The 72,089-nt window shown below is 43.5% G+C and overlaps 1 protein-coding gene and 1 long non-coding RNA gene across 2 annotated transcripts; both read right to left on the bottom strand.

Moving 5' to 3' along the window:
- Positions 1-48,983: 48,983 nt before the first annotated feature.
- On the bottom strand, positions 48,984-61,127 carry LOC143942167 (Fc receptor-like B). Its single transcript, XM_077463425.1, has 6 exons — positions 61,040-61,127; positions 60,049-60,069; positions 56,045-56,311; positions 55,690-55,959; positions 52,707-52,997; positions 48,984-49,920 (listed from the first exon to the last, which is right to left on the bottom strand). The coding sequence occupies exons 1-6, from the start codon at positions 61,125-61,127 to the stop codon at positions 49,826-49,828; spliced, it is 1,032 nt and encodes a 343-aa protein (XP_077319551.1). The 3' UTR covers positions 48,984-49,825.
- A 3,419-nt stretch (positions 61,128-64,546) lies between these two features.
- LOC143942047 (uncharacterized) lies at positions 64,547-70,400 on the bottom strand. Its single transcript, XR_013264652.1, has 2 exons — positions 70,132-70,400; positions 64,547-66,967 (listed from the first exon to the last, which is right to left on the bottom strand). It is a non-coding gene; the product is annotated as an uncharacterized LOC143942047 (long non-coding RNA).
- Between the last annotated feature and the right edge of the window lie 1,689 nt (positions 70,401-72,089).

Below are 72,089 nucleotides of genomic sequence, written 5' to 3'. Positions count from 1 at the left end.
AAAAATGCTCCAAATAGTGAAATACCGTTTATTAAAATTATAAAAAAAGAAGAAATGCACTTACAAGGTTGATGTAAGAGAAGGCATAACAAAGTGGAAGCGTCGGCCGAACACAATAGTCCACAGTTGTATCCTTATGCTCATTAAGAGGCAAACGATAGCGTGTCACACCACCCTACGCGTTTCGTGATATGTCACGTCGTCTTGGGGTACGGGTGACATGCCATTTTGCCTCATACCTTTATACCAAACAATGGCCTAAGCCTCCTACTCCATGGGAAGCCCAGGCCTTCTATACCGGAAGTGACACACACATATCCGACATGACTACCCAATGGCCGCATCTAGCAAACGCAGAGCGGCCAATCGAAGGTGTTTTCAGCGCCATATTAAAGAGGCTAGGTCACGCCCCATACGTTGTATCCAATCAGGGGATCGGATCCTCATGGCTGCCAAGGAGGAAATGACGTCCATTATCATCACCTTCCGCCCAACAACACGTGAGGGCGGAAATGACGTTCCAGGACAAAGGCGGAAATGACGTCTGTCGTCATCGTCTTCCGCCCAACAACATGTAAGGGCGGAAGAGACGCTCCAGCACATCACCGCCTGAGATTCAAAGATTAAGTAATACACCACCCTCCCATCCCAAGGCCCCCAGGGGACCAAGCCTGCCCTCGGTTTGCGCCACAATCGGCCGAAGCGCACAAGCTACGCCCCGCCGACGGCACAAATCGAAGAGCTAAAACCAAAACAAAAACAAAAACAAACCTCATTTCCGCTCACACCGGAAATACAGGCTCGGTGCGGACCAAGCCTCATTCCCAATGTATAAGGCATTGAATGCCTTAGCTCCTCCCACGTATGTATGATTCCTCCCATACCTCACCGTACGTTCCTCCCAATCTAAATTCATCGGGGGGATGAGAGGCAAAGGGCACGTTAAATCCTTAAATATGTGTCGCCAGGCACTGGGTGACATCAATGGAGGAAAAGGCCCATCCAACAACACATAACAAAAGAATTTGCAATGGTATTAACAACAAATCAATTAACAATAGAATACAAAATGACAATGCCTTAAATGATTTAAAAACACAATCCAACACATCCTAAGAGTTTTTTAAAGTAAATAAATCTATATTAACCTTATGGATGCTCCATGGATAAAATAAAAATGAAAAATAAAAATAATAAAAATAATAAAAATGGATGATAAAAAAGGAAAGAATGTAATATTTTTGCACAGAGTAGCCCCGATCCTCCTCTTCTCAGGTCCCTCCTAGTCACCACTGGCTCCTCCACCCTGCTGAATGTCCCCCAGTGTAAGCAGCTTCCTATGTAGGCATCTGAGTAAGCTCGCTCCCAAGCCGCTGTTCTGTGTGTCCATTCACACACATAGCACAGCTCTGCCCTGCTCTCACCTCATTGGCTCATTGGCCAATGACTGCCAGTAGCAGGAGCCAATGGCTCAGCCAATGCCACTAAAATTTGATGCATAGAAAACATGAAGGTAAAAAAACCTCAAAGGTTTACAAAGGATTAACTTTCTCTGCCTGAGTAATTTTTGCACACAAGTATAAAAAAAACATTTTAGACCTGGAGATTTTTTATTCTCTAAAAGCCGAGATCATGAAGAATAAAATGGTGGTAGTTTCATTTTTTCTTGTCCCACAATCTTAATATAAAACAAAGCCATTTACTGGGAAGACCGATGAGCTGCTGTTTCTTCTCCCCCAACTCTCTAAGCTCGTTATGCAGCTGAGAAAAGAAGGAAGGCAATCAATTCTAAAAAGGGGCGAAGAGCATATAATGTTTTTATATCTATACACAGATGTTTTGCCTTTCACTTATAACTTAAACTGAATGGTTTGTCGGGGGAGGGTTCACATATACTTTAAATCTGCATACACCCCAAGGTGAAACTAGAAACTTCAGGGCCCCGGTGCAAGAAATCATGAAGGCCCCCCCCGCGAAAAGTATGATTTTGATACTATATTTTTTTCCACTGTACAACAAAGTAAAACATTTCTGTTTCTGATTTCAACTTTAAAGGGTGTTATAACAGTGGTACTTGGGGGGATGAGTGCGGTGGTACTTGAGGGGGGTTGTAGCGGTGGTACTTGAGGGGGAGTGGCGGTGGTGGTACTGGAGCCAGGGCAGCAGCGCCGAACCTGACAGGCTCTGTGAAGGGAGTGACACATGCAGAGCCGCAGCTGCAGGGGATTTCCCCCTCTCCTTCTCCTCCTTGAGAAGAGTATTCACCTGGCAATGCCCTCCTATTGGCTACATTCAGTTCCAATGGCTGGGAAATTAGCAGCTAGAGGATTATGGGACATGTAGTCCAGGATACCAGCAGGCCCCTGCATGCTGAGAGAGAGGGGGAGGAGGAAGAGAGGAGAAGAGGGACCATGAGGCTGTCGGGTGGAGGGAGTCAGTGATTCTATTATTATCCTCCAAGGTAAGAACTTACCTCCAGGTGGGGGAGTGAGGGGGATGGGGTGCAGGATGCAGGCTTGCATAGAGGTACAGGACCTTATCACTGGCTACATCCACCCTTTCCTCCCCTCCACCTGGCTGCACCAACCCTTTCCTCCCCTCCATCTGGCTGCTCCCACCCTGTCCCCCCCTCCACCTGGCTGCATTTAGCCTGTCCCCCCCTCTATCTGGCTGCTCCCACCCTTTCCTCCCCTCCAGCTGACTGTTCCCACCCTGTCTTCCTCTACACCTGGCTGCATCCACCCTTTCCTCCCCTCCACCTGGCTGCTCCCACCCTGTCCTCCCCTCCACCTGGCTGCTCCCACTCTTTCCTCCCCTCCACCTGGTTGCTCCCACCCTGTCCTCCCCTCCATCTGGCTACATCCACCCTGTCCTCCCCTCCATCTGGCTACATCCACCCTGTCCCCCCCTCTGCCTGGCTGCTCCCACCCTGTCCTCCCTTCCACCTGGCTGAACCCCCCAATACTTTTTTCAAGACACAGTGTATTTATATATGTGTGTGTATATATAATTTCATTTTATAGTTGCCCCCCTACTTTCGTCCCTGTCCCACCATGTGCCCCCCTAAATATTGAAGCTGGAGATGCCACTGTCTCTCTCTGCCCCCCCCCCCCCCACATTGCTGCATTTCTGCATCTAAAAGAAGGCTGCCATTACTGTGCAGGCCTCACTCCAGGACCAACAGGCACTCTGTCACTGGCCACTGGTAGTGACAATCTGAATCTGATGACAGGCGACGTAGCAAGTGACAAGCCCCATCTGAAGGCAGGGGATGGTGTCAAGTGACACACACAGGACTCCCACTGATTCTGCATTATGGTGAGTTGAACTATTTCATTTTATATTACAATGTAATAAGAGAAATAATGCCCTTCAATCACCCTGACACCATATTAACCATGGTGCCTTGATGATTGAAGTGCCAACACCATTTCCCCTACAAATTGCCCGCAAAAATTTGGCAGTGCCCCTCCCGAGATTAAACTCTGGATCCGCCCCAGAATCAGGTCATGTACATTGCAAAGATCTCCCCCAACTGTTCCCGTATTCCCTCCATTTGGGAGACAGTAGTTCATTTAGAAGCTCTCCGAAGGGCCAAGTGCAACCATCAGAAACCACCAAAGCATTCAAAAAATATATTCCTAAAAATGTACTCAAAAACTGAACTTTGAAAGTTTCAAATCAATTTAGGTTTTGAACCAAATTCAAATCTCACCACTACGGGTCTTTCCAGGAAGCATTTGTGTGATACATTTAAGTAAATTTTATGACAATTTAATCTCGGTTGTGTACAAATATAGCTAAACCGCACTTTTTGAATACCACTGCACTAGTGCAAAGCTATCAACAAAATCATAATCAATGATCCAAACCCCTTCTTTCTCAGACAACTTTAAGACCAAAATTGTAAAATAAAAGTATGTGTTTATGATATATTATTCAATGTCAGCTCTGTACTCACCAAATTTTCCCACGTTCAAAGCTGAAAAGCCAAAATGCACTTTTTAGAAAATGTTATGTACAGTACATGTCATTAAAAAAAAAATCTAATGCATTCCAATCATTTTTCATCCTTTCATTTAGAGTTAGAAATTATACATTTACTTTATAGCAAAAATGTTAGAATCACAATTTTCTGTTGTTTTATTTTCTTCGATCACCAGAAGATCATAATTGACGCTCTCCCTTATGTGACAAGCTATGGTTTGGAGAATTTGGGTTAAGCGACCGGACTTAAAGATACCACTCCTCCAACGTGTAGCCATCAATTGTCCTTATATTCAACCTATCACCCCCTTACACAATGATTGGACAAGCTCATTTAGATCCTTCTATGCATCCATCATAACCACCTTACCAAGACATTTCTTTTATGCCTTATGTCGCCTCAAGTCACCCCCCAACACCACCACTTTTATTAACTTATTTCAATCAGTAACCATGACAAGACCATGAACACAGCTTACAATCAATGATAATAACAGCACAAGTCAAGAAATGCTCTGCTTAGATGACTTCTGTAGCTCCTTTCTATAATATACAATCCACCATTACTGAGAATGGATACTAATTAACAACTGTAACATGATGTGCAGTATTTCTCATGGAACTAGACAGCTCATACAGTGCCCATTGGATGGTGAATACGATGGAAGATGCAGAAGAGAAGAAGAAGAAGAAGAAGAAGAAGAAGAAGAAGAAGAAGAAGAAGAAGAGAAGAAGAAGAGGGGTCATCATACTTTGTCCACAGCAGATAAAACGATAATAAGTGTGCTTTACATCGAGCCTCTAACAGGTTCATAGTAATGATATATTTTATGTTGCACACAATCTTAAAGTTGAGACACCAATACTTTGATATTTAAAATAATAAAATAGAATACTAGGTATTAAAAAAAAGAAAAAAATTCTACTTACATAGAAACACAATGGCAAGAAAGAATGACATGGTAGCCGAGACCTGAAAGTTGTGACGGTCTTCCTGAGAAGCAGAAGTTATGAGCGTCTTCTCACTTCATGAGTGTTATTTATGGACATTTCACCAGACTTAACACCAATGTTGTGAGAATGTAGAATGATGAATAATCTGTGATAGCCAATAAGATCTCAGTTCTGCTTTATCTGATATGATATGCTAGACAAAACTCATATGACATTTTTGGGTGGCTACCGCTGGCCTTGTAACCAGGTCTTGCTGGATTACATGATGGTAAGGACACTTGTTTGGAGTCCAGTGTTGTCATTATGGCAAGGTATGGATTCCATTTCTATCTCACTGAATAGTAAACTAAGGTGACACCACTAGGCACTTCTCTGGGGTAAATGTTCCAATAAGAATTCGGTAACACACAAGGGGCAATCTATTGGTGATAATGTAACAACGAGAATAGAAACAGGTGCTGTTTTGGGGTAGATTTACCAATAAAAATTGTACTTTCAATTTGGGGTAGATGTACTGATAAGAATTGTAAACTTAGATTACTGGGGTAGATGTACCAATAAGAATAGACACAGGTGCAATCCCTGGGGTAGATATAAGAATTTTAAAATTAGGTTACAACCCACAGGAACTCCTATGGGGTAGATGTACCGATAGGAAAATAAACAAGCACCCTTTTGGGGGAGATATACTGATGAGAATAAATAAATACTTAATAGTATCTCCCTTCACTCCTCTCCCAGCTGCTATATAAAAGGTTTTCTAGAGAGGTGAAGGGCCAGCATGGACAGTAACTGACACTCCCAGAAGAGAGAGTTCTAGGTTGTGCAACGAGGGAGGGGGCTGAGCTAGGCTATCGGCTCTTCTGGAGTAGTCAAATTTTTGAAAATTCAAAGGCACCAAGCACATGAATAAAACATCATTGATAAAAGGCAAATACATTGCAAGTACAAATTTGAAATACTTGATTAGTCTGTGCTTTACCTGGAATTGATTTGGTGACAGGGCCTCTTTAATTTTACATGTTTTATTGAACAATGTCTTTAAGTGTAATACAAGAGTGGATGAGTGAAATTCAGGAGACGGGTCCCGGGAGGAAATAATTTCCACCACCTTACCCCATTGTACTGATCTGCACATTAAAGCCGACCTCCGGGTAAATGGCTGAATACACAGATGGGATATATACTGTATATGGGAGAGGTTTTTCCTGCCAAAGGATTTGTATTTCTCTACATTCAGTATCGAGATTTATCACGCTCATTTTTTACTGTAATTTCCAGAACATTAGCAAATATTAGGAAACATAAACAAAACCCATCTTCATCTCAACTTCGATTTTCTCATGAACATCACTTTATTTCCTAAATGTGTGAGCTCAGAGATCACTTATGTTTTCTCAATGGATCATCAAATTTGGTGTATGATTTTGTAATGGACCTCCGTCCTCAACAGGAATATGTCCGCCGTAAATGCTTCCTCTGTCTGGTACCACATGATCCAAGACCCTTTAGCCCACCCAGTCACTAGCCGTAACAGTGTAGGGTGAAAAACATCAGACTCTTTATTCAAACACATGTAACAACAGATATACAACTCGGGGACACTCCCTCCTTCCTTGGATTTAGGGTGGGGTAAACTGTCCAATAACAATAGACACACAGGTCAGGTGTATTCAAACTTCATCAGTAAACAGTCTTATCAGCAGGGAGGGGCTGCTGGAGTAATATCCCACCCCCTCCACCTAGACATACATCCCATAATATACCTTTCTCCCATGGTCGACAGACACAACAGAACAATGGAATACAACCACACCCAAAGTGACTCCCATCACAGTGACACTTGGCGCAAACACTTACATTTTTATGTATTGCTTTTTTTTCCAGATGTCTGGCTAAGATTAATATTGGCTTTTTATCCCTAAGTTCAACCAGTAAGTTTTTCAGGTTCATGAAGTTTCATTAAAGTTGGCACTCTCTTAGAAGTTCTTCCTCTTCTCAATCACTTCTACTGCCAATAAGTGACGTGTATAAAGTATTAAGCTACCCCTCACTGCTAGAACCATCATCACCAGCCACTGTCACCATTCCCTAAATCAGCAGGTTGCTTTTCCTTCTTGGGGACCCCCAGGCCACCAGAACTAGTGTCCTCAGTGGAAGATTTCCCCTTTATTACTTTTCTGGGAACAACCCAAAATGTGGGGATTTTATTTTATTTTCACTTTCAATGACAATGGTAAACAGCACAATTTCCTTAATGGGGACGCAGACAGCAATAAAAACTAACAGTTGTCCTAATCTATCTCTACTTCATCCAAAACTAAAAAAAAAAAAAAAAAATGCCTTTAGTTATGCTTTAATATTGATTGGACCCTGGGTAAACATTTTCTTGGGCCCCCCAGTTCCCATGAAATTTCACTCTTTACCTGTTCTGAGGCAGCTAGACTCCAAATCAGTTCACTGCATCAGATTAGGCAGTGATTGTGATTGGTTGTCAGAGGTTACAGTGTACTATTACTGCTCACAGACTGGTTGCTAGAGGTTACAGCACACATTACGGCTCACTGATTAGTTGCTAAAGGTAACAGCACATTATTTATGTTTCCTGATTGGTTGCAAGAGATTACTGCACATCATTACTGCTCACTGATTGGTTGCTAGCAGTTACTGCACATCATTATTGCTCACAGATTGGTTGTTAGAGAATAAAGCAGATCTTTACTATTTACCGATTGGTTGCTAGAGGTTATATCCACATCTTGCGGAGAAGATATGGCCCTGCTTAGCTTAGTATCATCTGCAAATACAGAGATTGAACTGTTTATCCCATCCTCCAGGTCATTTATGAACAAATTAAAGAGGATTGGGCCCAGCGCAGAACCCTGTGGGACACCACTACCCACCCCTGACTATTCCGAGTAGTCCCCATTTATCACCACCCTCTGAACTCGCTCTTGCAGCCAGTTTTCAATCCATGTACTCACCATGCCAACAGACCTTATTTTGTACTGTAAACATTTATGGGGAACTGTATCAAATGCTTTTGCAAAATCCAGATACTCCACATCTGCGGGCCTTCCTTTATCTAGATGACAACTCACCTCCTCATAGAAGGTTAATAGATTGGTTTGGCAAGACCAATTCTTCATGATTCCATGATTACTGCTAATGATACCATTTTTATTACTAAAATCTTGTATATAGTCCCTTATCATCCCCTCCAAGAGCTTGCATACTATTGATGTTAGGCTAACTGGTCTGCAATTTTCAGGGATGTATTTTGGGCCATTTTTAAATATTGGAGCTACATTGGCTTTTCTCCAATCTGCTGGTACCATTCCAGTCAGTAGACTGTCAGTAAGAATTAGGAACAATTGTCTGGTAATTACTTGACTGAGTTCCCTAAGTACCCTTGGGTGCATGCCATCTGGTTCCGGTGATTTATTAATGTTACGTTTCCAAAGTCTAATTCTAATTCTGTCCTCTGTTAGCCATGAGGGTGCGTCCTGTGACGTGTCACGAGGATAAACACTGCAGTTTTGGTAACCGAAATGCCCCGATTCCCTCGTGAAAACTGAGGAGAAGAATAAATTCAATAACTTTGCCATCTCCCCATTCTTTGTAACCAGATGTCCTTCCTCATTCTTTATGGGGCCAATATGGTCTGTCCTCCCTTTTTTACTGTTTACATACTTAAAGAATTTCTTGGGACTTTTTTTGCTCTCCTCCACTACGTGTCTTTTGTATTCTATCTTAACTGCCCTAATTGCGCCTTTACATTTCTCGTTGCATTCTTTATAACATTTGAATGCTGATGATGATCCCTCAACCTTGTATTTTCTGAAGGCCTCCTCTTTTGCTTTTATATGCATTTTTACGTTGGTGTTAAGCCATCCAGGACTTTTGGGACAGTGAAAATTAAAAAATCGGCGCTGCACCTAATGTAGTATGAGTGTGTATCCATAATCATCACACATAAGTACAAATTAAAGTGCTATACAAAATAAAAATATGGCCAATTGGCCAATTAAAGTGCTATATGCCAGACTACAACCTAGTGCATAAATCGTAAAAAAGTCTATCATAAAAAAATACATGTGAAGTCTGTGTAGAAATATCCTGTGTTGTCAGAGGAAGTTCATCCAAATGTATCCTCTATGCATAAGATGTTAATGATGGTGAAAACATATATCATTAATGTGCTTGGAATAGTTCATCACATGCGATTTATGGTAAACACAAATATCAGGAGCGATTCAGGTGGTTTCTTGTGCTCCCCTCCTGGCTCCCCACTCACCAGATGAAGCAGACAAAAAAGTCTGTATATCACAAATAGTGATGGCCGAACGGTTCGCCCGGCGGTCGTTTCGCGGCGAATTTCCGACATTCGCGGTCCGCACGTTCGAACGCCTTTTTCCGTCGTTCGCCGCGGCGGACTTACGTGTTTAATGTATACAAGAACTTTAACCTTTGGTGACACGTTTATCATGTGATACAGGACAGCCAATTGAGACATGACAGCACATGGACACTTGTACATTCCCCCTAACCTATAAATACACCCGATCCGGTGGCCATTTTACATTCTTTCTTCTGTTAAGATAGGGACAGGTTCCTGTGTGGAGTAGGGAGAGATAAACCACTAGCTATTTGGTACACAAAAGTTCTTTTCAGGACTGGTATAGGTGTTAGGTGTTGATAGGTTTGCTGTGCTGCTGATTCTTGCAGCAGCCTGAGTGTCTTTTGTTAGTTTAGAGAAAGGGAAAGGACGGTGTATGCTACAGGGACAGCCAGATTAGTCTTTCATCATCATCATCATCATCATCATCATTAGCTGTTACTATCAAGGTCCACAAAAGAGCTGTTCCAGTAACCACTAATCGTTCTCTTTTTTTGCCAATTTGTATAGGGACAGGAAGGAAGCAGTGTTGTCAGGCAGTGAGGGTAATTTTAAAGACTTGCTGTTATTATTAGTTCCACAAAGGTTCTTTTCAGGACTGGTATCAGTGGTACAGTAATAGGCTTGTACATGTATAATATTCTTTCTTCCAAATATAGAAAGGATATTATACTTGACTGCTGCCCTTCTGCTGCAGTCTGCTAAACATTCACAACTCACTTGTTCCACAAAAGTTCTTATAAGGACTGGTAACTTGGTATAGGGTGCTACGGTACATAGGCTTGAGTGCGGTACAGTCTGCTGTTCTGTAAGGACCGCTATCGGTCCACAATAGATAGGGTTGACGTGCACCACTGCTGACCGCTGCCCTATACTGCAGCAGTCCTTCAGCGGTATAGGGACTGACGTACAGTCTGCTAATCACTAACACACAACCTGCTTGTTCCACAAAAGTTCTTATAAGGACTGGTAACTTGGTATAGGGTGCTACGGTACATAGGCTTGAGTGCGGTACAGTCTGCTGTTCTGTAAGGACCGCTATCGGTCCACAATAGATAGGGTTGACGTGCACCACTGCTGACCGCTGCCCTATACTGCAGCAGTCCTTCAGCGGTATAGGGACTGACGTACAGTCTGCTAAACACTAACACACAACCTGCTTGGTCCACAAAAGTTCTTATAAGGACTGGTAACTTGGTATAGGGTGCTACGGTACATAGGCTTGAGTGCGGTACAGTCTGCTGTTCTGTAAGGACCGCTATCGGTCCACAATAGATAGGGTTGACGTGCACCACTGCTGACCGCTGCCCTATACTGCAGCAGTCCTTCAGCGGTATAGGGACTGACGTACAGTCTGCTAAACACTAATACACAACCTGCTTGGTCCACAAAAGTTCTTATAAGGACTGGTAACTTGGTATAGGGTGCTACGGTACATAGGCTTGAGTGCGGTACAGTCTGCTGTTCTGTAAGGACCGCTATCGGTCCACAATAGATAGGGTTGACGTGCACCACTGCTGACTGCTCACCTATACTGCAGCAGTCCTTCAGCGGTATAGGGACTGACGTACAGTCTGCTAATCACTAACACACAACCTGCTTGTTCCACAAAAGTTCTTATAAGGACTGGTAACTTGGTATAGGGTGCTACGGTACATAGGCTTGAGTGCGGTACAGTCTGCTGTTCTGTAAGGACCGCTATCGGTCCACAATAGATAGGGTTGACGTGCACCACTGCTGACCGCTGCCCTATACTGCAGCAGTCCTTCAGCGGTATAGGGACTGACGTACAGTCTGCTAAACACTAACACACAACCTGCTTGGTCCACAAAAGTTCTTATAAGGACTGGTAACTTGGTATAGGGTGCTACGGTACATAGGCTTGAGTGCGGTACAGTCTGCTGTTCTGTAAGGACCGCTATCGGTCCACAATAGATAGGGTTGACGTGCACCACTGCTGACCGCTGCCCTATACTGCAGCAGTCCTTCAGCGGTATAGGGACTGACGTACAGTCTGCTAAACACTAATACACAACCTGCTTGGTCCACAAAAGTTCTTATAAGGACTGGTAACTTGGTATAGGGTGCTACGGTACATAGGCTTGAGTGCGGTACAGTCTGCTGTTCTGTAAGGACCGCTATCGGTCCACAATAGATAGGGTTGACGTGCACCACTGCTGACCGCTCACCTATACTGCAGCAGTCCTTCAGCGGTATAGGGACTGACGTACAGTCTGCTAATCACTAACACACAACCTGCTTGTTCCACAAAAGTTCTTATAAGGACTGGTAACTTGGTATAGGGTGCTACGGTACATAGGCTTGAGTGCGGTACAGTCTGCTGTTCTGTAAGGACCGCTATCGGTCCACAATAGATAGGGTTGACGTGCACCACTGCTGACCGCTGCCCTATACTGCAGCAGTCCTTCAGCGGTATAGGGACTGACGTACAGTCTGCTAAACACTAATACACAACCTGCTTGGTCCACAAAAGTTCTTATAAGGACTGGTAACTTGGTATAGGGTGCTACGGTACATAGGCTTGAGTGCGGTACAGTCTGCTGTTCTGTAAGGACCGCTATCGGTCCACAATAGATAGGGTTGACGTGCACCACTGCTGACCGCTGCCCTATACTGCAGCAGTCCTTCAGCGGTATAGGGACTGACGTACAGTCTGCTAAACACTAATACACAACCTGCTTGGTCCACAAAAGTTCTTATAAGGACTGGTAACTTGGTATAGGGTGCTACGGTACATAGGCTTGAGTGCGATACAGTCTGCTGTTCTGTAAGGACCGCTATCGGTCCACAATAGATAGGGTTGACGTGCACCACTGCTGACCGCTGCCCTATACTGCAGCAGTCCTTCAGCGGTATAGGGACTGACGTACAGTCTGCTAAACACTAATACACAACCTGCTTGGTCCACAAAAGTTCTTATAAGGACTGGTAACTTGGTATAGGGTGCTACGGTACATAGGCTTGAGTGCGGTACAGTCTGCTGTTCTGTAAGGACCGCTATAGGTCCACAATAGATAGGGTTGACGTGCACCACTGCTGACCGCTCACCTATACTGCAGCAGTCCTTCAGCGGTATAGGGACTAAGAGTTTTGTCACAGGGTCATTTAAAAAATGACATGCAGAGGAAGAGGCAGGCCCTTCCGCAGGGGTGGTAGGGGTAGGGCAGGAGCAACAGGCTTGAGCCAAAGTGGGAAGTTGCAGAAGGTGCGTTCAATTACTTTAAAGGATGCACCAGACTTGGTTGAGTGGCTCGCTCAGCCTTACTCTTCTGCACCCTCCTCATCCTCTCGATCTGCACCCTCTTCTTCACTCTCTGCTATGTGCACCCCCAAAGACACTACCACCAACAACACGACCACCACCACCACCACCACATACCTTCCGCTTGAGTCACTGGAATTATTTTCCGATCCATATCAAGAGGACATTTCTGATGCGCAGCCACTCTTGGTATTGGATCAGGAAGAGGAGGTAGCAACAAGCGCTACTCAGCAGTCTGACGCCAGTACCCAGATCAGCCCAAGGAGGAGGTTGGTCCCCGGTGTTGCTGCCTACTCCGAGATCTCTACTTATAGCGGTGGGGAAGGTGACGTTGATGATGACGTGTCTAGTGATGTCACGTGGGTGCCCACAAGAGAGGAAGAGGAGGGGAGTTCAGAGGGAGATATGGACCAGCAGATAGGGAGGAGAAGCAGCAATGACTTACATTGCACAGCAGGGACAAAGCAGACTGCAAATGTATCAGGAGCGAGTCATCGACCATGTACGGTCACATCTGGCGCTCCCAGGACACCGGCACATGGCTCCGCAGTGTGGGCTTTTTTTAACGTGTCCGCTGCTGACAATAGCGTTGCCATCTGCAATCTTTGCAGTCAACGCGTTAGTCGCGGTAAGCCCAATACTCACCTAGGGACGACCGCCTTAAGAAGGCACATGAGCAGCCATCACCGAGCCCAGTGGGAGCAACGGAACACACAAAGCCACACTGCAGGCTCTCACCGTCCAGCCTCGTCTTCTACTTCTCCTTCTCCTCTCTCCTCACAATTGTCCTCCACTCCACCTTCCATCACGCCAAGCTCACATTTTTCTGCAAAAAGGCAGGCTTCCGTGGGCCTAATGTTTGAGCGTAAAAAAATGATGATGCCGGATAACCCTCTTGCCCAACGGTTGGCGGCTGGCTTGTCAGAACTCATAGCCCGCCAACTACTGCCATATAAACTGGTGGACTCGGAGGCCTTTCGCAAATTTGTGGCCATTGGAACACCACAATGGAAGGTCCCAGGAAGGAAGTATTTCTCAGAGAAGGGCATCCCAGAGCTATATGGCCATGTTCAGCGGCAAGTGAATGTATCTCTGGCACACAGTGTCGGTGCCAAGATACATCTGACCACAGACACGTGGTCTAGCAAACACGGGCAGGGAAGGTATATCAGTTTTACTGCCCACTGGGTGAACCTTCTGACGGCCGTCAAGCATGTAACCCGTGGCACCCGTGTAGATTTGGTTTTACCGCCACGGATTGCATGCAGGCCTGACTCTTCTTCTCCTCCTCCTACTCCATCCTCCTCCCTCTCCTCCTCAGCTGCCTCCTCCTTTTCCGCTGCTAGCGTCTCTTCCACTGCACCGCCCAAGCTCCCCAGAACCTATTCCACATGCCAGGTGAGACGTTGCCATGCCGTGCTGCGTCTGTTGTGCCTGGAAGCAAAGAGCCACACTGGCCCGGCACTCCTTTCAGCTTTGCGTTCACAGGCAGATGAGTGGCTAACACCGCTCAATTTGACAGTTGGTAAAGTGGTGTGTGACAACGGTGCCAATCTGCTTAGCGCATTGAAACAGGGCAAAATCACGCACGTGCCGTGCATGGCACACGTCTTAAACTTGGTCGTGCAGCGATTCCTTGTCAAATACCCTGGGGTCCAGGACATCTTGCGGCAGGCAAGGAAAATCTCGGCCCATTTCAGAAGATCTTACACGGCCATGGCTCGCCTTGCTGACATTCAGCGGCGACACCATCTGCCGGTCAGACGTCTTATTTGCGATTGCCCGACGCGATGGAACTCAACCTTCTATATGCTTGATAGGCTGCTCCAGCAGAAACGTGCAGTTAACGTCTACCTGTATGAACTCTGCGAAAGAAACGGTTCTGGGGAGCTGGGTTTTTTTTCACCGCGCCAGTGGCTGCTCATGCGCGACACATGCAGACTTCTGCGGCCATTTGAGGAGATCACCAAACTGGTCAGTCGCAGCCATGGCGCCATCAGTGACATGGTACCTTATGCCTTCTTTCTGGAGCGTGCATTGCGTCGTGTCATTGATCAGGCTGTGGAGGAGCAGGAGCGGGAAGATGAGGAAGTCGCAATGCTGGATGAATTCCCAGGGGGGGCTACTCTATCTGAGACAAGTCAACAACAGGAGTCTGATGAGGAGTCAGAGGAGGATGGTGCCGGGGCGGATGAGCAGGAGCAAGAAGAGCATGCTTTAAACCTTTCTGGGATCCCTGTTGTGCGAGGATGGGGAGAGGAGAATGAAGAGGACGACATTATCCTGGATGATGAGCAGGAGCCAGGCCACCACACCGCTTCCACTTTAGTGCAAATGGGGGCCTTCATGCTCCAGTGTTTTAATAGGGACCCCCGTATAAAAAGCATGAGGGTCAAGGACCAGTACTGGGTGGCAACGTACTTAGACCCCCGGTACAAACACAAAATGGCGGAAATGTTACCGCTGTCGCAGAGGGCTGTCAGAATGCAGCACTTCCAGGCCTTGCTTCGAGAAATGCTGCATTCTGCTTTTGCGTGCGCTGGCAGAGGAGCAATTCCCACTCCCAGAGAAGGATTTGCGGGTACCAATCCAACAGCGCCTGCAAGAAGAGGCCGGTTTGAAGATGTGTTGGTGACTTCGGATATGAGGTCATTCTTTCAGCCGACCCATCGACAGGTGTCATCCGGATCCAGCATCAGGGAACGCCTAGACCGTCAGGTGTCCGACTACATTGGGTTAACGGCCGATGTGGACGCTCTGAGGAGTGATGAACCCCTAGACTACTGGGTGGGCAGGCTTGACCTATGGCCAGAGCTTGCCCAATTTGCAATCGAACTGTTGGCTTGCCCCTCATCCAGTGTCCTGTCCGAAAGGACGTTCAGCGCAGCAGGGGGGATTGTGACCGATAAGCGTACTCGCCTAGCTCACCACAGTGTTAACTACCTCACATTTCTAAAAATGAATGAGGCATGGATCTCGGAGGAATTCAACACATGTGACCAGTAGACCATGTATATGTCTATAAACTATTTTTTTAATCAAGCACACAGACCTTCTTAATTCATTTGGCTCACTTCCTTGACCCAAAAAAGCACACCGTACTATATGCCCCTACCCTCCTCTTTGAAGAGGTTGAGCGGTGTCATATTTCTACTGGGGCTGCTTATGATATCCCTGTGCTGTGCTGACTTCCTCCTGGGGGTTCTTATTATGAAGGGATCACACTATCCCTGTGCTGTGCTGACTTCCTCCTGGGGGTTCTTATTATGAGGGGATCACACCATCCCTGTGCTGTGCTGACTTCCTCCTGGGGCTGCTTACGGTGCTGCTGTCAGTGCTGTATGTCACGGTGCTGCTGTCAGCGCTGTATGTCACGGTGCTGCTGTCAGCGCTGTATGTCACGGTGCTGCTGTCAGCGCTGTATGTCACGGTGCTGCTGTCAGCGCTGTATGTCACGGTGCTGCTGTCAGCGCTGTATGTCACGGTGCTGCTGTCAGCGCTGTATGTCACGGTGCTGCTGTCAGCGCTGTATGTCACGGTGCTGCTGTCAGCGCTGTATGTCACGGTGCTGCTGTCAGCGCTGTATGTCACGGTGCTGCTGTCAGCGCTGTATGTCACGGTGCTGCTGTCAGTGCTCTGTATGTCACGGTGCTGCTGTCAGTGCTCTGTATTACGGTGCATGTGTCATTCCGGTATGTCACGCTGCTGGTGATCATCTCCTGCACCCTCTTCTTTGCCTACCCTGGTCCCTGACCTTCCCTCTCCTCCATTGCCTTCATTAGCTCCATAGTCCTGAATTGTTAGAACAATTTCCCAAATAAAATAAAAATGCTTGTAGTTATCGATCCCAAATTCACCTCATACATGTATTATGTCATTGTCCAGATGGTGGGACTACGTTTTACCCCCTAATAATTACCACGTGGCCGCAAATTCGACATGAAGGTTTGCAAAGTTCGCCTCCCATTGAAGTCAATGGGGCCCGCGGCGAACGGTCGGTTTCGCGAACGTTTGGGTCCGTTCGCATTTCGCGTTCGCGAAACGTCCCGTCGGAAGTTCGTCCATCACTAATCACAAAGTCTGTATATCATAATTTGTACTTATGTGTGATGATTATGGATGGCCTTTTGTTCGCTCATTTAAATTTATTACCCAATGGGATGCACTGGCTAATGCCCGTATTTAATATACTCTTAAAGCGAACCCATCTCTCCTCCATGTTCTTTGTTCCTAAGATTTTATCCCAATGTAAGTAGGGTATTACACTGGCCACTAATGTAAGGGGGGCCTTCACACTCACCACTAGCTTGAATAAAAGGATTCTAAACCAAGCCTCACTGTAATGGGAAGATTTACACTGACCACCAATATAATGGGGAATTTACACTGACCACCAAAGTAATGAAGAATTTAAACCGATCTTCCGCATCTGCGGTGCATAGAGCAGCCCACTGAAAAAAATAGCCTGCCCTACACGTAACACTCATCTTTATCCACTCCATCAGTACACCTTTGCATCCTGAATCCCCCTGAAAAACTCTGGAGGCCAAACCACCCCAATCCTCTCCATTTCACCTCCCTTCCCCCTTACCTCTACAAGCTTCCTCAGCTCTTCTTTGCACCCACCGCCCTTACCTCTGTACATCCCCCCCTTGCTCACCAGTGCAACCTAAACTGTAATTCCTTTTCTGCTTACCTCTGCACACCCTACATCGGGGGTAGGGAACCTCGGCTCTCCAGCTGTTTTGAAACTACAAGTCCCATGAGACATTGCAAGACCCTAACAATCACAGGCATGACTCCTAGAGGCAGAGGCATGATGGGATTTGTAGTTTCAAAACATCTGGAGAGCCGAGGTTCCCTACCCCTGCCCTACACCAACCCCCCCTTCACTTTGTTTACTTTTTAAGAACAAGCTGATGACTCAGAGATGATCACAGTTGCAGGCAGTGGGCACTGGGCAGCATTCAGCAGAGGTGATGGTGGATGGGACCTCATATGAACACCGCCACTATTTACATAGCAATGTCTTTTTGATTTACATATTAATGCCTGTTATTTAAATGTGAATGCTGATATTGTCTGCACATGAGTCACCTGTACACTGCTATAGGGCAGAGCTGGGCAGCATAAGTGACAGCACTTCACACTGAGATATCCAGACACAGCACGGGATTAGGACTTTACAGGACAAGGGAATGTAAACCAGGGCAGTTGGAAAGTATGGGGCAGCTGATTGAAGCCCCACAACAATGACTGGGCCCAGGGCAGCTGCCCTTTTGCCCCAACTTAAAGACGGCCCTGCATGAGTATACATCACTTTAATTTCCTTCTCCCCACCTCAAGTAAACAACAGGAGGCAACTTCTTCTTTGGCTAAGAACTCAGTTTACTGGATTGATTTACAGAATACAATTAAGGTTATAGAATAATTCCTTTACATAAATGATTTCATTTACACTACATTCGACTATACATTGATTTGGCTGTGCTGTTTCTATAGTGGTGCTGCCCATACCTCAAAATTAGGAAATTTCTGATATATAAAATCCATTTACATGGGTGCCCAAAAACAGGTCACATTAAAGTTTGATGCTGCCGGTAGAACGGTTTACATAATACACAGATCCTCACTGTATGATTCTGGTCTTCCACACCAAACTGCACCACCAGGCCGGCTCCCCTTGTATATACAGGCCCTGAAGAATGGAGGTGCCACACACATAGAGGGGAAGACATGTCATACGAATACATTAACCCTTGCATGTGCCAACCAGAAACTTTAAAAAAAAAAATATACAGTAACAGGCATAACATAATATAATGTAGGTACAAGGCTACAAGCTTTTTACAAAAAGAAGTAAGAAGATTAGAGAAACATGAAAATTAGCCTACAATGTTATCTGCTGGCTTAAAATAAGAGTATAAAATGTTAACATATAATAATTCTACATTACCTGACCATTATTAAAACAAGATAATAGGGTTGATTTACTAAAACTAGAAAGTTCAAAATCTGGAGCAGCTTCCCGTTTTTTTTTTTTGTACAAAGTTTAATTGAACAATCTGAAGTTAGAATCTGATTGGCTACCATGGACAACTGCACCAGATTTTGTACTCCCCAGTTTTAGTAAATCTGCACCAATACATACAAAACCCACTTCACATCTTCTTTCGTTTTCAGAAGAATAAACAACGTGATCAGTAAAGTGTGACATTTGTGCTTTGAGTCTTTTCTCCGTTTTTATTTTAAGAAAACACTTTACTTCCTTCCTGTTATTCTCTCCTCCATGTGTGATCACAGTGACCACTTCTGCTTCCAACACTCACTGTATTCACTTTATAAGCACATTAGTTTAATCACTCATTATTTTTTCAGATTAATCAGATCAAGTTTTTTGTCAATATAAGTTTATTTTAAAAAGATGAAATTCCTTGGAATTCAGCCAAGACCTTTTCCATGTTCACTTAGATGTTTCATTGAGGTCCTCAGATTCCTAGATGATCTTCTTCTCTACCACTTGTTGTGGAAGTAGGTGAAACATACGGCAGCGGATAATACAAATCCAGAGATCACCAGGCGTATAATATTGTGCACCGTGTAATCTGAAGAGAAAACCAGAGATGGAAGTCATGTGATTTTTAGATAAGAAAAAAACTTTATTTGTGAAATTTTGAACTATTAAAAATTCTGAATGTATATGAAGGATCTGGATTAGCTTCCTTCTCGTTGGACAGAAGCAATGATGTTGTTTAATTTTCCAGTAATATGTTCTAACTTATTCCAATAATAGGAGGACAGGTGACACGGGAAGAAATGAAGCTGAACTGGGAGATAAGTGTGTCACTTACTCTAGAGGAACATAAATCACAAGACTGGCTGACCGATCTTACAAATCCATTTGTTGGCAAACCATTAAAAAGATGAATTTCAACTTTAAATTTAACTGAATTTTTTACTATGAAAAGCTTTTACAATAATTGTTCTCCACAATATATTCACATTATGGACCTCTCTTGTATGACTCATTATTGACTCCACCATGACAAAAAGGGAAATTGAATTGGGAGAGCTTCAATTAGGGTTCCTTGTGGAATTAGTGCCCCAATTAGGGTTAGTCCATGTAGATGGAGTTCTTGTGGGAGCGCTAATTCTACTCCATGCGGGTTATTCCATGTGGAATTAATGCCCCAATTAAGGTTCCAATTAGCGTTCATTAGGGACTCTGGCCATTGACACTTGGTTCACAAACTTGGAAGTAAACACTATTAAAACACTCTTAAAGTCAATGGATGGGAGGCAAATTTTATTATTCTGGCCATTTGTAGGGCTTTTTAGCAAGCTATTCTTAAACAGAAGGTATAGGAAGCCGGGCAATGCCATGGGGTCATGTACCAATGGCAAAAATAAATAATATATAATTATATTTAATTTGAAAAAAATATCTCTGCCAACACAGAATTATCATCTCTCTCTAACAGCTCCAACATAAATATACAATATGACGGCCAAAGTGAGCCCACTCTTTTATAGACCGAGGACTGAGTAATCTATTATTTTAAATAATTAGTTCTTATTGTTCCTTATTTTTGGGGGCAAAACTGATTTTTTTTTGGCTTTGTCACAAACCCATGGCAATGGTGATCTCGGGCCTCATTCCTAGAGCCAATGTACTAAAATGTACTAATGAAGGCAACACAGGGGTCTGCTTTATATTCCTAACTGATTTTAGTCGAGTTAGAGAAGAGAGAATCTTTGTGTTCCCGGACTTGTAAAGAGTCTTTTGATTCCTCTAAGCTTCCCCACACCCCTCTCTCCAACAGAGAAAGCTAGATGATGGAAAGGAAAGGAGAAAATGGGAAGGGAAGAAAGACTAAGGGAAAGAGAATAAGGGAAGGGAATTATGACTACAGGAAAGATAATAACGAAAAGGGAATAATGACGAAAAGGGAATATTGGAAAGGAAAAAAGCCTAAAGGAATACTAATGTAAATTGAATAAGGGAAGGAAGACTAAGGGAAAGTAAATAAGGGAAAGAAAAAAAATAAAGATAATAATGTATCACAATGTGTAAATGTTGAGTCATGGTGCTGCTCATCTTACCCTGCCACCCTAGGCTCTGGCCCATGAGTATCATTATAGTAATCACAGCCTTTTTTCAGCCCTTAGATAGGAATTAAAGTTAATTTTTTTACTGTTAAGTGAAGGAAATTTTAAGGAAGTGGGAAGCTTTAATATCAAAATGTATTTCCACATGCAACCCCCCCCCCCCCCCCAAACATCAAACTACAATGGACTCTCTTCTGCATTGTCTTGGTGGTCTAACAGTGCCTGTGGATCTTCTAAAGTCAGAAAGTTGTCAAACTATCTATACAGACTGGGTCTCAGGAGGTATTTATTTTTGATAAAGTGATATTTGAGGCAGAACATGTACAGATCAGAGGCTAATTCAGTTCTTCAAGCTCACCGTGTATCTGCATTATCTGGATATAGAACCCATCACTCATCTTCCTCACAGTCTGAGATGCCGTCTTCACTTCACAGGTATAATTCCCAGAATCCTCCAGCTGAGATGACGGCACTCTGTATGTATCAGATACATCGTATCCCCACACAGTCCGTCCATCTCTGTAGAAGGCAAAGTGCAGCTCTGTGCCGCCTCTGAGCGGATCCAGTCTGGTGTCACATCTCACCATCATGTTATCTCCTCTTATTACCCTGGACGGGGTCACTTTTATTTCTGGAGGAGAGAAGATCTCTGGAAAAAGGAGATTATGACAATGATTGGTCAGTAAGATGTCAATGAATAGATGAAAAAGTAAAAAGAGTATAAATGTATAAAGTTGTGATTGGACATAACTAATGACGAGGTCATTTCATAAGTTTGTTGGTGGAGGTGGGGAATTACATGCAATCAATTCTCACTCACTATTTAGCCAAGTGTTTGTATGAAGACCTGCTTTCATGTGTGTGCGATAGCTCCCCAAGTGGTTGGAGGTCTAAGTACTACACCAGGCCCCACACTGGAGGGATAACGTCTTTCCATCAGCCAGTGACACCAGCCCCGACACTGACTACAAAGATTTTTTGAGGGAAATCGCATTATACATTGATTTTCTTCCACCAGATCTTCAACACATGTTACACTTTAGAAATGTGCAGGATGGAAAAATTTATTTTGTTTACATTTGAGTTATTCATTTTGTTTCATTGTGTTTGTTATGTTAATAATTTTGTTTTGTTGTATTAGTTATGTTGAAATGAAAATTAATTTGATTTTGAAATGGAAACATATTGCAATAAATACAGTGAGGTATAAAAGTGAAATAAGATGAGACCTCTCCAAGGCTTAGCAATTATGGTTGCCGTTTACGGTGTTGGAAATTCTTATCCCATATTTATCAATTCAGAAGTGGTGAGATCGGGGCATTCAGTGGTGGGTGGAGGACATCCTTAATAACAGCTTACCCAAGCCTTTCCCAGAGATAATTGGTCAATATGACATTCCCCCCACTGAACTTTATTCATATATTCGGATAACCATATTTATGGGCAACTATCCCACCCCAATGATAAAACTCCCTCCCTTGATACAAACTTACTATGGATCTCCCACATCTTGTCTAAAAGGCGTCTCTCTCTTTTACAATACCCTTCAGTGCAAAACTACTCTCCTAAAATGGGAGGAAGATCTACAGAATACTTATACACCAGCACAATGGCTCCAGTCTTTTAAATGTACACATGGTATTTCCCACTGTACTAACCACTAGGAACTCTCCCAAAACAAAATAATTTCTCGCTGTTACCTTACACCCTACTGAGTAGGCCAATTTTACCCCTCCCAATCGCCTCTATGTTGGTGCAACTGTGGTCATGTAGATAACCACTATCATATTCTCTGGCCTTGCAAGAGTCTCACAAGCTTCTGGAACCAAAAGTTTGGTCTAATCTCCTCTGTTACATGTATCCTAATTCCACCTAACCCGACCTTAGCCATTCTAAATTTAGAAATTGAAAACTTTTCACCTCATTTTTGCTTAATAGTCGCCCATATACTGTTAGCATCTAGTAAAATAAAAGGATACTGGAAGAAAGACTTCACCCCTAATCTGACTGAAGTGGTTTCTTCTATCAACCTTACTTGTGAATATTAATTTTTTTAGCGTTGGGAGCTGGCAGGATATATCAGTTTGAGCGTTCATGGAAACCATGGTCCTCCTGGATCAAATACCCAACTATATAGATATTGTTACTGGCATTGACTTTCGCTGAGCTTAGTACTATATCGCTTAGACCTCAGACCTCACATATTTCATGATTTATCCAGACTGTTGCTGTACAATTTAAAATCAGCACTCCGTGGAACTCAACATAAATCAATTAATTAAACATATCACATTTAATCAAAAGAGAAGCACAGAGGTCCAGCACAACAGTGAGGGATGTATTTATTGCACAGTCAAGTAAAAATCCAAAAGTAGAAATAAAGCAAAAGTAATAGTACACTGTGCCGCCTTCCTTCAGGAAACAAGGGGTTAACTCTCGGCTATAGATCTATTAACAGGTAGCCAAAGCATAGAGGACTCATAGCTCCGTGTTGCAGTAACTTGGCAATTCACTTATCGCAGGCTGCTGTCCACTTAAAAAACATGTGCGCTGTTTTAATCTCAAGTTGAGATGACGAAGGATCAGACAGTGCTGCGCCAAGACAGTCACCAGAGTACCTCTATATTCACGATGAGCGGCGTCCTATAGTGTATGTTCGGGAAACATCGGATTGGCATCCCATGATGTCTGCCGTGGGGTGAAGAGGGGAGGAGCCCGAGTCACCGGGAATGACCGGAAAAGGACAACCACTACCGTTCGGAAAATGGAGCTCCCGTTCGGAAGGAAAGGGCGGTCAATGAAGCTCAATAAGTTGCCGTGACGACCGTGACTGACATGTTTTGTGCACCTGCGCTTTGTCAAAGTCAAGGGAGTCACTGGCAGGGTGGAATATAAAGCATAACAGACACTGAGGGATCAGCTGTCTGAAGTAACCTTAGATTTAACCCCTTGTTGGATGCTTCATATACATAGCATAGCAAGGCTAAGAGATAGTACTATTAGACACTTACTACAAAGATATAGATAAATATAGATAATATAACATATTGTATAAAATGTGTATATATCTATATATATATATCTATCTATATATCTATATATATATATATATATATATATAGATAGATAGATAGATAGATAGATAGATAGATAGATAGATAGATAGATACCACATATAAACCAATCTCAATCTAAAAGGCTAAATTAATTGGTAAAAAAAAAAATATATATACATTAAATTAAAAAAATTATATATTTTACATATAAGATAAACTGGATAGTGGGTAGCTTATTTTCAAAAGATGGTAATAATGAATATATCCCCATGGGTACAAATATACGCATACACGTAAAGGCATATAAATTGTGTTAACTGACAATCAGACCCAGGGGCTGGGCTCAACTTTAAACTATACTGAGGACGTCAAGGTCTTCGTTCATACCCTCAGGGGCAAGGGATCCCAGACAATAGATCCAGAAGGCTTCCCTTCGACACAGAAGGGAAAACCTTTTGTTCTCCATGAGGGTATCCCTGGGTATAGCCTCTATGGCCTGAACCTCTATTTGGTTAAAATCGACATTGTGAGCTTGGTGACAGTGACGTGGGACACTATGTTTAGTGCAGCCTTTCTTTGTCTACGGTGTTCACCCACCCTGGTACGTAGGGTACGTATTGTGTGTCCCACATAAAGCATGCCACATGAACATCACAGGATGTAAATGACAAATTCAGTTGAACAGGTAATGAATTGTTTAATTTTAAAAGTTTCGCCCTTACTGGTGGTTACCTCAGAACATCCATGGGAAATGGACTGACAGGTAAGACAATCCCTCTTACAGCACTGAAATATCCCAACCCTGTTATCAGTTCTAATATCGGAGAGGGGACCCCTCACAGAGTTTGTCAACTTGCTGGGAGCAATAATATTCTTCACTGTGCGAGAACGTCTGAACGTCACTTGTGGTCTCAAGGGAAGTATTGGAGCCAGGAGATGATCAAGTTTGAGAATGACATAATGTTTATTTATGATTTTAGAAATAGATCTGAACTTAGTATTAAATGTGGAAATGAACCTTACTGCAAGGCCCATTTCAACTGGATCACTCCTGTTCTTTTTTGGGGGACATATCTCATTTAAACGAAAAGCCTCTGCTATTAGTTCACTGGGGTAACCCTTTTCTTCAAAATTTTTGGTCATCACTTGACCCTGTTTCCTGTACTCCTCCATTTTGGTACAGTTCCTACGTAGCCTGTGGAATTGTCCACTGGGAATGTTGTTTTTCCATATAGGATGATGACAACTACCATAGTGGAGGTAAGAGTTGCCAGCCATAGGTTTATTATGATTACTGGTAATGATAACATTGTTCTCATGTGACAAGACCAGATCGAGAAAAACCAGTTCGCTCTGGCTTATCTCATGCGTAAAAGTAATTCCAAAAGAGTTATCATTACAATAGGCTACAAATGTGATAAAAAGTTCTCTACTACCACTCCAGATCAACAAGACATCATCGATATAACGTCTGTAAAAGACGATATATCATGAAAAGGGGTTCTCAACCAAAATTTTCAAATGCTCCCAATGCCCCATGCCTTACGTATTAGGGTGGGCGAACATCGCCGCCTAATCAAAAAGGGTTGCATTAAACACAGCATCCCGCGCCATTTTCGCCAGTTCCATGATAAAGATTTTTTAAAAATGGAGGTTCTTGCAATTGAGTCTATCCCAAAGGGTACCCTAACGGATAACGAAAGATTTTCCCTTCTGTGTCGTAGAGAGACCTTTTGGATATATCTCATGGGTACCCTCTCACCAGAAGGCCTCAACGAAGACATCGATATCCTCAGCATAACCTCCTGATACACATCTGTCAGACATAAACATAACCCATTGCCCGCTATCCCCCAATATATTATTATACTTTTTTTTTTTTTTTTTTTTTTTTTTTTCCCCTTCCCCCCCCCCCCCCCCATTGTATCATGTATCTGAGTGGGTGAATACATATGTACATATACATTTTACATTTCATTTTTATTTTTATTTTTATTTTTTATTATTTTTTTATTTTATTATATATTTCTATATATTTTTTTATTCATCTTTCTTTTTATTTTCACATTTTTTACATTTTTTACGTTCCATATATTTACAATTTTTTACCAAAGATATGTCGCTATATCCAATATACATCTTTCCTATACATTCCCCACCTCCTTTCCCCCCCCCCCCCCCCTTCCCCCTTTTTTTCACATAATTTTCTCTCTTTTTCCCCACCCCACACTTCTCCTTAGATTTTCATATCCCTTTTCACCCACTCAATATCTCAATCGAATCCGAATCCATTGTTATCGGTGTCCCTTAAGTCTACACACCAATAGATATGATTGTTCCACAAGTCTCAAGCAAAACATACGTTTTGACACATGAGGGGTTAATTTAGTGCACTCCGGTACTCCCCGCCCCTCCATACAACCCGATGCTATATATCCCTATGTGTACCACACGCCGCCTCAGCTTTGATAAAGCGCATGCGCGCGAAACATGTTAGCAGGCCGGTCGGCATGACAACCCCCCTCACTACGGAGCCTTCCACGTGACCAATAGTGACCCGCAACCGTTCGGGCAAGCGAAGCGCTGCGCTCCAAGCCTCTCCAACACACAAGGTGGACGCCACCTTGTGTCCAACTTGGATTAACATCCTTCAGCGCTTACTGCACCTCCGTCCCGGAGCACAGGGAGCAGGATTGACCCTTTTTCTTCCACTCCTCCAGCTCAGCGTGACGGCGCCCCAGCCCTACAGTCCAGCCATTAACAAAAGTGAGTGTCTTTTGGGAACTCTGTTCCAATCATTTATTTACACCTATATACGAACTTCACTGGTTCCCCCTGCCTCTGGGAGATAATCACCCACAATCATTCAATCTACGTGTACAATAGACTACACTAGCAACACAGCCCTGTTTTTACCAACATCTCAAAGTTACGAGTAGAAGATCCCAGGGTTAATTTATCATCAAGCAACTGTTGTTTTATTGTCGTGATTGACTGATGTAAAGGTTTTAAGATCCCTGGAGGATCAGACGTCTTTTATCGAGTTTTTTTCTTTTTCATTTTAATAAATTGTTTCTATGCTTTTCACATCAGACTATGAGTCTCTCTGATGCGCTGTTCTTGTGATGGTTCAATTTCTGCTTTCTTCCACCATGTCCAAAGTGGTCTAGCAGCTGCACATTGAGACTAATTATAGGCCCTCTATGAGACAACAATTAACCTAATATTTGGATAAAGTGTTCTCTACAAAAGGTTTCTTCCATTTGTGCGCCAAGAACTTTTGTTCCCAATGCCCCATGGTTAGGTTAGCATACCCGGGAGCAAAATTGGCCCCCATCGCAGTCCCTTTACACTGGAGATAAAAATGGTCCAGAAAGGTGAAGTAATTATGGCGCAAACAAAGCTCGATACTAGAAAGCAAAAAGGAAGATTGTTTGGAATTCATATCATTATTTTTGTTTAGAAAAAACTGTACGGCTGCAATACCCACCTCATGGCCCATTTCAACTGGATCACTCCTGTTCTTTTTTGGGGGACATATCTCATTTAAATGAAAAGCCTCTGCTATTAGTTCACTGGGGTAACCCTTTTCTTCTAAATTTTTGGTCATCACTTGACCCTATTTCCTGTACTCCTCCATTTTGGTACAGTTCCTACGTAGCCTGTGGAATTGTCCACTGGGAATGTTGTTTTTCCATATAGGATGATGACAACTACCATAGTGGAGGTAAGAGTTGCCAGCCATAGGTTTATTATGATTACTGGTAATGATAACATTGTTCTCATGTGACAAGACCAGATTGAGAAAACCAGTTCGCTCTGGCTTATCTCATGCATAAAAGTAAATCCAAAAGAGTTATCATTACAATAGGCTACAAATGTGATAAAAAGTTCTCTACTACCACTCCAGATCAACAAGACATCATCGATATAACGTCTGTAAAAGACGATATATCATGAAAAGGGGTTCTCAACCAAAATTTTCAAATACTCCCAATGCCCCATGGTTAGGTTAGCATACCCGGGAGCAAAATTGGCCCCCATCGCAGTCCCTTTACACTGGAGATAAAAATGGTCCAGAAAGGTGAAGTAATTATGGCGCAAACAAAACTCGATACTAGAAAGCAAAAAGGAAGATTGTTTGGAATTCATATCATTATTTTTGTTTAGAAAGAACTGTACAGCTGCAATACCCACCTCATGGGGTATCGAGGTGTACAGAGAGGATACATCTAAGGAGGCTTACAGGTAATTCTCCTGCCATGTATACTCCTTCAGTGTCTCGATCACCTGGCTCGTGTCTTTAATATAGGATGGTAATTGGACCATCATCCATCGGTTGTAACCAATGATCAATATAGATGGAGAGGCCACTAAAAAAAATATTTGTACTGGCAACGCTGGGTCTACCAGGAGGATCAATGAGAGATTTGTGCACCTTTGGGAGATGATACAAATATGGAGTGCTAGAAACCTTGGGGAGCAGGAAGCATTTTTCTTTAATATTCAGAATTCCATCCTTGTAAACTGCCTCCACAAGTTGAACTAGTTCACATTGGAAACCAGGAAGTGGATCGAACGGAAGCTTCAGGTACGTATTCCTATCTGAAAGTAAACGATGAGCTTCGCGCAGATAATCCTGTCTATCCTGGATTACAAGGCTACCACCCTTATCCGCCTGCTTCACAATGATCTTTCTATTGGTAGTGAGATCTTTGAGTGCTTGCTGCTCATCCTTACTCAAATTCTGACTATTGGTCTTGGGTGGGGCGTCACATAAATTCAAAAAGTCTTTATATACTGCTTGATAAAAAGTTTCAATATGTGGACCCTTGTAATTCGTGGGGTTTAATATAGAAGGAGGTTTAAAACTGGTATGTTGAATATCAGGATCTTGAAAGGGATATCGAGTTTCACTTTCAATATTGCTTTCTGCCCAAAGATTCTCCAACATCTTTAGCATATCTTGTACAGAGTAGGAGGTAACATCATTGCCCATAACTTCTGAGATTTGGTTGTTGGACGAGTTGAGTTGAGCTTCGCATAGTGGCTCTTCAGGGTGAGAGAGCGAATAGATTTATTAAGGTCCTTAAACAGACCAAATTTATTCGGGCCTGACGAAGGAGAGAAACCTAAACCCTTCTTCAATAAACATAATTCTGCCGCTGTTAAATTATGTGAAGAAAGGTTAAATATTTTTATAGTACTCTCACCTCCCTCGTGTCTATCCTCATGAGGGAGGTGAGAGTACTCAGGACTTAGGCTCCTCCCCTCTTCCCCACACGGCGGACGTCATGGGATGCCAATCCAATGTCTCCCGGACATGCACTATAGGACGCCGTGAATAGAGATACTCTGGTGACTGTCTTGGCGCAGCGCTGTCTGATCCCCGGTCATCTCAACTTGAGATTAAAACAGCGCACATGTTTTTTAAGTGGACAGCAGCCTGCGATAAGTGAATTGCCAAGTTACTGCAACATGGAGCTATGAGTTCTCTGTGCTTTCACTTCCTGTTAATAGATCTATAGCCGAGAGTTAACCCCTTGTTTCCTGAAGGAAGGCGGCACAGTGTACTATTACTTTTGCTTTATTCCTACTTTTGGATTTTTACTTGACTGTGCAATAAGTACATCCCTCACTGTTGTGCCGGATATTAATGATTTTACCTTTGTGCTTCTCTTTTGATAAAATGTGATATTTTTAATTAATTGATTGTATTTATGTTGAGTTCCACTGAGCGCTGATTTTAAATTGTATTCATGTGAACCTCTCTCCGGAAGTGACACCGGTCCCGGCACTGACTACAAAAAATTTTTGGAGGGAAATTACATTGATTTTCCTCCACCAGATCTTCAACACATGTTACACTTTAGAGACACATGATGGAAAAATACATTTTTGCTTCATTTTTGTTTCAAATCTGGAAGCCCTGGAGACCCCCAGATCCCACCACCCCTGTGTGAATTGGTAATGGGGTACAAATGTACTCCTATCATTTCCCAAAAAAATGTGACAAAAAGGTTAAAAAAAACAAGAGATGGTTTTTGACAAGTCTTTTATTAATTTCTTCTTCTTTCTGCTTCTTCTTTCATCTTATTTATTCTGGTCTTACGTCACTGTTTTTCTTGTTCCTCCAACTTCTTCTTCTTCATCTTCTTCTTCATCTTCTTCTTCCTCCACTCTTCTCGTCCCGCATCTTGCTCTGGCTTCTTCTCCGCTCCATCCACACGATCTGCCTCAGTGTGAGTCTCCAGCCATGTGACGCTTCGATTCTTCTGACACTTCTTAAATAACGGAGATTGGGGCCCCCCAGTGACCCCGTCCTCCTCTGATGCACGGGGACTCAATTTTGGTGCGGGGTTCCCCTTAAAATCCATACCAGACCTGAAGGGCCTGGTATGGATTTTGAGGGAGACCCCCATGACATTTTTTTTTTCACTTTGCGTGGGGTTCCCCTTAATATACATACCAGACTTCAGGTCTGGTATGGAATTTAGAGGGACCCCCACGCATTTTTTTTTAAATTTTGGTTGGGGGTTCCCCTGTGGGGAAATCCCCATGCCGTTTTTATCAATGAACTTTTATGTGTATTGTGGACCTACAATTTATTGTAGCCATGAGTAGTTTTAAATGACTTTTTTTCCTTTAGAAATGTCATTTTGCTGTCAGACTGTTCTAAACACGGGAAACATGCGCCCCTTTACAGGCATACTATAGACACCCTCCAGGTATGAAATTTAAAGGAATATTACACTTTTATTGTTTCACTTTAAGCATTGTTAAAATCACTGCTCCCGAAAAAACTGCCATTTAAAAAAAATAATTTTCATTGATACATGTCCCCTGGGGCAGGACCCAGGGGCCCCAAACACTTTTTATGACAATACAATGCATATAAGCCTTTAAAATTAGCACTTTTGATTATTCATGTTTGTATCCCATAGACTTTAACGATGTTCGCATGTTCAAACAAATTTTTTACCCGTTCTGGTGAAAACCAAACGGAGGGGTGTGCGGCTCATCCCTAGTCGTCACTGGATCCTCTGAGCTCTTCCACAGCTAACCCGCTGTATACTCCTCAAGCCTCACCCCTGCTAAACCGCTGGGTCCCTGGCTTGACACTATGCTGAAGCTTTGGTGAAAAGGCTTCTCTGCTACATCTTCAGACTTCCATACACTGGCCTCTGATAACAGGAATGGTTGTCCCTTAGTGGCAACTGCTTCCCCTTTACCTCTGGCCTTGATCATCACTTGCCCCTGGTGACAGGACTGGTTGTCCCTTATGGCAACTGATTCTCCTTCACCACTGGCAACGGTTTGGAACCTCTGCAACTTGGTTGGGCTTCCGGCCTGAAGCCACAACCGCTGCTTCTCTCAAACCTGGATAGGCCTCAGACAGCCTAGCAGCCGGGTGCTTCCGGGATAGGCCTCAGGCTTCTGGCCTAGCAACCCAGAGCCTTGTGACAGACGTCAACCCAGACATCTTCCTCACAGTGTCGGACACCATCCTCACTTCACAGGTATAATTCCCAGAATCCTCCGGCTGAGATGACGGCACTCTGTATGTATCAGATACATCGTATCCCCGCACCGTCCATCCATCTCTGTAGAAGGCAAAGTGCAGCTCTGTGCCGCCTCTGAGCGGATCCCGTCTGGTGTCACATCTCACCGTCATCTCATCTCCTTCTATTACCCTGGACGGGGTCACTTTTATTTCTGGAGGAGAGAAGAGCTCTGGAAGAGGAAATTGTTAGAAATGATAAATTATGGGAATACATTATTTATTCTCTAAATGTTGATAATCACACAATGCTGTGCAGTTGACCTGTTGTATCCACCACAATAATACACGTCATTAGAGAACCCAGTAAGGACAGCTTTGTCACTGTCATTTCTTCTATCTGTATGTATATCGGGATGGTGAGTGGTAAACCGAGACACGGGAGGAAGCCAACACAATCATACAAACTTCAATTGGTCAATCAACCGAATGATAACTGGGCTCAGAGCTCCAGTGCTGCAAGGGAGTCCCCCTGTATAGAGTACTAAAGTGGTTGTAAACCCTTCCTTATACCCAGTGAAGGGACTGGTCTCAGGTGATACACAGAGATGAAACAAATCCTCCTACATAAGTTGTACCTGTGTATCTGCGATATTCTCTTCTCTACAGCTGTTAAAAGTCCAGAATTTATAAAGCTTGTAGAGCTATAAAAACGGGCGGTGGGAAGCTGAAGATACATCAGTGAGGAGATCTCTGAGAGCTGATTGGAGGGAAGGAACACACCCCTTTCACATAGGACCAGAGCTGAGCCTGTCACTCAGCATGGATCATCACACATTGGATGTTGGCAGATCTGAGAGTATTTGGGTTTTCTGCTCATACAAGAAGACCCGACCAATTGCTGGATGTGCTTTCACCAATGATAGAGAAGGATTCTGAGACCTGAATGCAGCACACAACTGCACCGTGCAGCTTCTAAACCACACATGTAGGAACGAGTGAAGCTGAGAGTTTCTGCTTCACTGAAATGCTGATAAAAATGAGGACATTTGGAAGTGAATGAGGAAGGTGGTGATTAAAGTGGAAGTAAACTCTCCTATTGTTTTCAGCCAAGGAAGCCGCCATCTTTGCTTCTGTTTAATCTTCAACTGCTATGGTGCTGCACATGTGATTCGTTATGACACCAGCCATTGGATGGTTTGATAGTTTGGCTGAGAGCACAGCCAATGTGCAGTTAGCATTCCCGGCATGCCTTTTTTTTTAACTGTTTAAATCCATGGGTTTACTTCCACTTTAAAGGGGCTGTAGAGGTACATTTTTTGTTTTTTTAAGGCTGTGTTCACACCTATGTGAATTGGATGTGGCTTTCCTCGCATCCAATTCGCATGACAGGAGATTGTGACCATTATTCTATGGAGCCGGTCCACATATCTCTGTTGCGATTGCGGAGCATCTTTGGCTCCGTTTCACGGCAGAATTCAGGCAAAAATTCTGGACCCCCTGCTGCGAGCCGCATCCGTCGGAGGTGTGAACCCAGCCTTACATAACAAACACATCTATACTTACCTACTCTGTTCAATGGAATCACAAAGAGCGGGGGCAGGAACCTCCTCTTTTTGGGTCCCCCTGCTGGTACTCCTGGTCCCTCCTCTCTGGTCAGTGCCCCCCATGGTGCGTGATCGCACCTGAGTCAATTGACACAGACAGCGGGGGGGAGAGGATTTAAGTTAGAAGGGGGTATTTGGGGAGAGGATTTAAGTTATAAGGGGGTATTTGGGGAGAGGATTTAAGTTAGAAGGGGGTATTTGGGGGGAGAGGATTTAAGTTAGAAGGGGGTAATTGGGGAGAGGATTTTTGCTAGGAGGGTGATTTGGAAGGAAAGCGGATGTGCATTAGGAAGTGTGATTTGTGGGGTATTGGGGGGGATTTGAGCTGGAAGGTGGGGTTGGAGAATGAGGATATGTGCTGGGAGGAGGATTTGGACTGTGTGGATGGGGAATTTTTGCATATTTGGGGAGAATTTGAACTTGCAGAAGGAATTTATTCTTCGGGGTGAGCGTGTTGATGTTTTGTTTTGTTTTGAGGGCGGGCTTCAGAATTCTCTGAGATGTAAATCCAGCCTTAGTCATAGGGACCAGTATACGGGAGCTCAACACACGGTGGGGACTCAGACATCTGACACACCCGGGAGCGCTGGATGTTGGGTGGGAAGATTTTGAAATCAAGATTCAGGAAATGGGGGGTGATAATTAAAGTGATTCCAAAGCTTCATTTTATGAAATAATAAACATGTTATACTTACCTGATCTGTAATAATCTCTCTCCTCCTCTTCTGGGGTCCCCTGCTGGCGCTCTCGGCTCCTCCTCCCTTCTGAGTACCCCCATAACAAGCTGTGTGCTATGGAGGGGTTCATGTGATTACACCCCCACTGTCCATAGACACACACCCCACTCCCTCCTCACAGAATTGGATTGGCTGCAGCAGGAGCCAATGGCTGCCTCTGTGTCCTGTGATTGGAGGAGGAGAGGAGAGAGGAGTGCTGGTGGGGTCAGTGCTGGATAGAGAGAGGTGACAGGTAAGTGTTTGGGGGAAGCACAGAAGGGAACGTTCTTTTACCTGAATGTCGAGAATGGAAATCTTTAGTCTTTACAACCAATTTTCTTCTTTTTATTTCTGCAACAGAATCACTTCACAGATCATATTATTTCTGGGAGTTCACCTTCCTCTGGATCTACTAATATTTCTAAGAATACAGTTTATATACGACATTCATTTACCTTTCACAGAGATAAAGGATTCATCTGAGTCCTCTATTCCATATCTACGATCATAGCGGTGTATTTGTTTAGTACATTTGTACCGTCCAGACTGACTCCTCGTTATATTAGGAATATGGAATGTGGATTCGGATTCTGATGATTTTATCTCCTGATCATCCTTGTAGAATTTTGTGTTTGTTGCATTATATATTATCCAATGATGACATCTCAGAGTCAGGGGGTCTCCTTCATAGATGGCAGATGGAGGTCTCTGCAGGATGACAATATCTGAAATGTAATAAAATGATACTTTAGGTTGTTCTAGTCACACCCAACAATCTGTAATGATGGAGATGAGATGGACGACTCACTATCTGTAACATTTAGGAAGACGGGATCACTGATATCACCACCGATGGTCTGGCACTGGTAATCTCCTCTGTCCTCCCGTACTGAAGATCCAATGATATGAAGGTTCTGTTGATCTCCAGGTATTGGTCTCTTATCTTTGTACCAGTGATAGGTCCGGGGCTCCTCTGGTACAGTAGACGGCACATCACATGTTAGAGTCACAGAGTCAAGATATAATATATTCCTCCAGTTGGGTGTGAAGGTCACCACAGGTTTGATGGCCCCTCCTATAGAAGAAAAGAGATCACACAGAACACATAGAGAGCACAGTGTGCAGCAAAACACAGAGAGGTGAATGAAAAATACATTCTCTATAGAAATGGGAATGTTTGTAGTCCTGGGCACTGAGATTTCCTCACATGTTGGGAGATCTTTATTTTAAACAATGAAAACTTCTCCCCTTACAGTGACATTAAATGACCTTCAGTAATTTTTTCATCTTTCCATTTATTAAAACTTCTACTCTTGTTGTTGATTTATCTTTGGATTGTAAAACGTTTTTTCTGCCAGTAAATCCCTTTATACAGCCCACTTCCTGTTTCCTGTCTGGTCATAGCCTGGGCTTATGACATCATAGACATCTCTCTCTCTTCCATTCTCTCTCTCTCTCTCTCTCTCTCTCTCTCTCTCCCTCTCTCTTCCATTCTCTCTCTCACTCTCTCTCTCTCTCTCTCTCTCTCTCTCTCTCTCTCTCTATCTCATTCTCTTTCTCCGTCTCTCTCTCATTCTCTCTCTCTCTCTCTCTCTCTCTCTCTCTTTCTCATTCTCTCTCTCTCTCTTCCATTCTCTCTCTCTCTTCCATTCTCTCTCTCTCTCTCTCCCTCTCCCTCTCTCTCTCATTCTCTCTCTCTCATTCTCTCTCTCTCAGAATGGCAATGATGTTTTTATTACAAATTATGTGAGCCGACTGCAGTTCCTCTTTAAAGGCAGACTTTTTTTTTTATATGTATAACATGTTTTACTTATATTATCTATGTAATATTTTTGCACAGAGCAGCCCCGATCCTCCTCTTCTCAGGTCCCTCCTAGGCACCCCTGGCCCCTCCCCCCTGCTTAATGTCCCCCCCTGTAAGAAGTTTCCTATGTAGGCATCTGAGCAAGCTCGCTCCCAAGCCTCTGTTCTGTGTGTCCATTCACACACGTAGCACAGCTCTGCCCTGCTCTCACCTCATTGGCTCATTGGCCAATGACTGCCAGTAGCAGGAGCCAATGGCTCAGCCAATGCCACTGAAACTTGATGCATAGAAAACATGAAGGTAAAAAAAACCTCAAAGGGTTACAAAGGGTTAACTTTCTCTGCCTGAGTAATTTTTGCACACAAGTATAAAAAAAAATCATTTTAGACCTGGAGATTTTTTATTCTCTGAAAGCCGAGATCATGAAGAATAAAATGGTGGCAGTTTAATTTTTTCTTGTCCCACAATCTTAATATAAAACAAAGCCTTTTACTGGGAAGACCGATGAGCTGCTGTTTCTTCTCCCCCAACTCTCTAAGCTCGTTATGCAGCTGAGAAAGAAGGAAGGCAATCAATTCTAAAAAGGGGGGAAGAGCATACAATGTTTTTATATCTATACACAGATGTTTTGCCTTTCACTTATAACTTAAACTGAATGGTTTGTCGGGGGAGGGTTCACATATACTTTACAACTGCATACACCCCGAGGCGAAACTAGAAACTTCAGAGCCCCGGTGCAAGAAATCATGAAAAAAAGTATGATTTTGATACTATATTTTTTTCCACTGTACAACAAAGTAAAACATTTCTGTTTCTGATTTCAACTTTAAAGGGTGTTATAACAGTGGTACTTGAGGGGATGGGTGCGGTGGTACTTGAGGGGGGTTGTAGCGGTGGTACTTGAGGGGGAGTGGCGGTGGTGGTACTGGAGCCAGGGCAGCAGCGCCGAACCTGACAGGCTCTGTGAAGGGAGTGACACAGGCAGAGCCGCAGCTGCGGGGGATTTTCCCCTCTCCTTCTCCTCCTTGAGAAGAGTATTCCCCTGGCAATGCCCTCCTATTGGCTACATTCAGTTCCAATGGCTGGGAAATTAGGATTATGGGACATGTAGTCCTGGATACCAGCAGGCCCCAGCATGCTGAGCGGGAGGGGGAGGAGGAGGAGGAAGAGAGGAGAAGAGGGACCATGAGGCTGTCGGGTGGAGGGAGTCAGTGATTCTATTATTATCCTCACAGGTAAGAACTTACCTCCAGGTGGGGGGAGTGAGGGGGATGGGGTGCAGGATGCAGGCTTGCATAGAGGTACAGGACCTTATCACTGGCTACATCCACCCTTTCCTCCCCTCCACCTGGCTGCACCAACCCTTTCCTCCCCTCCATCTGGCTGCTTCCACCCTGTCCCCCCCTCCACCTAGCTGCATTTAGCCTGTCCTCCCCTCTATCTGGCTGCTCCCACCCTTTCCTCCCCTCCAGCTGACTGCTCCCGCCCTGTCTTCCTCTCCACCTGGCTGCATCCACCCTGTCCTCCCCTCCACCTGGCTGCATCCACCCTGTCCTCCCCTCCACCTGGCTGCTCCCACCCTGTCCTCCCCTCCACCTGGCTACATCCACCCTGTCCTCCCCTTCACCTGGCTGCATCCACCCTGCCCCCCCCTCTGCCTGGCTGCTCCCACCCTGTCCTCCCCTCCACCTGGCTGAACCCCCCAATACTTTTTTCAAGACACAGTGTATTTATATGTGTGTGTATATATAATTTCATTTTATAGTTGCCCCCCTACTTTTGTCCCTGTCCCACCATGTGCCCCCCTAAATATTGAAGCTGGAGATGCCACTGTCTCTCTCCCCCCCCCCCCCCCCGCATTGCTGCATTTCTGCATCTAAAAGATGGCTGTAATTACTGTGCAGGCCTCACTCCAGGACCAACAGGCATTCTGTCACTGGCCACTGGTAGTGACAATCTGAATCTGATGACAGGCGACGTAGCAAGTGACAAGCCCCATCTGAAGGCAGGGGATGGTATCAAGTGACACACACAGGACTCCCACTGATTCTGCATTATGGTGAGTTGAACTATTTCATTTTATATTACAATGTAATAAGAGAAATAATGCCCTTCAATCATCCTGACACCATATTAAACATGGTGCCGTGATGATTGAAGCGCCAACACCAGCCATTTCCCCTACAAATTGCCCTGAAAAATTTGGCAGTGCCCCTCCTGAGATTAAACTCTGGATCCGCCCCGAATCAGGTCATGTACATTGCAAAGATCTCCCCCAACTGTTCCCATATTCCCTCCATTTGGGAGACAGTAGTTCATTTAGAAGCTCTCCGAAGGGCCAAGTGAAATCATCAGAAACCACCAAAGCATTCAAAAAATGTATTCCTAAAAATGTACTCAAAAACTGAACTTTGAAAGTTTCAAATCAATTTAGGTTTTGAACCAAATTCAAATCTCACCACTACGGGGGCGTGGCTTGCCACAAGGGAAGATGGCAGCATAACTCCTGAGCTCCTTCACACCACAGCTCACCATTAGCCCTGAGAGAGAGAAATACCCCTTCACTACCACCCCGGATGATGGGTACTGCATCCAGGAACTCTTCTACCTCCAGATCGAGATCCCCGAGGGAGCATCCCAGCCGAGGTACGCAGAATATCGCTGATCTGTTCAGATCACAGAGATCCAACATGGCGACGAGCACCTCAGCTCCCTCACGAGATGGGATACTACTAACTCCCAACTCTTCTCCCACAACTGCTGCGGCCCAGCCGGATTCCTTGCAATCCCCAAGCCTGCTAGACCTACGCACGGTAGCAGCTGATATTAAAGACACCCTTTTTGCTGCCATAACGGACCTTAAACACGAAATTCAAGCCATTGCGGGAAGGGTGCAGGAAGTAGAGAAAACCACCGCCGTCCATCAAGCGGCAATCTCCACGATGCACCGCTCCATAGATACACATACTGCACAACTGCGGGACGTCCAGCGGCACGTTGAAGACCTGGACAACAGGGTCGGAGGCATAATCTCCGGGTGAGAGGCCTCCCCGAAAGTGTGGACACCGATCACCTCACCCCGGTGGTTACTGCCCTCTTCAATCAGCTCCTTGATCAACCCAGCCACTCACCCATAGCGATGGAGCGCATCCATCGTGCTCTCCGACCTCGCGGACGTGACACAGATCCTCCCAGAGACGTGGTCTGCTGTATCTGTGACTTTCAAACCAAAGAAATGATCCTAAAGCAGGCCAGACTGCAACAAGCTCTACAATATGAGGGCCAACGCATCTCTATCTACCAAGACCTCTCAGCCATTACACTTCGTAATAGGAGAGACCTGCGCCCCCTCTTAGAAGTCTTAAGGAATAATGGCATCCCCTACCGTTGGCGCTTTCCATTCGGACTTTCAGCCACCCATCAGGGACGATCGGCCATCCTGAGGGTTCCTGAGGAACTGCTCGCCTTCTGCCGCACCTTAGACATACCTCTGGTTTCACTCCCCGACTGGTACGCGGAATTCAAAGGATCTTCGTCCCGCTCAGACTACAGATCTACCGATCGGATGGACACCCAGCCGTCGCCGAACCGAAGACGTCGCTCTCCATCGATCCGACGAATTTCTCCGGAAGCCTACGATCATCTGCGCAGTCCCACTGCTGCGCCAACATCCCGCAGAGCACGCCGTGACCGTTGAAGAAGTGGCCATGTTGAATCCACCGGTCGGATCCTTCCTATACTTGGAATTCAGCTCACGATGCAGTAATTCTTTCCTCTCCTAGTAGACCTCCAGTTTCAGTTTATCTTCACTGCCCAACCCGTTCGGGAAATCCCCATCGTTTAAACGGTCGGACTCAGCCTTTGTCCTCAAAGGTGACTTACCGACCACGTTATTTACTACCAATAGGCAGTGTCTTCTACCCAATATTATATTGTTCCAGGCATGTCCCACAACCTATTGGCTCACTACCCATTGTCCTTTCCTCAACCTACCCCCCTTTTAGTCTAAGCCCCTCTTTTTTAACCTGATCTTTGGGACAATGCCTCCCCTACCTTCTGCATGCAAAGGTTTCCTCACTGGCTCACAAACAACAATGCAGTGTGTTCAGGAAGCTGTATCGTGCCCCACAGCATGACTCCTATAAGCATACTTATAGTACGTGCTTTCTTTCTCATTAGTTTGTTTACTTACTTTATTGTTCTAACCTCGTTAATGAGATAGCGTATAATTGTTCAAACGCTCATCACGTCAGACCTGTTGACCTTTGATCCTTTTATTGCTTTGAGGACGAGGGGATGTGATCTCCCACATCAATCCGGTAAAGCCATACCTAAACCTTTGGCCTAGCCTAGTTATTTCCATCGAAAATTTGTTCGGTTCTCTTACCAGCACTTACTGGAGAGAACCTTTATATGTACCATGTGCCGTCACGGCTTTGATGTGATAATCCCATCCTCCTCCGGCCCTTGGCTACCTCTCAACATGATATGTATCTCTGTTATTGATTTAGCTTATTGGTCTGTACCTCTAGTTCCTGCTTTACAAAGAAAGGTTTGTAGACATTTATGTTACGCAAATGTTACCTGAAAACGCCTACCCAATAAGGTATCTCTGCCCCTATATATTTTATACAGGGAACTCAAATTCACTATCAATACTACAAACGGGCACCTCCCCCACCGATAGTGTTTAAACGCTTCTGCCCACGATGTTTTCCACGCGAACTGTACAAGGGTGACCATTGGTAATACTTTGGCAAACTCTCTATAATTACAACTTAAAGCTGTGGTGTGAGGGTTCTCGCACTTTATATCTTTGTCTTTCGACAATCACCTCCTCCCTAGTGGCTTGTAGGACTGTCCAGTGCTTTCGTATGGGACATACCCTGCAGGCCTCTACCACATTCCGGCCCATACCCCCTTATCTTTGACGCAGGTAAGCGGGTTCTTACCTGCTGCCGGATTACCGTTTACCCCTTCCCCCAATTTTTTTTATTTTTTATTTATTTGCTTACTCTCTCTACTACCCTTTTCCCCGGACGCATCTACATTCACATTTCGATCTCGACACCATGATTACCTCTGGGGATGCAACCAATCTACTCCATCTCAAAATCATATCCTTGAACGCTAAGGGTTTAAATATCCCGGAAAAACGCTCACAACTATTATTAGCCATGCAAAAAAGTGGAGCAGACATACTATTCTTACAAGAAACACACTTCAGATCAGACAATATACCGAAACTCCAGTGCAAATACTACCCCACGGCATACCACTCCACCACCACACTAGCGAAAAAAAAAGGTGTTTCCATCTTACTAGCCCGACATTGCCCCCTCCAGATCACTGACACTCTAGCTGATGATGATGGCAGGTTTCTATTCCTTAAAGGACTCCTCCAAAACAAACCATTTACACTTGCAAACATATATGCGCCCAACACACTCCAAGTGCCGTTCTTCAAGGGAATTGTGTCCAAATTGGTCTCGTTTCAAGAAGGCACACTTATTATGGGAGGGGATTTCAATGTTCCTTTGAACCCTATACTCGATACCTCTAATGGGCACTCCTCCCTTACCTATGCTGCCCTTCGATCAATAAAAACTCAGATGCAAACTCTGCTTTTACATGATGCCTGGAGAACCCTCTACCCAGATACAAAGGACTTTACATTCTACTCGACACCTCATGGAAAATATTCCAGAATTGATTTCCTCTTTATCTCTCAAGAAGCTTTACCTTATCTTACACACGCATCCATCAACCCTATGTTTCTTTCTGACCACAATCCGGTTTCAATCACACTATCCATCCCATCTTCCACCCCACGCACCCACTCCTGGAGACTAGATCAATCCTTGTTAACTGATCCGATTATAGCTACAGAAGTGGAGCAAACAATGAAACATTACTTCTTAGATAACAAAGCCACAGATACCTCTCCCCTCATTCACTGGGACGCACACAAATGTGTAGTAAGAGGAACCCTCATAGCAGCGGCGGCAAAAAAGAGAAAAGAGTACAAAAAACACTTCAATGATTTGGCCACTAAAATTAGATGTTTGGAACGTGCACATAGTCTAAAGAGCACCACCACACTGCTTGCCACCCTTATCCAATCCAGGAAAGAAATGTTAGAATTACTGGGAAAACAGACTAAGCGCAAATATATACTCTCTCAAAAAACGTTTTATGAATATGGTAATAAATCTGGGAAAATATTAGCAAAAGCCCTTCAATCCAAGAAAGCATCAATAACTGTTCACAATATCACAGATCCAACAGGCAAAAAATTATCCACAACACCTGACATCGCCACGCAATTTGTACAATATTATTCAAATCTATACAACCTTACCTCATCATCTAATACACCACCAATCCCTAACCAGCGGCGGGCCCAACTTATATCTGACTTTTTAAATAAATATAGCCCAACTCCTATCTCCACCTCCGCATGCCAGATGCTCGATACTCCTCTGACCTCAGAAGAAGCTCGAACGGCTCTTAAAGCCATGCACGCAGGTAAAAGCCCGGGCCCTGATGGACTGCCCGTTGGTTACTATAGAACCTATGAACATATTTTACTACCCCACTTTCTATCCTCCTTTAACACATGTTCATCCCCGTGTTCTGCCCCGCGAGATATGTTGTCCGCACATGTAGCCGTAATCCCAAAACCAAACAAAGATACCACACAGGTTACCAACTATAGGCCTATCTCGCTCCTAAATGTTGACCTTAAATGGTACGCTAAAATTTTATCTAACAGACTTTTGCCTTTACTCCCTGACCTTATACATCCCGATCAGGTGGGCTTCAGGCCTGGCCGGGAAGCGAGAGACAACACTCTCAAAGCTCTTAATGTCCACCATTGGCTATCTTCCCAAAAACAAGCTGGATTCTTCCTTTCCCTAGACGCGGAGAAGGCATTCGACAGGGTGGCCTGGGATTACATGTCAGTGACTTTAAAAGCTCTTGGTCTGCCTAATAGAATGCTCAATTATATCAATCTGCTTTACTCAGGACCAACGGCGAGAGTGAAAGTCAATGGCCACCTGTCGAATGCCTTCTCTATCTCCAATGGCACACGTCAGGGGTGCCCGTTATCCCCGATAATTTTTATCCTTACTCTTGAACCATTATTGAGACAAATTAGAGAAAACCCAGACATTAAGGGCGTGGATATAGGCAAAAGAACATTTAAAACGGCTGCATTTGCGGACGACATTCTTTTATTCCTAACAGAACCCCTAACATCCATCCCTAACTTACTCAAAGTATTCGACCAATTCCATATCATCTCTAACCTACAAATTAACTTTAAAAAATCCCTTGCACTAAATGTATCGCTGACCGAAAAAGTGTGCGCCCAATGCCGGGCGAATTTCCCCTTTAAATGGAGTCCTGATAGTATACCCTACTTAGGTATCCAACTTCCAAGATCCCTAGCTAATTTATATGATCTTAACTTCCTGCCTTTACTACGCACCATGTCCACTGACCTTCAGAGGTGGTCAAAAGGCATATTCTCCTGGTTTGGCAGAGCAGCCATCATAAAAATGAATATTTTACCAAGGATTTTGTATCTCCTCCAGACTATACCTATCTCACTTCCCCAAACGTTTTTCGCTTCCTTCCGCAAACTCTGTTCGACGTTTGTCTGGGGTTCCATAAGACCCAGACTGAGTTATTCAAGACTTGTTACACCAAAAACACAAGGAGGTATTGGTTTGCCAGACATCCATAGGTACTACCTAGCATGTCACCTTGCCAGAATAATTGACTGGAACGTCCATTCCAACACGAAAGACTGGGTTCAACTTGAATCATCCCTTGATCAAATACCAGTGGCTCAAACACCATGGTTACTCCCCACACATGTCCCCCGTAGCTATTCTTCACACCCGTTAATCGCCACGTCACTCAACGCATTTCGATACGCTTGCAAAACCTATCAGATCTCCTCAGTCACGGGCCCACTAACACCACTAAAACTCAATCCAGCGTTCCCACCGGGTATGCACCCCTCTTTTCTCCACGGATTATGGCCTCATCCTAAAGTCCTGTCTAAAGACTTCTATGACCGTAATCATCTTCTATCCTATACAAACCTGTCGAGAAATATGCTCAAAAGTGGGTTTTCCCAATGGACATATAATCAGATACACCATTTTCTGACTTCCAAGCCCCACTCCCTCGCTGGAGTTCGAACCTTAACCTCCTTTGAACAAACATGTACACTGATCGAACCACAAAGACACCTCATCTCCTTTTCGTATAATATACTATTCCCACAACAGACCGACAATGAATATTGGTCTACCAAAGCCTGGAATAGAGACCTGCCATCACCCTTAAATCCCAAGGATTGGGAAGGTACATATTCTGTCATACATAAAGGCTCCCGAAATGTCTGTGTCCAGGAGAATGCATTTAAATTATTATCCAGGTGGTACAGTACACCTCTAAAACTGCATCGTATCTTCCCATCTGTCTCCCCGCAATGTTGGAGATGTCAGGCCAGTCTTGGCACCCTGGAACATATTTGGTGGTCATGTCCCATCGTCCAGCCATTTTGGCAAGAAGTCCATAGAATCACCCAAAAATTTTCTACCCGCCCAATACAGTTTTCCCCTGCTCAACTTCTTTTTCATGTCTCCACACAATCCAAAAAAGCCTACATGGGATCCCTAACCATGCATATGATCATGGCGGCGAATATGTGCATCCCAGCCAACTGGAAATCCAAACATCCCCCCTCTTTACTGGAGTGGTTCAACCGTATTAACAAAACAGCTGAGATGGAGAACCTGATACATCAAGCCAATGATACCCCTTCTACCTTCACATGCATATGGTCGAGTTGGTTGCTTTTCAGTACATCCCCAGAATATCTTTCACTGCTCCCCTAAAGCACTAAATATGTCAGTGATCTGAGAAAATGACTGGCTGGACCAGTTCCCCTTCCTTTAACGAACATCCCTTAGTGCATTACGCACTAGTTCTCCACACTGGAGATTACCACTTACTGTACCTCTCTGAATTTATCTGCACATACCATTGCCACACCAACATACTATTGCCAACAATTGCATCTATCTACTAAGAGATAATGACTCTGTATTGGATTTTGTTTCTTTCAAATAAGCACAGTGCCTGTTCTGCTCACTTAACATCTTCTAAATCACAGTTAGGCACTGTACTTACGACTATAACACTGTACCTATCAGATAACCTCACCTTATACCATTATAATCGTACAAATGTTTACTCTTCGGTTCTTCTTATGTTAACTGTTACATCTACTATTTGAGGCATTGTAACATTTTTTTCTTTTTACTCTGTACCCTAACATTTGACTTTACTGTTTTTGTTATACACTAAACTTCAATAAAATGTCTTTAAACAAATCTCACCACTACGGGTCTTTCCAGGAAGCATTTGTGTGATACATTTAAGTAAATTTTATGACAATTTAATCTCAGTTGTGTACAAATGTAGCTAACCCGCACTTTTTGAATACCACTGCATTAATGCAAAGCTATCAACAAAGTCATAATCAATGATCCAAACACCTTCTTTCTCAGACAACTTTAAGACCAAAATTGTAACATAAAAGTATGTGTTTATGATATATTATTCAATGTCTGCTCTGTACTCACCAAATGTTCCCACGTTCAAAGCTGAAAAGCCAAAATGCACTTTTTAGAAAATGTTATGTACAGTACATGTCATAAAAAAAAAAATCTAATGCATTCCAATCATTTTTCATCCTTTCATTTTGAGTTAGAAATTATACATTTTCTTTATAGCAAAAATGTTAGAATCATAATTTTCTGTTGTTTTATTTTCTTCGATCACCAGAAGATCGTAATTGACGCTCTCCCTTATGTGACAAGCTATGGTTTGGAGAATTTGGGTTAAGCGACCGGACTTAAAGTTACCACTCCTCCAACGTGTAGCCATCAATTGTCCTTATATTCAACCTATCACCCCCCTTACACAATGATTGGACAAGCTCATTCAGATCCTTCAATGCATCCATCATAACCACCTTACCAAGACATTTCTTTTATGCCTTATGAACCTTCCAGCCTGCATGACAAGACCATGACCACAGCTTACAATCAATGATAATAACAGCACAAGTCAAGAAATGCTCTGCTTAGATGACTTCTGTAGCTCCTTTCTATAATGTACAATCCACCATTACTGAGAATGGATACTAATTAACAACTGTAAGATGATGTAAACTATTTCTCATGGAACTAGACAGCTCATACAGTGCCCATTGGATGGTGAATACGATGGAAGATGCAGAAGAGAAGAAGAAGAAGAAGAAGAAGAAGAGGGGTCATCATACTTTGTCCACAACAGATAAAACTATAATAAGTGTGCTTTACATCGAGCCTCTAACAGGTTCATAGTAATGATATATTTTATGTTGCACACTGTCTCAAAGTAAAGACACCAATACTTTGATATTTACAATAAAATAATAGAATACTAGGTATTAAAAAAAAAGAAAAAAAATTCTACTTACATAGAAACACAATGGCAAGAAGGACAGACATGGTAGCCGAGACCTGAAAGTTGTGACGGTCTTCCAGAGAAGCAGAAGTTATGAGCGTCTTCTCACTTCATGAGTGTTATTTATGGACATTTCACCAGACTTAACACCGATGTTGTGAGAATGTAGAACAAAGAATCATCTGTTATAGCCAATGATATCTCAGTTCTGCCTTATCTGATATGATATGCTAAACAAAACTCATATCACATTTTAAGGTGGCTACTGCTGGTCTTGTACCCAGGTTTACTGGTCTTGCTGGATTACATGATGGTAAGGACACTTGTTTGGAGTCCAGTGTTGTCATTATGGCAAGGTATGGATTCCATTTCTATCTCACTGCATAGCAGACTGTAGATAGTAGGTGTAGATGACACCATTAGGCACTTTTCTGGGGTAAATGTACCAATAAGAATTGTAAACTCAGGTTACACACAAGGGGCAATCTTTTGGTGATGATGCAACAACGAGAATAGAAACAGGTTCTGTTTTTGGGTAGATTTACCAATAAAAATTGTACATTTAGCATACAACCTATAGGCAATCCTTTGGGATAGATGTACTGATAAGAATTGTAAACTTAGATAACTGGGGTAGATGTACCGATAAGAATAGAAACAGGTGCAATCCTTGGGGGAGATATACCCATAAAAGTTGGAAACTTAAGTTACAACCCACAGGAACTCCTATGGGGTAGACGAACCAATAGGAATAGAAGTAATCACCCTTTTGGGGGAGATATACTGATGAGAATAAATAAATACTTACTAGTATTTTCCTTCACACATCTCCCAGCTGCTACTTAAAAGGTTTTCTAGAGAGGTGAAGGGCCAGCATGGACAGTGACTGACACTCCCAGAAGAGAGAGTTCTAGGTTGTGCAATGAGGGAGGGGGTTGAGCTTGGCTATTGGCTCTTCTGGAGTAGTCAAATTTTTGAGCAAATTCAAAGGCATCAATCACGTGAATAAAACATAATTGATAAAAGGCAAATACATTTCAAGTACAAATTTGAAATACTTGATTAGTCTGTGCTTTACCTGCAATTGATTTGGTGACAGGGCCTCTTTAATTTTACATGTTTTATTGAACAATGTCTTTGAGTGTAATACAAGAGTGGATGAGTGAAATTCAGGAGACGGGTCCTGGGAAGAAATAATTTCCACCACCTTACCCCATTGTACTGATCTGCACATTAAAGCTGACCTCCGGGTAAATGGCTGAATACACAGATGGGATATATACTGTATATGGGAGAGGTTTTTCCTGCTAAAGGATTTGTATGTCTCTCCATTCAGTATCGAGATTTACCACGCTCGTTTTTTACTGTCATTTCCAGAACATCAGCAAATATTAGGAAACATAAACAAAACCCATCTTCATCTCATCTTCGATTTTCTCATGAACATCACTTTATTTCCTAAATGTGTGAGCTCAGAGATCACTTATGTTTTCTCAATGGATCATCATATTTGGTGTATGATTTTGTAATGGACCCCTGTCCTCAACAGGACTATGTCCGCCGTAAATGCTTCCTCTGTCTGGTACCACACGATCCAAGACCCTTTAGCCCACCCAGTCACTAGCCGTAAAAGTGTAGGGTGAAAAACATCAGACTCTTTATTCAAACACATGTAACAACAGATATACAACTCGGGGACACTCCCCCCTCTCTTGGATTTAGGGTGGGGTAAACTGTCCAATAACAATAGACACACAGGTCAGGTGTATTCAAACTTCTCATCAGTAAACAGTTTTATCAGCAGGGAGGGGCTGCTGGAGTAATTCCCCACCCCTCTACCTAGACATACATCCCATAATATACTTTTCTCCCATGGTCGACAGACACAACAGAACAATGGAATACAACCACACCCAAAGTGACTCCCGCCACAGTGACACATGGCACATACATTTGTAGGGCTGATGCTGGGGAACAGTAGGGCAATCAAGGGAAGTAGGGTCCCCGTGACAGATTTATTTATTTTATTTTCACTTGACCTTCACTTTCACTTTCACTTACTCAATGACAATGCTAAACAGTAGGGACGGGCCTGAACACCCTCCTGTCCAGTTCGCAGTAGAACATGTGAACAGGCAAAAACTTTGTTCGAACATGCGAACACTGTTAAAGTCTATGGGGCATGAACGTAAAAAATCAAAAGTGCTAATTTTAAGGGTTAATATGCAAGTTATTGTCATAAAAAGTGTTTCGGGAGCAGTGATTTTAATAATGCTTAAAGTGAAACAATAAAAGTGAAATATTCCTTTAAATTTCGTACCTGGGGTGTGTCTATAGTATGCCTGTAAAGTGGTGCATGTTTGCCGTGTTTAGAGCAGTCCATGCACAAAATGACATTTCTAAAGGAAAAAAAGTAATTTAAAACTACTCGCGGCTATCATGAATTGTCGGGTCTCTGCAATACGGATAAAAGTCGTTGAAAAAACAGCATGGGATCCCTTCCAGTCCATTACCAGGCCCTTTGGGTCTGGTATAAATATTAAGGGGAACCCCGAACCAAATTTCTTTTTAAAAATTGCGTGGGGGTCCCCCCAAATTCTATACCAGGCCCTTCATGTCTGGTATGGATTTTAAGGGGAACCCTGTGCTAAAAAATTTAAAAAAATGGCGTAGGGGTCTCCCCAAAAATCCATACCAGACCCTTATCTGAGCATGCAATCTGGCAGGACACAGAAAAAGAGGGGGGATGAGAGAGTGCCCCCTCCTGAACCATACCAAGCCACATGCCCTCAACATAGGGAGGATGTTGATGGGGAGAAGGGCCTCATCCCCACAACCCTTGCCCGGTGGTTGTGGGGGTCTGCGGGCGGGGAGCTTATCGGAATCTGGAGGCCCCCTTTAACAGGGGGACCCCAGATCCCGCCCTCCCCCCTGTGTGAAATGGTAAAGGGTACAAGTAATCCTACCATTTCACAAAAAAGTGTCAAAATGTTAAAAACGACAATACATAGCTTAGGGACAAGTCCTTTATTAAAAAATAAAAATGTTCCACGAAGTCCATTCATCTTCTTCTCCGGCTCCCCATGTATATATAGGCCCTGAAGAAGGGAGGTGCCACACACATAGAGGGGAAGACATTTCATACAATTGACCCTTGCATGCGCCAACCAGAAACTTAAAAAACATAATACAGTAACAGGCATAACATAATATAATGTAGGTACAAGGCTACAAGCTTTTTACAAAAAGAGGTAAGAAGATTGGAGAAACATGAAAATTAGCCTACAATGTTATCTGCTGGCTAAAAATAAGAATATAAAATGTTAACATATAATAATTCTACATTAATTGATTTACTAAAACTAGAAAGTTCAAAATCTGGAGCAGTTTCCTGTTTTTTTTTTACAAAGTTTAATTGAACAATCTGAAGTTAAAATCTAATTGTCTACCATGGACAACTGCACCAGATTTTGTACTTCCCAGTTTTAGTAAATCTGCACCAATACATACAAAACCCACTTCATATATTCTTTAGTTTTTAGAACTAATAATAAACAACGTGATCAGTAAAGTGTGACATTTGTGTTGTGAGTCTCTTCTCAGTTTTTAGTTTAAGAAAACATTTTATTTCCTTCCTGTTATTCTCTCCTACATGTGTGATCTCAGTGACCACTTCTGCTTCCAACACTCACTGTATTCACTTTATAAATACATTAGTTTAATCACTCATTATTTTTTCAGATTAATCAGATTGAGTTTTTTGTCAATATAAGTTTATTTTATAAAGATGAAGTTCCTTGAAATTCAGCCAAGAGCTTTTCCATGTTCACTTAGATGTTTCATTGAGGTCCTCAGATTCCTAGATGATCTTCTCTACCACTTGTTGTGGAAGTAGATGAAACATACGGCAGCAGATAATACAAATCCAGAGATCACCAGTCGTATAATATTCTGCATTATCATGTAATCTGAAGAGAGAACCAGAGATGGAAGTCATGTGATTTTTAGATAAGAAAAAAACTTTATTTGTGAAATTTTGAACTATTAAAAATTCTGAATGTATATGAAGGATCTGGATTAGCTTCCTTCTCATTGGACAGAAGCAATGATGTTGTTTTATGTACCAGTAATATGTTCTAACTTATTCCAATAATAGGAGGACAGGTGACACGGGAAGAAATGAAGCTGAACTGGGAGATAAGTTTGTCACTTGCTCTAGAGGAGCATAAATCACAAGACTGGCTGACCGATCTTACAAATCCATTTGTTGGCAAACCATTAAAAAGGTGAATTTCAACTTTAAATTTAACTGATTTTTTTACTATGAAAAGTTTTTGCAATAATTTCTCTGCCCAGTATATTCACATTATGGACCTCTCTTTTAGGTCTCATTATTGACTCCGCCGTGACATAAATGGAAATTGAATTGTGAGAGCTTCAATTAGAGTTCCATTTTGGAATTAGTGCCCCAATTAGGGTTAGTCCATGTAGATGGAGTTCTTGTTTGAGTGCTAGTTCTACTCCATGTGGGTTATTCCATGTGGAATTATTGCCTCAATTAGGGTTCCAATTAGCGTTCATTAGGGACTCTGGCCATTGACACTTGGACAATATTGACTCCTTTATGGCAGCCTTTTTACTATGTAGAGCTTTTGCAATAATTTCGCTGCCCAGTGTCTTCACCTTATGGAGGTAACAATTATTAGAGCCTGAACTATTACTGTTCTGGGATCAGTGGTTAAATATAACTGTTGGCTAATGAAGAGAGAAGATACAATTCCCCAACATCAGGGCTCTATTTTTGGACACAATGCTGCTGTAAGTCCATCTGAATGATGGAGAAGAAGAAGGCCTTTATTGTCATGACATCCCTTTACCAAACCCTACCCCTTGTATTGTGGTTATTTCTGTATGAACTAATAAGTGATGAGCAAATCAGCTTGGGTTCAGTTCCCAAACAGTTCATGAATCTTGCTCGAAGTTCACAAACTTGGAAGCAATCACTATTAAAGTCCATGGATGGGAGCAGGCATGTACCGGCCATTGGGACTACAGGGAGTTTCCCGGTGGGCCGATGGCTCAGTGGGCCAGTTTCAGTGACAAATTAATGGCTGCACAGCTCGACCCTCAACTTCACACAGTGATGTGAGAAAGATGAGAAAAATACAGAGGAGTATAATAAAAGAGGTTAGTGAGGACTCCTTATGTTATGCTACGTATGTTTTTTTTTGCACATTTGCATATAGTTTTATATACTGTTTTTGTACTTGTTTGCAAAATTAAAGTGGGCTGGTCTGGATGAAGTCCAGGGCCAAATTTTTTGTCCCAGTCCAGCCCTGGGTGGGAGACAAATCTTATTATTCTGGCCATTTGTAGGGCTTTTTAGCAACCTATTTTTAAACAGAAGGTATAGGAAGCTGGGCACTGCCATGGGGTCATATACCATTGGCAAAAATAAATAAAATAATAATATTTAATTTGAAAAAAGTATCTCTGCCCACACAGAATTATCAGCTCTCTCTAAAAGCTACAACATAAATAGACAATACGGCTGCCGTTGTGAGCCCACTCTTTTATAGACAGGACCGAGTAATGTATTATTTTAAATAATTGGTTCTTATTGTTCCTTATTTTTGGGGGTGAACCTGCAAACTTTTTGGCTTGTGATTCACAAATTTTGCAAATCCCACGGCTTTGCCACAAAACCATGGCAATGGTGAATTCGGGCCTCATTCCTAGAGGCAAAGCTAGAATGTGCTAATGAAGGCAGCACGGGGTCTGCTTTATATTCTAAACTGATTTTAAGCTTTAGAATCCACCAATCAAAAGAGAGAAGAGAGAACCGTTGTGTTCCCCGACTTGTAAAGAGTCTTTTGATTTCTCTAATCTTCCCCACACTCCAACAATTCTCTGACTGAAGGAAGACGCAGATTTCTAGAGAAAGGAGAATAAGGGAAGGAAAGAAAGACTAAGGGAAAGAGAATAAGGGAAGGGAAAAAAGAGAAAGAGAGTAAGAGAAGAATTACTACAGGAAAGAGAATAACGAACAGGAATAATGACTAAGGGAAAGAGAATATGGGGAGGAAATAAAGACTTAGGTAAAGAGAATAAGGGAGAGAAGAGTGACAAAGGAAAAGAGAATAAGGGAAGGGAATAATGAGTAAGGGAAAGTAAGGGAAAGAGAATTTTTTTGGAAAGGAAAAAAGCCTAAGGGAATACTAATGTAAATTGAATAAGGGGAAGGAAGACTAAGGGAAAGTAAATAAGGGAAAGGAATAAAAAAAAGTAAAGATAATAATGTATCACAATGTGTAAATGTTGAGTATTGGTGCTGCTCATCTTACCCTGCCAATCTAGGCTCTGGCTCACAAGTACCATTATAGTAAGCACAGCCTTTTTTTCAGCCCTTAGCTAGGAACTTCCTTCTTTCCTGTGTACTGTATTAGTTTCTTTTTTACTTTTAAGTGAAGGAACTTTTAAGGAAGTGGGAGGCTTTAAGATCAACATTTATTTCCACATGCAACCCCCCCCCCCCCCCCAAAACATCCATTGTATATGCCAGTCTGGAACAAATTACAATGGACTCTCTTCAGCATTGTCTTGGTGGGCTAACACTGCCTGTGGATCTTCTAAAGTCAGCAAGTTGTCAAACTATCTATACAGACTGGGTCTCAGAAGCTATTCATTTTCTATAAAGTGATATTTGAGACAGAACATGTATAGATCAGAGGCTAATTCAGTTCTTCAAGCTCACCGTGTATCTGCATTATCTGAATATAGATTTCATCACTCATCTTCCTCACAGTGTCGGACACCGTCCTCACTTCACAGGTATAATTCCCAGAATCCTCAAGCTGAGATGACGGCACTCTGTATGTATCAGATACATCGTATCCCCGCACAGTCCGTCCATCTCTGTAGAAGGCAAAGTGCAGCTCTGTGCCGCCTCTGAGTGGATCCAGTCTGGTGTCACATCTCACCGTCATCTCATCTCCTCCTATAATCCTGGACGGGGTCACTTTTATTTCTGGAGGAGAGAAGAGCTCTGGAAAAGGAGATTATGACAATTATTGGTCAGTAGGATGTCAATTAATGGATGAAAAAGTAAAAAGAGTATAAATGTATAAAGTTGTGAATGGACATTACTAATGATGAGATAATTTCATATGCTTGTTGGTGGAGGTGGGGAATTACATGCAATCAATTCTTACTCACTATTTAGCCAAGTGCTTGTATGAAGACCTGCTTTCATGTGTGAAATAATGCCCCTAGTGGTCGGAGGTCTAAGTACTACACCAGGCCCCACACTGGAGGGATAACGTCTTTCCACCAGCCAGTGACACCGGTCCCGGCACTGACTGCAAAGATTTTTTGAGTCGAATCTCATTATACATTTATTTTCTTCCACCAGATCTTCAACACATGTTACACTTTAGAAATGTGCAGGATGGAAACATTTATTTTGTTTACTTTCGGGTTTATTTGTTAAGCTATTCATTTTGTTTCATTATATTTGTTATGTTGAAATTAATTTGATTTTGAAATGGAAACATATTGCAATAAATACAGTGAGGTATAAAAGTGAAATAAGATGAGACCCCTCCAAGGCTTAGCAACTACGGATGTCGTTTACGGTGTTGGAAATTCTTATCCCGTATTTATCAATTCAGAAGTGGTGAGATCGGGGCATTCAGTGGGTGGAGGATGTCCTTAATATCAGCTTACCCAAACCTTTCCCAGAGATAATTGGTCAATATGACATTCCCCCCACTGAACTTTATTCATATATTCGGATAACCATATTTATGGGCAACTATCCCACCCCAATGATAAAGCTCCCTCCCTTGATACAAACTTACTATGGATCTCCCACATCTTGTCTAAAAGGCATCTCTCTCTTTTACAATACCCTTCAGTGCAAAACTACGTTCTGCAAATCTAGTCCTCTCCTAAAATGGGAGGAAGATCTACAGAATACTTATACACCAGCACAATGGCTCCAGTCTTTTAAATGTACACATGGTATTTCCCACTGTACTAACCACTAGGAACTCTCCCAAAACAAAAGAATGTCTTGCTGTTACCTTACACCCTACTGAGTAGGCCAATTTTACCCCTCCCAATCGCCTCTATGTTGGTGCAACTGTGGTCATGTAGACAACCACTATCATATTCTCTGGCCTTGCAAGAGTCTCACAAGCTTCTGGAACCATGTTTGGTCTAATCTCCTCTGTTACATGTATCCTAACTCCCCCTAACCCGGCTTTGGCCATTCTAAATTTAGAAATTGAAAACTTTCCACCTCAATTTTGCTTAATAGTCGCCCATATACTGTTAGCATCCAGGAAAATACAAAGATACTGGAAGAAAGACTTCACCCCTAAACTGTCCGAAGTGATTACTTCTATCAACCTTACTTATGATTATGAATTTTTTTTAGCGTTGTGAGCTGGCAGGATGAATCAGTTTGAGCGTTCATGGAAACCATGGTCCTCCTGGGTCAAATACCCAACTATGTAGATATTGTTACTGCCATTGACTTTCGCTGAGCTTAGTACTAGATTGCTTAGACCTCAGACCTCAGATATTTCATGATTTATCCAGACTGTTGCTGTACCTGATGTATTTTACATACTGTCCTATTTCATATTTTCTTCTTTTTTTTTTCTTGATACATTGTTCATCATCGCCTCACTTGTACATATGTATAAAAACCTAGTAAAAATGATTAAAAGAAATGCAAGTGGCCAGAGGCCTAAGTACTAGACTAGGCTCCACATGGAAGGATAACTTCTTTCCACCAGCCAGTGACACCGGTCCCGGGACTATCTACAAAGATTTTATGAGGGAAATCACATTGATTTTCCTCCACCAGATCTTCAACACATGTTACACTTTAGAGAGGCATGATGGAAAAATAAATTTTGTTTAATTTCTGATTCATTTGATAAAATTAATCATTTTCAAATTTGAATATATTTTTTATTTCAAATTCAAATTCTTTTTCAAAAAAGCAAATTCATTTTCAATAATGGATAAGTAGGATAATTTGTTTCAATATAATTTATTTATAATATATTGTGATTTGATAATCACAATTAGATATAGTGCATCCGAATTTCTGAATAACGAAAATGTCATCTGAATTTCAATTGATAACGAAACAAATTCCACATTCCCATACACTGCAGGATTTCACTCACTTGTCATTCCCAAAGATCAGACCGGTCCATTCACTAAACCAGCAACTACTGACATTACATCTTCCCTTTGTACAGACATTTCCAGCAGTCACATGGCAGTGCAAGAGGTTGATGAAGTACAGAGTTCCTCTATAACATATGGTAGAGCTTTTAGGACCATGCTGGTGTATCTCATATCTTTGCTTGTAATAGTTCCCATCTAATGGTGAGTCTCTCATTCATGGTCCTGCCAAGAGGTGACCCGCTTCATTCGTTCATCGAAATACGAACCTTATGGGGTGTTCGTGCCAAATTCGAGCGGCGCGATATCGCAGTGCATTGTTGTCTGATGATTGGCCAAGCATGCACTATGCCAATGCATGCTTTGGCCAATCATCAGACAACAATGCAGAGAAATTTGTCGCGAATGCCCCATAAGGTTCGTATTTCGATGAATGCTCGAACAACCAATGTTCGAGTCGAACTCATGTTCGACCCGAATATAAAGCTCATCCCTATTTCTAATAATACAGTTTAAAATGAACATTACTTTACCTTTCACAGAGATAACGGATACATCTGAGTGCTCCACCACATGTGGACGATCATAAGGTTGTATTTGTTTAGTACATTTGTACCGTCCAGACTGACTCATCATTATATTAGGAATATAGAACTCGGAGTCGGATTCTGATGATTGTATCTCCTGATCATCCTTGTAGAATTTTGTGTTTATTTCATCAAAAAATCTCAGATGATGACATCTCAGAGTCAGGGGGTCTCCTTCATAGATGGCAGATGGAGGTCTCTGCAGGATGACGTGATCTGAAATGTAATAAAATGATACTTTAGGTTGTTCTATTCACACCCAACAATCTGTAATGATGGAGATGAGATGGACATGACTCACTTATTGTAACATCTAGGAAGACGGGATCACTGATATCACCACCGATGGTCTGGCACTGGTAATCTCCACTGTCCCGCTCTACTGAAGAAATAGATATACGAAGCCTCTGTTTATCTCCAGGTATTGGTCTCTTATCTTTGTACCAGTGATAGGTCCGGGGCTCCTCTGGTACAGTAGACGGCACATCACATGTTAGAGTCACATCGTCACCTGGTAGTACATTCCCCCAGTTGGGTGTGAAGGTCACCACAGGTTTTATGGCCCCTCCTATAGAAGAAAAGAGATCACACAGAACACATAGAGAGCACAGTGTGCAGCAAAACACAGAGAGGTGAACACATCTTGTATGAGAAAAATACATTCTCTATAGAAATGGGGATGTTTATAGTCCTGGGCACTGAGATTTTCCCACACGTTGGTAGATCTTTATTTTAAATAATGAAAACTTCTCTCCTTAAAGTGATATTAAAGGCAGATTTTTTTGAAAATAACAAACACGTTATACTTGCTCTGTGCAATGGTTTTGCACAGAGCAGCCCAGATCCTCCTCTTCTCAGGTCCCTCAGGCCGCGTACACACACGGGGACTGTTCGCTCAACTTTGTCCGCTGAACAGTGTTTCAGCGGACAGTCCGCTCGTGTGTGGGCTTTCAGCGGACAGTTTCAGCGGACAGTTTGACGAACAAAGTTTTTCAGAAATTCCGAAAAACTGTCCGCTGAAACTTGGTTTGAGCGGACAGTCCGCCCGTGTGTAGGCCACTTTTGAAATGAGCAAACTGTTCCCGCTCGGAGGAAAGTCTGCTCATTTGGAGCGCGTCTCCAGGTAGGCGGGGCCCGCGAAGGAGACGTCGCGGGCCCCGCCGCCTGGTATGGACTTAAAGGGGAACCCCAACGCCGAAAAAAATCGGCGTGGGGTTCCCCCCAAAGTCCACAACAGACCCTTGTCCGAGCACGCTACCCGGCCGGCCAGGAAAGGGGGGTGAGCGAGCGCGCCCCCCCTCCTGAGCCGTACCAGGCCGTGTGCCCTAAACATGGGGGGTGCCTTGGGGAAGGGGGGCCGCGCGGCCCCCCCACCCCAAAGCACCTTGTCCCCATGTTGATGAGGACAAAGGCCTCTTCCCGACAACCCTGGCCGTTGGTTGTCGGGGTCTGCGGGCGGGTGGCTTATCGGAATCTGGGAGCCCCCTTTAATAAGGGGGCCCCCGGATACCGGCCCCCCACCCTATGTGAATGAGTATGGGGTACAATGTACCCCTACCCATTCACCTGTAAAATAAAAGTACCCAAAAAAAAACACAACACACGAGATAAAATATTTTATTGCACAGCTCCGGGGGTCTTCCGTCTTCGGGGGTCTTGTCCCCCTCTTCGGTTCTTCTGCCGGGCCACCGCCCCTTCTTATAGCTCTTTTACAGGCGGTGGCCCGGTCTTCTGTCGCCGCCTTCCGTTCTTCTGTCGCCGCCTTCCGTTTTTCTGCCGGGCCACCGCACCTTCTTATAGCTCTTTTTGAGGCGGTGGCCCGGTCTTCTGTCGCCGCTGTCGCCTTCCGGTCGCCTTCCGTTCTTCTTCTTGTTGTTCTTCTTCTTCTCCAGGAGATGTTGACACGTCGCTCTCTCCGGCCGGAATGCCAGAGCCGCGCTGAGCGGCCACTTATATAGTGACAATGGGGCGGTGTCACATGGTATATGTCACATGAGCGAGCGCGGCCCCCCCTTCCCCAAGGCACCCCCCATGTTGAGGGCACGCGGCCTGGTACGGCTCAGGAGGGGGGGCCGCGCTCGCTCGCCCCCCTTTCCTGGCCGGCCGGGTAGCGTGCTCGGACAAGGGTCTGTTGTGGACTTTGGGGGGACCCCCACGCCGATTTTTTTCGGCGTTGGGCTTCCCCTTTAAGTCCATTCCAGGCGGCGGAGCCCGCGACGTCTCCGTCGCGGGCCCCGCCTACCTTCACACGTGCTCGAAATGAGCGGACTGTTGCCTCGTGTGTGGGCGAGTCCGTTCATTTCAAAAGTTGCGCGGACTTAGTACGACGAACTAAGTCCGCTCAAAAAAAGTGCCGTGTGTGGGCAAGTTCGTTCATTCAAAAGTTTGAGCGGACTGTTTGACGAACTTAGTTTCGGCAGACAGTCCGCCCGTGTGTACGCCGCCTCACAGGCACGCCTGGCCTCTCCCTCCTGCCAAGTGCCCCATAGCAAACGGCTTGCTATGGGGGCATCCAAGCAGGCCCGTTCCCAAGCCGCTGTTCTGTGTCCATTCACACACGTAGCGCAGCTCTACCCCACCCCCACTCTCTCCTCATTGGCTATGACTGACAGTAAGATGAGCCACTGGCAGAAGAGACCTGGGAGAACAGCTGCTCTCATGTACATCGCTGGATCGGGAGTAAGTATTGAATGTCTGGAGGGGGAGGGGAAGGGGCCTGCTGCAGGCTGAAGGTTTTTTTAAGCTCATGCATAGAAGACATTAAGGTAAAAAAAAACCTTGAGGGTTATCTTTCCCCGCCTGAGACATTTAAAAAAAAATCATTGTAGGCCTGATGATTTTTTAAAACCCCCGAAACATGACATAATTTCTGAAAGCAGAAATCCTGAAGAATAAAATGGTGGTAGTTTCATTTTTTATGCCACGCAGTGTTAGCATAAGCAATATATTATCCAGTTTTTGGTAAAATACAAAAGATGAGGGTGCTTCGAATGAAGATAGATACCCAGCCTATCAAACCTTAAAATTATTGTAAAGGTAATTTTTTTTTAATAACATACATCTCTATACTTACCTGCTCTGTGCAATGGCCCTCAAATGATTTCAAGTAAGTAAAATGGGGAGGAGGCTGACACCTACATTTTTTTTACCTAATGCAAGGAATGCTTTAAGGTAAAATATGTTTAGACTTTACAACCACTTTATAAAATAGGTTACCCTAACCTTTCATATTCCTGATATGTGTCTGCTGTACCATGTACTTGTATGAGGAAGTCTCCTGTTCCCTTTGTATTGCTTTGTTTATGTGAAATCCCTGGTGATCCTACCAGTCCCTCTGCTTTCCTATAACAAATTGACCAGCACATCATGGTCAGTTCCCTAGCTGTCCCGGGAACCAGTGGCAGTTGGTGGTATTTTTTGGGGGGGAGGGTCGCAAACCATGCACTCGCAGTCAACCCCCCCCCCCCCCCCCGCGCGGTCGGTCATCCAGCCCCATATAGGTTGCGGGCAGCGCTTCCTCTGAGTGAAAGGCGGTGACTCTCACTGCGTCTCCTACTCCTCCTAATTGGCGGCCAATAGGATCACTTCTCCTCTCGGCCAATTGGGTGACAGGTCTCAGGACCCATTTCCTAATTGGCCGGTAGGTGAACCAGGAAGACAATAATGAATATTCATTTGCAAATATCACACAACTGGGTGGACTCGGGGCACCGTGCTCTGAGCCCATCCTTTTTTGAAGCCTATTAGAGCCTCGGGCTCCAATCATGTAATTAAAAAAAAAAAAAAGGAGATTAGGGGCTGGGCACATGGATTAGAGGGGCAGCGTCCCTGTACCCTGTATGGATGGGCCACCACTGCTGGAAACTCAGCCTGCTCTGGGTTAGGAGGTGACGTCACATCCAGTTGAGCACATGAAGAGTCTCTGGAGAGAACGGCGGGGCAGTTTCTCTACACACATAGAGGACCGGTTGAGCTGACTGTGGATGCATACAGGCCGATCGAGCTGATGCTGGTCGGGGCACTTTAGAAATTCTAAAAAATTTTAGCTGAATTTAAGTTCAACCCAAATTAAAATCTCAGCACTGTGGACCTTCCCAACAAGCATTTCTGATATTCAAACCAAAGTTTAATTTCAATTGTGTGCAAATTTTGGCTAACCCGCTCTGATTTTGAAAAGACTTCTAGAAAATGGTAATCAATGACCCAAACCCCTTCACATAGATTACTCAGAAAACTTTAGGCTCACATGGAAATTTTTTATATTATTAGTGATATTTATGGTATCGGTTTTAGTTCTGTACTCACCAGATTTTCCCATGTTTAAAGCTGAAAATAAAAAAATACACAATTTAGAAAATATCATGTACAGTACATGTCATTATGTGTTTTTGTCATTTTGTTCTCTTCCAATTTCAGTGAAAATGTATACAATTCTAACAAGGATATTGTTATGATCCCGATTTTCTCAAGTCAAAAGAAGATTGGAACTGTCACTCTTTCTTCACAAATACAATTTAAAAAACTAAAGCATGGTTTGGTGAGGTTGGATTAAGCAATCAGACCTTATGTAGTCACTCCACAATAGTGTAGGCATCAACTGCCCTCATATTCACCCCATAAGCCCCCTTATAACAGTGATTGGGCATATTACCCTTCAGATCCTTCCATTCTTCCATCGTAACCTTCTTACCAAGACTCGTCTTTTATGCCTTATGCATCCACCATCCAACCCACCACCATCACTTATATGAAGCTCTTTTTATTTTTTATTTTTTTTAGTAAAAGGTGAAAGATTTATTCGATCTGAAGAGAAACCAGAGTATATGAAGCTCTTCTTTTATCATCGACTTCCTCTTCACCCTTGTTCGGTTCAAATCAAACAGCAATCAGACTTTGAATTATGTATTCACCTTGTCCCCAAACCAGGCACCCTCATTCAGCTCCCTTATGGAGGGATCAGACCTCCACCCCTCAAAAGCTGTATAAGCTGAGGGGTGGAGATACAAGGCTGGGATCTACTAGGAAAATATGTCATGAGACAAGGGATACTCAGCAGAAGAATGAGGACACATACCCCTGTGATTGGGAGCCTTCCAGCCTGTGTGACAAGACCATGAATAGAGCTTACAATCGATACTTGTAAAGCAGCACTAGTCAATAGATACAAATATAATAAGAGCTTCCAACAGGTTCATAGAAATTAGATGATTTGTGTATTAATCTCAAATCAATCTCAAAGAAAAGACACTCAATCAATACTCAGGTAATGTAAAGAATAAAAAAACATTTTACTTACACAGGAACACGATGGCGAGGAAGGCAGACATGGTAGCTGGTACCTGAAAGTTGTGACTGTCTTTCTGAGAAGCAGAAGTTTTGACCATCTTCTCACTTCCTGAGTGTTATTTATATATATTTTACCATAGTTAAAAGCCAATGTCGTGAGAATGAAGTACATAGAACCGCTGGCCTTGTGTAATGCTTCAGGCAGTGTGCTAGTAGTTTTTGTAGTGGATCACAGCTTCGGACTTACATGCATACTAGGTTGCTAATTGGTTACACCATATGGGCAAGTATAAGGTAATGGTACAAAGGTGTGTTGTGAGATTTGTTTATTTTTTTTATTTGGAGAAGTTATATACAGCCATAACGTAGGTATCAGGAGAGACTGTAAGGCAGAAGCGGTTCAGAGGTACAAAGTTTATACAGTACAGGTATACTTGCAGTGAGTAGAATTAAGCTGATGGGGACACTCAGTGCCATCTGGAGAGATCTGCTGGTAGCCTTTGTGGGAGAGGTTGGTGAGGCGTTCACTGGCCGAACCGAAGAGTAGAGAGTGGGGGCTCTGTCCAGCCCAAGCGAAGAGTAGAGAGTGGGGGCTCTGTCCAACCCAAACAAAGAGTAGAGAGTTGGGGCTCTGTCTGGCCCAAACGAAGAGTAGAGAGTGGGGGCTCTGTCTGGCCCAAACAAAGAGTAGAGAGTTGGGGCTCTGTCTGGCCCAAACGAAGAGTAGAGAGTGGGGGCTCTGTCCGACCCAAACGAAGAGTAGAGAGTGGGGGCTCTGTCCAGCCCAAATGAAGAGTAGATAGTGGGCTCTGTCCGGCCCAAGTGAAGAGTAGAGAGTGGGGGCTCTGTCTGGCCCAAACGAAGAGTAGAGAGTGGGGGCTCTGTCCGACCCAAATGAAGAGTAGAGAGTGGGGGCTCTGTCCGACCCAAACAAAGAGTAGAGAGTGGGGGCTCTGTGCGGCCCAAACGAAGAGTAGAGAGTGGGGGCTCTGTCCGACCCAAATGAAGAGTAGAGAGTGGGGGCTCTGTCTGGCCCAAACGAAGAGTAGAGAGTGGGGGCTCTGTCTGGCCCAAAACTAAGACTAGTGAGCAGGGGCTCTGTGCGACCCAAACATACAGTAGTAAGCTGCAAGGTGCGGATCGTGCACTTTGCCTGGTAACAGGTTCCTAGCACGAACGATGAGTAATTGGCGGCAGCTGTTTAAATAGGAACAAGAGGAGGACATCATCAATGTGCTGGGGAGATACAGTAGTGGAGATGACTGAGCCCCCAGTGGATAGATCAGTCATTACACCTTGTACCCGGTAGAGTTGTGCTGAACACCTCCTTGTTCGGTTAACACCAAAACTTCCCAACAGAAAAAAAGTTCTGACCCGAACAGCAAACCCTATTAAAGTCTATGAGACCCGAACTTGAAAAATCCAAAGACCCCATTTTGAAAGCTTATATGCATGTAATTGGCCATAAAAAGGGTATGGGGGCCTGGGTACTGCCCTGGGGGACATGTATCAATGTAAATTTTAATCAGGAGAAATTATTTTAATGATGCTTAATGTGCAACAATAAAAGAAAAAATTCCTTTAACCCCTTGCCGCGGAGCGTACGCAGATGTGCGTACTCGGCTTCCGGTTATACCGGGATGATGCCCGCACCTGATTTTTACAGCGGGCGATTGGTTTTCCAGCCAGAACAACTGATGCAGCTAAAAGCCGCTTGTCTGTTATGACGGAGGAGCGGAAGGGGATGTCCCCCCTCCTGACGCTCTTACCGGGGCTCCCGTTCAATTGGGAGCACCGATCGCACATCCGATGCCTCTGGCGGCTAGAGAGGGACTGGAATGAAGCCGTAAGTGGCTTAATTCCAGTCTCATAATTGTAAACACGGAAGTGACTTCCGGTTTACTCGGCTGCCAATGGCGCCCGATTTAAAAATATATACAGTATTCAGAATCGCTGAAAACGGCCATCTGAATACTTTGAAGTGTAAAGGAGAGATCGGGGGTCTTTTAGACCCCCGATGCCTCCATAAAGAGTACCTGTCACCACCGATTACTGTCATTAACTTCACATTTATGCAATCAAACTTTTTAACACCCCAGCTTGTAGGGACGAGTTGAGTTACTTTTGCAAGCAAAGTTACACATTTTCCTAAAATTTTCTAAGCAAAGACTGTCAATTATGTTCATTTTTTTGATTAAGTGAAAGCTGAATTTTCCTGAAAATGTATTTAGAGAGTATATTTGGGAAGGGGGATGTTTAGGAGTTTTTTTTTAATTTTTGGTGCATTTGATCACATCTTGTCAGTCTAAATTGTTTTATTTTCTTAAAATATAGAGGCAAATAAGGGGCCAATCTTTGATGCAGGAATAAGTTCAGCAATTGCTGTCATTAACAGTTAAAGGGTTAAGGCTCACTTTGGATTTTTTCCATTATAGAATTGTGCTAAACCAAAAAAAAAAGAGCAAGAAAATTGCAATAAAAAATTAAAGAAAGTCCAAATGTAATAAAACAGTTCTTCAGAAATAAATACACCGTCCGTCACCAGACAGGGTACGTGATCCTTAGTGAATGCCTTCACCTTACACAATGCTTTCTTACCAGCTTGTGTTGACCTCCGATTGCAGAAGGTCAATATCGCTTGTGGCTCAAAACCCAGCCAGGGCCTCTATCCATCCAAAGGGACTTAGGTTGAAATAAGGAAATCCGCCACTTAGGGAGACTCAATCGCGGCGGATTTCCTTACTTCAACCTAAGTCCCTTTGGATGGATAGAGGCTTTTTGATTCAAGTCACTTTGAATGGAACCACATCTGGGTGTGTCTGATAACACTTAACAATTTTAGCTTCAGCTATTAAGAGCTGTAAACTGCAATCTATTTAGCTGTTGCCCTCCAGGGGCCACAGGAAGTATTACAAGCCATTGTATGTTACCTTAGACTCAGCTTCAGTGTGAGTTGATGGCACCTTCAGGCCAGAGGTCAAATTGAGGTCTAGAAACCCACACACCTGTAGAAGGATCATGTTTTGTTTGGTCTATTCATACCTAAACACGTCTTTAAATTCATTTTTAAAATGTTCCATTAAGCACTCACTTTACTCCACTAGCTTGCCTCTTCACATGGTATCTTTATCTGTATTCTGCCCAAAGGCACAGATGGAAGCCACCATACCAGGCCTTGCACACTGTGGCCAACAGACTTGGTTGCTAGGAGGGTTCTGTACCACAGCAGGCTCCAACATGCAAACTCTGCCACTAAGTGAGGTGTATGAAGTCCTAAGCTAGAACCTCCATCCCCAGCCGCCCGTCACCACTTCCTCTGCCAGTTGGCTGCTTTTCCTTCTTGCTACACTCTTCTCACACCATTAAAATGATTTTACCATTCACTTTTACTTCGTAACCCAGAGGAATAACCATGGTTTTAACTGTTTCCCTGTTTTTTTGTATACCGTGACTACACATCTCTGTAATGTCCTTCTTCTTTGACAAAGAACTCAGTTAAATGAATGAATTTGCAGAATGCAGTTGAGGTACTACTTTATTACAGAAAATTCCTTTACATTTATGATTATACTTATTGATACTTTCAACTGATTATACTTTACATTTGGCTGCACGTTGGCCTGGCTGTGCTGTTTCCCTAGTGGTGCTGCCCATACCTTAAACTTAAGAAAGTCCTCATAGACGCGGTTGCCCGTCAGTTGTTCCTGTTAAAGGTTGACGCCGCCGGTAGAATGGTTTACATAGCACTTAGGTCCTGAATGTTCCTCTCCCACACCAGACTGCAAGGAGGTGTCACACACATACAAGATATGTCACACAATTACATAAACTCCACAAATGAAGTGCCATTCATGGCCCTCATCCGTGTTGTATACTCAGAAAGCAAGCAAAGAACGATTTCAGACTGTACAGGCCACACAAGGAGTAAACTATCTGTAATATAAAATAAATATTTTATTTTGCAGATTCGCAGCGAGATCATTCCTTTTATTGGGCGGCAGGAGTGGGGCCCCCCTCCTACCACACTCCGGTCATCTGCACCGCTTACCGGAGCCGTCGGTAGCGGCAGAGACCATCACATCCTCTCCCCTCAACAGCCTGGAGCCAAGAGAGGGAAAGATGGCCCCTAATCGGCTCCATACCATTGGATGGCGGAAGTATCAAATCAAGCGTCAAGTCGTTAAGCATTACTTCTGCCCAATGGTCTTAAAGGGGGAAAAATTGTTTTTGAAAAAAATTGATTTCTTATTTTATTGCATTTAAGTGTAAATGTTAGACCTAAGGTCTTTTTGACCCCAGATCTCACATTTAAGAGGTTCTGCCATGCTTTATTTATATTACAAGGGATGTTTACATTCCCTTAGCCCTTGTACACACGGTCAGAGAATCCGTCGGAATGTGTACTATCGGACCGTGTTGTCGGATAATCCGAATGTGTGTGGTATGCATCGGACTGATTCCGTCGGAATATCCGTCGGACCCAATTTTCCAACATGTTGGAAATATTTACCGACCAACTGGGCCGATTGGACATACTCCGATCATGTGTAGAGAATTTTGATCGGACAAAGTGCCACGCATGCTCAGATCAAATTCCTACATCAAAGCTATTGGCTACTAGCCTGAACGTAGTCCCATCGTAACTAAATTACGTCATCACGTTCTGAAAGATCGGATTTTTCCGCCAACTTTGTCCGACCGTGTGTATGCAACAGTTTCGGACAAAATCCGACGGGCAAAATCCGACGGATTTGGTTGTGGAAATCTCCGACCTTGTGTACAGGGGCTGAGTCTTTATTTCCTTTACTTATCCCTTTTCATATATTCTTTCTTGCTTCCCTTATACTCTTTCCCTAATGCCCCGTACACACGCTTGGATTTTCCAATGGAAAATATGTGATAGGAGTTTGTTGTCGGAAATTCCGACCATGTGTAGGCTCCATCGGACATTTACCCTAGGAATTTGAGAGCTGGTTCTCGAATTTTCCAACAACATTACATTCCTTGTAAATAGGAATAAAAGTGACCCAAATTTGATATTGAAAGGACAGTTTAAAAATAAAAAATAAAAAGTAAAATAAATAAGAAAAACAAAATTTAAATTGCCCCGTCCCGCCAAGCTTGCGCACAGGAGCGAACGCATACATAAGTAGCGCCTGCATATGAAAACGGTGTTCAAACCACACATGTGAGGTATCACCACGAACGTTAGGGCGAGAGCAATAATTCTAGCACTAGACCTCCTCTGTAACTCAAAACTGGTAACCTTTTAAGGGTCAAAGTTTGTCACCATTCAACCGGCTGGAGCAATTTTGAAGCGTGACACGTTGGGTATCAATTTACTTGGCTTAACATCATCTTTCACAATTTAAAAAAAATTGGGCTAACTTTACTGTTGAGAAATGAAAATTAGAATACAAGATATTTATATATAATAATGAATTTTTACCTGACCATTATTAAAAAAAAGATAATATATCCAAAACCAACTTCATACTTTTAGTTTTCATAACTTTGAATAGACAACATAATCAGTAAAGTGTGACATTTGTGTTTTGCATCTTAGTTTTTTTTTTTTTTCAAAGAAAACCACTTTATTTCCTTCCTGACAAACTCTCAAGACGTGAGCTCAGTGTCCACTTCCGCTTTGTCCACAGCTCACTATATTCAGTGTATAAACTCATTCGTTTAATCTCTTATATATTTTTTTAATTAATATCAAGTTTTTTGGGAATATTAACTTGTAGAAAATTGCTGAATTTCCTTTAAATTCAACCAAGACATTTTCCATGTTTACTTAGATGTTTTATGGAGGTCCTCAGATTTCTAGAAGTTCTTCTTCTTCTCTACCACTTGTTGTGGAAGTAGATGAAACATACGGCAGCAGACAATACAAATCCAGAGATCACCAGGCGTATGGTATTCTGAACCGTGTAATCTGAGGAGAGAACCAGCGATGGAAGTTATACAATTTTTAGAACATTTTGTGTGATTGTGAACTGTTATGCCGCGTACACACGACTGGACTTTTTGACAGCAAAGGTCCGACGGAACGAGTCCGTCGGACAATTCGATCGTGTGTGGGGCTCCATCGGACCTTCGCTTGCCAAAAATCTGGCGGACTTTAGAAATAGAACATGTTTTAATTTTTTCCACCTGAACTCCGCCGGACCCAGTTCCTACCGAGAAATCCGCTCGTGTGTATGCTAGTCCGACGGACAAAAACCGACGCGAGGGCAGCTATTGGCTACTGGCTATGAACTTCCTTATTCTAGTTCGGTCGTACGTTATCACGTTCGAATCCGTCGGACTTTGGTGTGATTGTGTGTGGCCAAGTCCGTTCATTCGGAAAGTCCGTCAGAACTCCGCCGAAAGTCCGTCGGACCTAGTAACTCGAAAAGTCCGGTCGTGTGTACGCGGCATTACAAATGTATATAATGTTTATATGAAGGGTCTGGATCAGCTTCCATCTTGTTGGACAGAAGCGATGATGTTGTTTTTATGTTCTAATAGTCCTCCCGTAGGAGGAGAGAGGTGAAATAGAAAGTACCAGAACTGGGAGATAAGCCCATCACCTGCTAAAGAGGAGCATAAGTTACAAGATGATAAAAGAATAAGGGAAAGGAATAAAGACTAAGGGAAAGAGAATAAGGGAAGGGAGGAAAGACTAATGCCTTGTACACGCAGTCGGATATTCCAACGGGGAAAAGTCAGATCGGATTATGTTGTCGGAAAATCCAATCGTGTGTGGGCTCTATCTGACTTTTTCCATTGGAATTTCCCGACAGAAAAAAATTGAGAGTAGGACCTAAAATTTTCCAACAACAAAATCCGATCGGACTTTTTCCGATCGTGTGTATAGAATTCTGACGCACAAAGTGCCACGCATGCTCAGAATAAATTTGGGAATGAAAGCTATTGGCTGCTGGCCTCTACATCGTACGATTTGTTCGGAATGATCGGATTTTCCAACAACTTTGTGCGACCGTGTGTATGCAACACACGTTTCGGACAAAATCCGTTGGAACGAATCCAACGGATTTTGTGGTCGGAATGTCCGACCGTGTGTACAGGGCATAAGAGAAAAGGAATAAAGGAAGGCAATGAAGAGTGATAGAAAGAGAATAAAGGGAAGGGAGTAAAGATTAAGTTATTTATAATAGGGGAAGTAAATAATGGGGGAAGGGAGTAAAGTAAATAAGAGAATAAGGGAAGGGAGTAAAGACAGTTTTTTCCGTCAGAATAAACTCTAAGCCCTTGTACACACGGCCAGAGATTCCAATGGAATGTGTCCTATCGGACCGTGTTGTCGGATAATCCGACTGTGTGTGGTCTCCATCAGACTGTTTCCGTCGGTGTATCCGACGGACCAAGTTTTCCAACTTGTCCGTAAAATTTTCCGACAAAATGCTCCGATCGGACATACACCGATCATGTGTAGTCTACTCCGACGGACAAAGTGCCACGCATGCTCAGATCAAATTCCTAGACCAAAGCTATTGGCTACTAGTCTGAACGTGGTCCCGTCGTAACGAAATAACATCATCACGTTATGTACAATCGGATTTTCCGACAACTTTGTCCGACCGTGTGTATGCAACAGTTTCGGACAAAATCCATCGGATTTGGTTGTCAGAATGTCCGACCGTGTGTACAAGGGCTGACAGTTTTTCTGACGGAGTTCCAACGGAATTCTGCTGAAAGAGAATTGCCTACACCAAAGTCCGATCGTTTAGAACGTGGTGACGTACAAGACGTACACCGGGACTAGAAAAAGGAAGTTCAAAAGCTAGTAGCCAATGGCTGCCCTTGCGTTGCTTTTGGTCCATCGGAACAGCATACAGACGAACGGTTTTCCCGATAGTAATTGATTCCGTCTCAAAGATTTAAAACATGTTCTATTTCTAGGTCCGTCAGAATTTTCGAGAAAAAAAAGTCTGCTGAAGCCAACATATGAACGGAATATCAGCTGAAATGATTCTGTCTGACTTTTCCTGCTGGAAAGTTCGGCCGTGTGTAAGGGAAATAGTATAAGGGAAGCAAGAAAGAATATATGAAAAGAAATAAGGAAAGGAAATAAAGAATAAGGGGGTGAGGAATGGAGAAGGGGTTATGAAGTAAGCCCAGAGAATGTGAATGATTGGGTTAGGAGGGTTGGTCGGGGGAACGAAAAGTGCAAATAGGATGTTCTACTATAGAATGGCCAATGTAGCTCAACCAAACTGGGGATAAATCTGTAGAGGAGGGGGATGAAGCTGTAGGTTAATGGATGTTGATAAAAAAAAAGGAGAGAACAGATGACGGATAAGAGAAATGTTGAAAGAAGGGGGAAAGGATGGATAGATCTCATCGGTGTAGGGGGGGTTGTTCTGATCTACCCTCTTCATTGTAGGGGTGTTGCGTATGGAGCTATCATGTTGTTTACCTGTTTGAAGGTTATCTCGTAGTCTTTATTCCCTTCCCTTATTCCTTTTTATTTAGTCTTTCTTACTTTTGATTATTCTCTTTCCCTTAGTCTTTATTTCCTTTCCTTATCCCATTTCATATATTCTTTCTTGCTTCCCTTATACTCTTTCCCTAATGCCCCGTACACACGATTGGATTTTCCGATGGTAGGAGTTTGTTGTTGGAAATTCCGACCATGTGTAGGCTCCATCGGACATTTACCCTAGGAATTTCCATCACACAAAATTTGAGAGCTGGTTCTCAAATTTTTCTGACAACAAAATCCGTTGTTGGCAAATTCCGATCGTGTGTATGCAATTTCGATGCACAAAGTGACACGCATGCTCGGAATCAAGCAGAAGAGCCGCACTGGCTATTGAACTTCATTTTTCTCAGCTCGTCGTACGCGTTGTACGTCACCGCGTTCTTGACATTTGGAATTTCCGACCAACTTTGTGTGACCGTGTGTATGCAAGACAAGTTTGAGCCAACGTCCATGGATTTTTTTTTTGTCGGAAAATCCTATTGTGTGTACAGGGCATTGCAATCACTTTAAGTCAGCAAGTTGCTAAACTATCTATACAGACTTGATCTCAGTCTTTTGGATAAGGTGATATTAGAGACAGAACAGAGGCTTATTCAATTCTTCAAGCTCACCGTGTATCTGCGTTATCTGGATATGGATCCCATCACTCATCTTCCTCACAGTGTCAGATCTCGTCCTCACTTCACAGGTACATTTCCCAGAATCCTCCACTCTGTATTCATTGGATACACTGAATTCCCGCAGAATCCGTCCATCTCTGTAGAAGGCAAAATACAGCTCTGTGTCGCCTCTAAGGGGATCCAGTTTGGTGTCACATCTCACAGTCATGGAACCTCTTCCTGATATATTGTATAGAATTATTACTTTTGGAGGAGAGAAGAGCTCTGGAAGAGGAAATTGTTAAAAATAACAATTGATGGGAATGTATTAATTTTCACTTTAAATGTTCGATAATCACACAATGCTTTGCAGGGACTTAAAACAATTGATATCAATGTTGTAGACCTGTTGTATGCACTGGAGTAATACACAGTCATAGAGAACCCGGTATGGTCAGTTTTGTCACAAGTCATTTATTCTACCTGTGTATTTGGATGGTGAGCAGTAAAGCAAGACTCGGGAGAAAACCAACACAAACATACAAACTTCAAGCAGGCAATGTCCTGAGTGATAACTGGGCTCAGGGCTCCAGTGCTGCAAGGGAGTCCCCCTGTATGGAGTTTTAAGGCTTAGCAGTCCGTCATCGGTGTAACCAGGGCTCAAGTCCAGCGGGAATGCATGGGAACGGAGTTCCTGTACTTTTTCCATAGCAGGAACGCAGTTCCCTTTAGCAGGACTGGCCTTCGAACAGGGGCGGGCTGAGATGGGAGGGCAATCTGCTGTGCTACATTCCGGGAGTTGTAGTCCAGACCACACTCAAGTTCCTGGTGGCGGTGGGTGGAGACTGGAGAGAACTGAGCAGTGCAGGAGGAAACTACAACTCCCGAGTCCCAAACACCGGCTGTGAGTGTCCCGGTGTAATGATAAACCTTGTAGAATCGGCATGCCTGATGTGGGATGTCACAGGTGTGCCCCATTCTACGCTTCTTCCCAATTCCTCCTCCTTCACCCCGCTGCCGCACACATCTCCACTACTACCGATACCACCTAGCCTCCTCTCTATGGGGCCACCGCTGCCACCTCATGGTCAACGCAGGAACAGCACCACACCGCTGTCAGCTCATCACCTCGCTGACAGGTCAGTTGAGATCTCACCAGCCCCCACTCTTCCAGGAACTGGAAATTACTGGGGGGGGGGGTGAAGGGGCAGAGGACATTACTGGGGGGAGGTGAAGGGGGCAGAGGACATTATTGGGGGGGGAGGTGAAGGGGGCAGGGGACATTACTGGGGGGGTGAAGGGGGCAAAGGACATAACTGGGAGGATGAGTGAAGGGGACAGAGGACATTACTGGGGGGGAGTGAAGGATACAGAGAACACTAGGGGGCAGAGTGAAGGGGGCAGAGTTCCTGGCATTCCCCTTTACATCAGAGTTTGCAAGGGGGAACTCTGCAAACCCTGATGTAAAGGTGATATACACACATTTTGTATTTTTGAGGTGGGGGTGGGGGATCTTGGGTGAGTTCTCGTATTTTTTTCCCCAGAACTTGACCCCTGGGTGTAACCATGCAGTTATCATCATATTTTCCAATATTATTTAGTGTTGCTTGTCATAAAGTGTTGCTTTTCCTTAAAATTCCCTCCTAAACTTGGGGTGCGTGTTATACGCCGACACATGTTATACGCCGATAAATACGGTAGTCTTCTTTTGGTGGTATTAGATCACCTCTGCGATTTTTATTTTTTGCGCTATAAACAAAACAACACCCACACTTAAAATACACCTACCTGTGCCTCGCAGCACTCCTGAACTCGGGGGATTTCATTTCTGGTGACTCTGGGCATAATTTGGGGCCAAAAACCAATAAAACAGCCCTGTTTCATAGCACATCTAAAATGGCACGCCGCTGCAGTCTTCCCAAGGAACCTCCAGCTGCGCTGATACAAATTTAAAGACAAATACCCCCTCA

This window comes from Lithobates pipiens, unplaced genomic scaffold (genome assembly GCF_037356315.1).
Source record: "Lithobates pipiens isolate NorthernLeopardFrog02 unplaced genomic scaffold, aLitPip1_a1.2 Scaffold_30, whole genome shotgun sequence".
NCBI lineage: Eukaryota > Metazoa > Chordata > Amphibia > Anura > Ranidae > Lithobates > Lithobates pipiens.
Note: the sequence above shows the minus strand (reverse complement) of the source record. Positions and strands in the feature narration are given on the sequence as shown.

Coding starts and splice junctions, on each gene's coding strand:
- LOC143942167 (XM_077463425.1), bottom strand. CDS start 61,127: ATGGTCAAAACTTCTGCTTCTCAGAAAGACAGTCACAACTTTCAGGTA. Junction 56,312..60,048: donor TTTAAACATGGGAAAATCTG/GTGAGTACAGAA, acceptor TTTCTTCTATAG/GAGGGGCCATAAAACCTGTG. Junction 55,960..56,044: donor CTTCCTAGATGTTACAATAA/GTGAGTCATGTC, acceptor ATTACATTTCAG/ATCACGTCATCCTGCAGAGA.